We start from the raw sequence: 72,089 nt of genomic DNA on the forward strand, positions 1-72,089 counted from the left end.
TTTCATAATTGTTGGTCATCTTTCAAGACCCACAGTAAATTATCTATTAGCACCAAAGTGATTTGCAATACCTCAAAATGAAGATGTACGTCTCTGGGTTCACCAGGAAAAAAAAAGTGAGCTTTTAGCATGTTCTGTACTCTACTTATAGCCATTTATATACACCCTGTTTTCACCAAAAAGGTCTCTCTGAGAAGATAAATTGCCGAAAATGGCATTTTTGTAAATCACACCATCTCAGGCAGAACTCGCTCTCAATTCTTTTATTTTGAACTGTATTGACATCAGACATGTAAATATTATTCGTTATGACACAAATTACAAAATATATATATATATATACCGTATTTCCCCAAATAGTAGCCCGGGCGTTTAATACGCAAAATCGATTTGGACCCCAGGCGTTTAAAAGAACCAGGCGCGTATTTGCTGCAGGCGTTTATTTATTTTTGCACCGACCTGCACCAGGCCATTATTCGGTGACAGTTCCTGTCCAACATGTTTTTTAGTGCAAAGGTCCTCACTCTCATCAACTGCCACCGTCAGCCCACACACCTTGGAGGATACCAAAAATCAGCAATCAGCCGTGGCTACAGTACCTACCGTGTAGCCCACACACACACAAACACACACACACACACACACACACACACACACACACGTCGTCTTCTACTTCTCTCGCACCCGAATAGTAGATGCCATGGTTACACTAAATGGGCATTTGGCACTTCAACAATGCACTTGCGAATACTGTAAGATGACGTTGACCGATGCAATTCTATCAACACCAGCAAATAGGCTACGACCAGTCTGAACATAGCCACATCCCAAACACAACACTACAACAACTTGCAAAAACACTACACACACCACGGCGGGTGCTGATTAAACATAGTCACACACAATCATTAGGCATGTAATCGGTATAAATATAACACAATCTCAGTCTTACCATTGACGAGTCTATTTCCAATAGCGCCTATCTCTTGAACTCATCTGGGACTTCAGTTCAAGTGAAGACCGCGGTAGCCGTTGTCAACAGAACTCTTTACATAATCCAAACATCGTGGAAATGCTTCCATGCCATCGATTTCCCTGCATTGCTTTTGGTAGCGTAAGTTGAGCTCCCTCGATTTGCGTTTTCTTTTCACGTGTTTCTCCCTGCTGTTTCATGTATTGCGCGACACTGGTGTTGCCTTCAAGTGCTGTCAGCAACGTAGTAATTTTGGGGTTACCTTAAGAAAATGCAAATAATGGCCCCGGCGTTTACTCGGACCGGCGTTTAATAGGCAAAATGGGGTCAGACCCCCGGCGGCTATTAGGGGCCCGGCGCGTATTTGCTGCCGGGCTATTATTTGGGGAAATACGGTATATATATATATATACATGAAGTGCTTTTTTTTACATTCAACAATACAGTTTACTCAGTGTGAGTGAGTGTGATCATAGAATAGAATGCAGAGATCAGTGTAGTCTCTCTCTCTCACACACACACACACACACACACACACACACACACACACTCCTTACCGCGAGATCATCCGGGTCCTGTCGCATTGGAATCCAGTCTTCCTTGCCCTCGACAGGAAAGTGGCCGTGCTGCTTCGCTCTGTGTGAAAGCCATTTCTGTGGCGAGGCTGCATGTTCTCCTCCTGCTCACACAGTTGTGACTCCGTCTCGTCTCTTTCGGGCTGGGACACAGGAACGGGGTCGAGGGACCAGGATCGATCATGTTGGTCACGGGTTTGACTACCGTGAACGATCGATGTCCGCTGCCCTGCAACAAGCCGATCAGCTCGTGCAGCGCGCCGAGGGGCGTTTCAATGGCGTTTCTCCTTTGCACAAGGAAGCGCGTTTCTCTGTTTTCTGTTTTTGCTCCTGCTCATTTCAAAACAACAGCTGCGGTATGTGTTTGATATTGTGTTGTCGGCTTGACTTTGAGGCTAGGGACCTGATAACATGTCACAGGCTGGGGAAGTGTTTGAACTACGCGCTGCACTAATAAAAACAAAAACACGTCAAACACGTCATTGGCGGGGAGGGCTATTTCTGATAACACGTCAAAGACGTCTTTGGCGGTGAATGAGTTAAGAAGGGTCAAAGAAGCTTCTTAGCGCTAAGAAGCTTTTGGGAAACGCATGCCTTCGTAAAGAAGCAATTGGGAAACGTGTTTGCTTCTTAACTCATTGAGTGCCATGGACGAACATGTTCGTCATTTCAAATAGTAACGTAGAGTGCCAAGGACGGACATGTTCGTCAATTGCGTTTTTTGACGGGGGAGTGTCGATCTAAGCCTCTTACATCGCCTCTTACAATATGGTTGCTATTGAATGTGTCTAACCTATTTTACAGAACCCTTAGGTGGCGACAGTGCTCTCCACCATGGCCGTAACTAGCTATGAGCACGGGGAGGTCCGGACCTCCCCTAATATTTCAGCCTGCAAAAAAAAAACTAGTGGTTTTATTACTTTATTCAGGTTTAAAGTGGGTGCATCTCATTGTAATCATGCATGATGCCAATTGCCAAGTTCCCGAAGTCAGGTATGCAGGTGGCTATATGCATGGTTTCAGTTTCATGACCCAATAAGTAACAAAAAGAGGTGGTGTAAAGTTAAAAACAACATAATATATTTTATTTTATTTTTCAATCGTTCCTATCAGGAATAAATAAATGTCCCTCTGTATGTTTTTTTTTATTCGAATCGATGATGACTTTGTGTGTTGTGTACGGCTTGGGTTGTGTACCTGTGTTTGTAGGTGTCATTTTGATATGAATTTGGCTAAAACAGTTTGTGTTTGTTAGTTACAATTATGTTGACAGGAGAGCTGAGCAGGTGGTGACATGAAAGAGAATATACTGAATAATGACATCACAACAGTATAATCCTAATGTTGATTTAAAATGATATATTACTCTAAATATGGCTAAAAAAGGGGGGGGAAAAAACTCAATTTTTTTTTTAATCCGCCTCCCCTTGCTGGACCTCCCCTATTTCGGAACCCTGGTTACGGCCCTGCTCTCCACATAACAGAAAGGCAAGGAAAAAACAAAGAAGAAGTCGTTATGGAAACGGAAATTGCATCGCATCCGTATGCATCGATATGCAGGAAGCATAACGTTACTGCAGCTGTGCCTGCAGCAGCCAATCTGCTCCCACAATTGAGCCGCTCCGTGTCGGTTGCGACAGCACATCGGCATGATCAGCCGTGGAGTTGTTATTATTCTCAACTGGAAGCATGGTTGCCGGTGACAAACACACGCGGAACGCTGTAAAAAAGCTTGATGTCGCGCACCCTTCACTGTGCGCACAGCAAACTCAGCAGAGAGCCACCACAGACAGGAGGAGGAGTGTGCAGTTGAGGTGAGGCGGGGCGGGGGGGGGGGGGCACGCAGAGCAGCACACAACCCCAAGACAGACCCAGGCAGCAGGACAGGATTGACAAACGCAAGCCAGAATATCCGATGCCCACCAGCAGCAAATGAAGACCAGCAAGAAGCTGCAACCAGCAGCGCACGCAGGGGCCAGCGCTGCTGGTTGTAGCTAAAAAATATTATTCTGCCAAACAAAATTCCCTGGCCTTCACTCTTTTATTGAAGGAAATTATTTTTGAGGTGTGACTACATTAGAAAAGATTAGCTTCAGAGTCAGTGATGTGCTTGAAATGTTTAATTTCACAAAAGGCCCATTATCTCAGCTTCTAGAAAAAAAATTGCTGTTTTTGGATGAATCAAGCTATCTTCTCCGGCTCATAACTAAAGAACGGAAAATGGGATCAATAAACTTTTTTTTGCAGATGATAGAATAGAGTCTCATCGTTCTTTGTGCGTGTTCAGTGTTTACATACTAATATCACACAATATTCTGTGGGCCTCGAGAAATCACTGAAAACGCTCTGAAACTCTGGCACTGGGAGCGTCCATTCTCCAAAAGTGGCTGGCACTCAATGAGTTAAGGGGGCCTTAAGAAGGGTTAAATTAGCTTCTTGGCGCAAAGAAGCTTTTGGGAAACCCAGACAATGATGGGAGGCTTGCGCAGATGTATTCGCACAGATTTTCAGTCCTAAATATCAAACATGTTTGATATGAAAGCATTCATATTGACTTAAATATTTTGTTCATATAAAAACGTGTAGGCTATGTTATGAGAAAAGTATACATCGCTGCTGTAATTTTAAGGAAAATAAAAAAATATAGGCTATATATTTCCTATCTATCCCTTGCTGCCACTGGGGGGAAAAAAAAAAAAAAAAAAAAAATCCCTACCGACCATCTCCTCAACTGACAACCAACAGGAACCAAACTTTATTATTTTTTAGGCCTAATCGGCCTCGGCTGGGTCTACTGGGCGAGGGTGTATGATGTTGAGAGACCCGAAACACCTTACAACCCCAGCTAACATCACTGGCTATTACAGTACATGCACACAATATTCCGCTTTTTGCCCATATTCGGAAAATGACAATATTCTGACTAAATGAATAATCCACTAATATTTATATGCAGCTGTAGCTGTGAATGTGTAAATGTGCCAATTTGATAATATAAAAAACCTGCGTACCTGTGAGTAGCCTACTGATTCTACTCCAAAAACGCACTACATTTTCCATTTTAATGCATTTCCTTTTCATTTTAATTGTACAAACACCATGTAATATCCACCAACAAATATACTCTGAGATCATAGTAAGGCAAATCAAAAATATTTTTATTATGCCAATGCGTTATGATACATACAATAGAAAAAGGTAATAACTAAGCACATTCGGTTAGGCTACATATAAAACTAAATCCTGATCCAAAATTATTTATCCTAGGAATTCCAACAGAAACTCAAATGGAAAAAAATAAATTGTATTTAGTGAGGACCATGCTTTTGATATAAGAAAAATATTACAGAACTCATTCTATGGCCGGCCGAGTTGTAATATATTGTCATGTCATGATGTCTTTGGGTAATTTATAAACGAAATTAATTCAGCTTTTTTTTTTTTTACATCTATTTGTTTTTGTACTGCTATTTTACATTGAAGTCAGCGGAGTGGCCGGGCACACTAAATACAATGGCTATGTCGGATTAGGTGTCAAAAAATCAGCAGAAACGAATATAAAAAGATCAGAACGAAAATGTGCTCATGGCAAAAGGATTTACACTTTGAAAGGCGCATAACTGGGCCTCCCGTGCAGTGTTTCACTGAGTCTGTCTGCACCGAGGCTGCTGCGACAGTTCCCGCACGCAGCCTTAATTGATTAACTGAGAGGCAGAAGAAAAATACATCTCAACAGCGCTCACATTTTGCAATCTGTGGAAGCATTTCTATAAGAAGAAGGCTATATTGTCGTTGTGGTCTAGGCATTGGGCACAAGACTGTACAATGAAGCCAAATGTCAGTAAATAGCCTAATCCCAAACCACACACACAGGTTTCCCTGTGCTTCCAGGCAAAGTTTTGAGGGCTCATTATGCTATTGTATTGTACAATGGTAGCTAATAGTGAGAACACCTGTGAAAAGTCGCAATGAAACACTATTATGTGCAGTACTGAGTGTGCTTTCACTCTCAAACGACCGTACATCAGCACATGAATTAATCACCAAACTTGTTTTTACTGAAAGCCGTTTCAGTTCTCAGCCCTGATAGCCTACTGTGGTAACTTCTGCTTGAAAAGACCACTTAACAACTTAATGTGCTCAGTTGTACTTTATATAAGAACGGCAGAAATAATATTTATACACAGACAGTGGCACGTCTTGTATATGCAGGGAGCGGACCTGCAGATCCCAGAACAGCGGAAGTCAACCCCGTATCCCCAAAATAGGATCTGTTTACAAACAGCTACCCCTAGCGGGCGCAGGCTGTATTTACCATTAGCAATACATTAATATAATGCTCACATTATAACACCTACTCTGTGCTGCTTTTAATCTCTCTCAATCATCCTCTCAACACAACACATTTACTTGGTGAAATGACTAAAAACGAACAGTTGCAAATCAAAGTTTAGCCTACCACATGCATGGGTGAAGAAATGAGTTGAAAACACAGCTCAGTGTTCAGGGCTATACAGTCTGGAGCTGAATCAGGAAAGGTTATCATGTTAATGTAGATGCATCTATCGATTTTGTCTTCAAATAATGACATTTTATAATGCATTTATTTATAATATGTAAGCCTTTTATCAATTTCACCAAAATTGTACGTGCCTGATAGTTAATAGATAAGCTACTATAAACTGTTTTTTTGTTTTTTTTTATTGTTTCTGGCTTGTTGATGTATTCAGCCCCCATGCATGATTCATTTTTTGTTTTTATGTAGGATTGTTTTATTAGAATTAGTTTTGAGGCAGATGCAAATAATATAGGCTACTGAAAAGTAACTAGAAATTAGCATGTAAAGCAAATATCTTTAAATATTTTGTCCTGGGAGCATACATTTTTTCTTTTTCTTTAAAAAACAACAACCCTGTACCTGTTTGCTCCCCTGAACATTATTTTGGATGTGGGGTTGTATGATACTTGCATACAGTCAGTGTACTACATGCAGTAGAATGCAGTATGATGTACTTGCACATACAGTCAGTGTACTACATGCAGTAGAATGCATCGGCGCTGTCCCAGTTTAGAGTAATGGCCGCGTGATGTGAGTAAAGCTGTTTGCTGAGTGTGAAGGGGGCGATGAGGTAAAACGGAAAAAACAACTGAAAAAATACATAAAATGCTTCCATACTGCTCATCTGGAGTAATCAAAGTCTCCACAAGCCCTGAGATGCCAAGTTGACATGAAAATACATCACTTACACCCTGTTTTTAGCTGAAATCCATATGCAACTGTCACCAGACAAAATCTTCCAAACAAATCAAGGTCTGGAAAAGTTATGGAATTTTTATTTGAAAATGTGAACCCTGTTTAGTCATTTTAGTAGGGGATCTAACATTTTCAGCCTGGGACCTAAAAATAAAGCCTTACCCTCAAACCCAGCCTATTTCATAATACAGTATAATTATTTTTGATACAATGACCTGTTAGTGTACATACTGTAACCAAATAAAGCTGTGTGTATTGTCATTATATTACAAACAAAAGGTGAATGAGGTGTTCATGTAATATCCACCAACAAATATACTCTGAGATCATAGTAAGGCAAATCAAAAATATTTTTATTATGCCAATGTGTTATGCTACATACAATAGAAAAAGGTAATAACTAAGCACATTCGGTTAGGCTACAGTATAATCACATTCTTTTATAACCACATGCAGACAACCACAATAGAATCGGGTGTGAGTAAAAAAAAAATATACAGTATATATGAAAGTGGGCCCCTAGGATGGAAGTTGGCTACATAGCAGTGCCATATCCATTCTTCCGAATGACCTGCAGGGTGACAAAATACATTCAAATATAATACTGTATACACAGAACTGGTAAAAACTCGCCACACTGTAATAAAAGATACCCTACATTTACTCAATAAAATTAGGGCAACACATTACAAGCAATATTTTAATTAAATGTAACTATATTGTCAAGTAGATATCAATTAGATTAGATGCTTTAAAGTTTGCCATTCAATATGAGTAGATCCAAATAGAACATGAAGAATTAATTAAAGCCTAAACAAGATATTGAGTAGATCCAAATAGAAGAGTCCAAACCAATTAAAACCTAAACCAACTATTGAGTAGATCCAAATAGAAAACAAGGAAGAATTAATTAAAGCCTAAACAAGATATTGAGTAGATCCAAATCGAATTAAGAATCAATTAAAGCCTAAACAAAATATAGAGTAAATCCAAATATAAACCAATGAGGAATTAATTAAAACCTAAATACAAATATTGAGCATCTATGAAAAAAGAGCTGGTAAATGTGTAAATATTACTAATAATTTAATGTATTTTTATAAATGTAAGTGAACAATTGAGTAAAAAAATAATGTATTAATCATTGCATTAATTAGAATTAATTCAATTCAGTCAATGAAATCTAAATATTTATTTCACTTAAGAATAACACAAACTCAAGACTTAATTCAGAACTTTATTGACAATCTTGTCAAAATTACAAAATGCATGAATCTCCCAAAAACTGATAAAACTGGAGTTGGAGGAATGGAGGGGTTCAACCCCTACAGGATGTTCACACTGTAAAGAAGTGCACTGTTTGCAGAGTAGTTTGATTTTTTTTCTTTCTTACAAGTTTCTCAGGAGTTTCTCCTAGGCTTCCACACGCTTATCTTTGCTCTACTGTTATGACCTGTTTGACTTCAAAAATATTGTTCACTGTTCATGTTTTTAGAGCACCAGTTCTCAAACTGGAAGGCACCTTATCCATAGGACACCCTAACCCTAATCCCAATCAAATGAGTTCGGCGGTGGGGTTTTCCCAGGCCGTACTACAAACAAATGTTGACCCAGGAACGACACAAACACGGTGATATCAGGAGGTGCAGGTTGACTCTACAGTACAGTACCATAGTGGATTGTTGGCAGTAAGGATTTTGAATGTTTTGATGAATCAAAGCAACCACAAACCAGGGCAGCAACACAACACCATATGCTGTGAGCCTGTTAGAATTCAAAATCCTTACTACAAACACTCCACTACTGTACTGTTCTGTACAGTCAACATAGTGACATCATCTAGCAACAGCCTAGTTGTCACCTCTCACCTTTATAGAAAAACAGGGTTATATTCATAACCTTGAGATAACCTTGACATAACCCGTAATGAAAATCCTAGAACCTTTGGATAAAGCCTATGTGACACAGATACAGGAAGCGACTCAAGGTTGAGTTGTCTCTATATTGAAAAGTCTCTGGTCAAACCTAAGACAGGGCTTGATTACTGAACATTCATTTAAAGAAAGGCTTTGCTGATTTTCAACCTGCTTTGTATCATTAGAATCTTGGTCATATAAGCAGATGGACAGTGTTTACCTTGTGTATGTTTTCTCCAGAGAGAAATCCACATTAGTCTGGGTTAGGGTTACGCTAGTCTGCCTGCAGAAACTCCACCCCCGCCAGCTGTTACAGCTCATTAACGCTCGTTAAAGGCTCTAAAGATATTCAGCACGACTAGATGCCTGCAAAAGACTATTCTATATCTAGATGCCTGAAAAAGACTATTCTATATCTAGATGCCTGCAAAAGACTATTCTATATCTAGATGCCTGCAAAAGACTACCGGTATTCTATATCTAGAATATATCTAGCTTTGTTGATTCGAGCCTGCAGGAGCGTCGGTGCGAGGCTCCTGCTTTGTTACTTAATTGGCACATTCAGTCCTCAACTCTCCACTGGGAAGCTGATGTGTGGTGAGCGTTCTGGCGCAAACTGGCTGCCATGCATCACCCAGGTGGGTGCTACTTAATTGTTTCTGTGGATTTAGCTCTTCCTCGCAGCGAGGCTTGCAAGGATATATTGGATCAAGTTGTTACTGTGATTGAGAAAATAAAGTGGCCATGGCTGTGTAAATAAGGTTAGTCTCTGTTTGTTTTATCACGGTTTGGCACGGTGTATTTCCTGGTCTGTGTTTACAATGCGGTATGTCGGCTGTGTGTCTCGCTATGCCTCGATGCATATGCATCTAGCAACAGCCTAGTTTGCGAAAAGCTGAAACTTTCATCTTTCTATCAAATCTGGGTAAATTTCAGACTTCAAAGCAGTGCCTCTTGTCTTGTCAGAGGTGATAAGCAAATTAAATAGTCATATGAACAAATGTTTCATGTCCTCTTTCAAGTATTTAGCACGCTTACAACCACTTCACTTAAGGAAAACAATAAAATAAAAAAGGCTGGCAACCTCAAAGTGTCCATTGGTGCCACAGTCTCATTTCAAGCCAGCAACGTCTTCTTGAGAGTCAGGATTCTGGGTGATAGACTTGAAGCATCCTCGAGCTCCAAGAAAAGTTTTTGGAAAGCTTCAAAGGAGTGCTTCAGCTGGGGGGATAATCTATATTCAGTGCATAGATTAAGTCAAGGAGGAGGGCGCAAGCAGTGGCGATACCGTGGAGTCTTGAGATGACTGTCTCTCCATCAATGACAATCCCGATGTCCCTCGAAGACTCTGTTGTGGTCACACAGATCGCTGTTTTGAGCAGTCTAACCACGTCCAAATCCACAGTATCCTATAACAGGAAATTGTAATTAGTGTCAAGTTTGGGATTGGAACACCACACACACACAGTAGTGAGTAATATGCCGTTGATTTCCTGTCCTATCAGCAGGGACATGATTGTGAATCAATTCCAGCTGCCCAAGCATGAGAGAGAGGGGCATGGGGAGGAAGAGAGAGTGAGAGAGAAAGAGTGGAGAAAGATGGGGAGAGGGAGGAAGAGAGATGGAGAGGGGAGAGAGGGGGAAAGAGATGGGGAGGGTGGGAGAGAGGGGAAGGGAGAGAGTGTGGAGAGATAATGTAGATTAGAATGTAGAAATACAGACTAGGGATGTAGATTTTCGGTTACCGTAATTTTACTTTTGATTAACTGACACCCTTAATCGGTTAATTTAAAAAAAAGTGCAGGACAGCAGGTATCCCAACATGCGTCACTAGTCTGCACGGGGCGTCAGGATGCAATGCAGAATGCAATGTAGTTTTCCACTGCTGGCAAATAATGTTAACTTTATACTGTATTCAGTCCACAGTCAGCCCCACACAGCACACACTGAGTTAACAAATTTATAGAATGAGCTGATTGTTTCGCTCTGGGTGTGTTTCTAAATTAATACTGAAAGATCTGAGCTGTCGCTCATAAATTTAGAGCGGGGGGTGTTGTGGTGGCTAGTGAATGAGAGACAGCTCCAGGAAGCACTGCTCTCACATGCTTGAGCAGAGATGCAAACTCATGGAGTGAAAAAGGTGACAGATCTACCAGGGCAGACACAAAACCACTAAAAATCATTCATTTAAGTGTCCTATTTTGAGATGAATAAGGTGACTATCACCGAAAGGTGACTCGTTTGCATCCCTGCTTGAGGAAAAGGCATTTTCTAAATTAATGTTATTATTGGCAGTGGCAGGAGCTTTTGATTAATAATATAATGCTAGTTTACTCCTTGTGCCATGTTTCCTATACTTAGGTTAACATTGTTTCCCACAAAGGAGGAAAAAGATTGGTAGTTTGGCAACATGCTGTATGCAAATTAATATGCAAATTGACCATTTAACCAACATGCTTAACCGATCAAAGACGTTCTCGGCGGTTAAACGTCCACATCCCTTATACAGACATGTCCAGATCTTGGCAAATAAAACCAAAACTCTTCGGATGCATAGATAATTTAAAAAAAGCTGCATTGGTAAAGTAAGGAGGCAATCTACATTCAAATATGATTATGTTAATAAATTAGTTAATGCAAATTAAGTTCACCTACCCTGAATTCTTTGATCAGATTTTCCCCTTTTTCGGCAAGGTATTCCATCAGGCACCGAATCACCACCTCTCTTGTCCTCTCAATAGAAGAACACTCCTGGACAGAAATATAACTTAATTAACTGATTAACAATCACAAAGAAACACTTTGAAAGTACATACATATAAATATCCCCTATATGCCGATATTTACTCATTCTGCCCATCTGTCAGGCCAGGCAGGGCTTCTCTGAGTGAATAAAGCTTCTGGCATACTCTTCGCGCCCAGCCAAGCGCATAGGGCGCGCGGCGATTATGACGTCATCGCATGGGGCGTGTCGGGGGGCGAGGCGTGAGCGCAGCGCGGCGCGTCCGTGGAGATTTTTCTATCAGCGCGTCGGGTTTTGCTGCCTGTGCCTGTGAGATCTCCGTGGTAGGCTATCAGTGGATATCTGCTGTGATTGAGTCCTCACTGTCGTAAAGTCGCCTTTGAAGCATGATGTTCGATTATAACGAACTAGTTGTGTGGCTTAGCCTTCCCAAATGTTGAGGGTCGTTTTTTATAATTTAATAGATAGAATTAGGAACGTTACATTCAATTTCATTCAGACTGCCTGGCACTAACCGCCGCCATTTTCCCCTGGCGCTTCCACAGGAGGAGGGTGCTGGGAGGAGCGAGCTGCGCACTGAGTATGTTCTGTTTTGGCCCGCGCAGAGTGCGCGCGCCCTCCTCGGAGCCCCGCCTCCAGCGCGTGCGCGAAGAGTATGCCAGAAGCTTAAGCCTCCCTGTCGTTTTATTTACTGCATAAACTCAGGCTTCCACATTCCCACACAAGGATACACTTTCAAAAGAAACCCCATGACTTTTCAAGGATCCACAATAGAAGTTCCATTTAATGTGAGGTGGTGACTGATTCAATACCAGGAATTATTACTACACTGGACAAAATAGGAAACATGAACTAATTTCTTCTTCGTCTGAGATTGCACTCACTTCCCAGCATTTTTATGAGTGGGCGGGCTTCAGTCTTCCCTAACCAATCATTAGAGACCAAGGTGTCCACAGCAACCTAACCTCGCGTCACCAGGCTCTTCCCGAGGCAACCTGCTTGCACGGCAGGGCATCCGCAGCAGTCTTACTAGTCACAAGCACAAGCTAACGTAGCTAGCTAATGCTAGCCAGCTTCTCCACGTTTGGCAGGCAAAGTCGGCCGACTTTGGCTGCTTAACGTGCAGAAGCCTGCTAGCATTAGCTAGCTATATTAGCTTTGGCCACAGCTGTGTCTGTTTCTGTTGTGCATGACTGACAACAGCGTTAGCCAATCAGCGCCCGTGATTGGATTTTCAACTGCAGAAAAGGCATTTGCACATGGCAATTCCAGACCAGGAAGAGCCAAATTCACAACTTTGGAAGGTCTGGAGCCTAAGGTCTATGATTTTAGTGCTTTAGAGTCACTGCATCACATTACCTGGAAGCTATTGAAATAAAACATGAAATTTTCACATTGATATAAAATACAAGAAGCACTCAAATCCAATATAAAGTGGTGTGTCCTATTTGTAGTCTAGTAACAATTGCTGGTGTTGATTTGGTTTGATTTTCAGTGAGTCACATTACATGGAAGCTGTTGGGAGGAGGGGGGGGTGAAAAAAGAAGAAGCACTAAGAATCCAATATAAACAGGTAAATTACATGACTTTTCAATGATTTTTAAAATTCCATTATGTTTCCAGGCATGGAAAAATAGATTTTGAAATCCAGGTTTTCCATCACCATGGGACGGCCAGAACAAAAATTACAACCCGTTTCACACAAACATGACATATGACGGACGTTATGCTCTCCTAGGAGGCATTTAGAAATAGATGTTCTCCTCTCATTTGCTGACGTAGGTAAGATGTGATGCATCAGTAGTAGATTTTGACTTTCATAAGCAGTCAAAAGTTCCCTGTAGCTGCTTAATATCATAACACAATTTTTGCTCCAAATTTGCATGTGCAACACATCTGCTGCACTACAAACTTTAACATTAAGTTATGTTATGGAATTAGGTAAGTCAACCGTGTTTTAGTGCTTCAATGCATCGAATTGCACACACGCACCATGGGTCTGTACTCAATCTGTAGTTGTTGTACGATGTAGGTTCTTGTGATATTTGCCGTCATTATTCATGTTATTTGGAAATCTTACAAGGCAAGTGGTTGGGTCATTATGAGAAATACTGTACCTGCTCCATTATAGCCTTTAATCTCCCTCCCATTGCTCCACCTTTGGCATGGAATAATGTCAGCAGCCTGGGAGTATGACGGTCCAGGGAAGACATAAATTTAGCCTCGAGATTGGAGGTGGTTATACGTTGAAATTCTGCATTGATCTGAAACACAAAGGTGGCAGAAGAAGAAACAGAATTTTTAATTATAAGCGGAGTGCTGAGCGCCATGACAGCGGCACATAAAACAGTTACAAACTGAAAATAAGCACTCTCCTAACACAGCGGAAACCCAGGTACAATTCCTTGCAGCTGTACTTCCGGCTTGGTCAGATGTTCTTACAGACAATTGGCCGTGTGTGCGGGTGGGGTAAAGATGTGTTAGTCTACAATTCCCCCCCGATCGGCAGAGGGGGTGGAGCAACGACTGGGGCAGCAGGGGGACTTGGGCCAAGTCCAACTGGGATGAAAATTATACGAAAAAAGAGAATTACAGATGTAGAGGTTTGAATGACAGAGTATTGGCCAGATGCGTCTCTTGCAGCGAGAGCAAATTAACGAGTGACATGTCCAATGGGCTAATTTTATACGGCTACTATTCCTTTTCTTTTTTTATTAAGGTTTAAATTAACATTTTAATATTATTTCTATATTATATTTGTGTTATATAAATATTATATAAATATTTATTTATGCGGACAGTCACTCCTGGAATTATAGTATAGATAGATAGGAGATTATACTATAGTCATTATACTCTATACATACTTTACGTACTTTAAATACGTACTTTAAAAGGTATATTTTACAACCAAATACTACTTTCTGTCAAAGTACTCGTACTTTAGGGGAAGACTTCCTGGAGATAGCAGGCTTATTGTGTACACATTTCAAGACACTACTCCATCAATACTGTGTCTGCAATAGTGTGTCAATACCGTGTCTGCAGGTGGAAAGCCGGACTATGGGTATGAGTCCTGGCCACTGCACGTCCAGTGCCTCCTCTGGTTGAACCTGGGCCTGTTCAGGGGGGAGGGGAACTGGGAGGAATAGCGAGATCCTCCCACGTGGGACGTCCTGCCTTTAAAAACCCTCGCCGTCAGGTGAAATGAAGCGGCTGGCGACTGCACATGGATCGGGGAGGGGGTGGAGCAATGATTGGGACAGCAGGGGGAATTGGCCAAGTAGAATTGGGGAGAAATTTTAATCCAGAAGAAAAACAAACTTGATACAATACACAATACAATACAATAGACACACACACATACTGTATATAGGATAATGACAGATGACGACTGGAATTTCATTTTTGGGTGAACTTCCCCTTTAAAGGAGAATTCTGTTTTTACCACGTCAAGAGAAGGCTTTTTTGGGTGAGTCATACATTCATTCATTCACTCAGTCAGTCAGTCAGGAATGGATAACCATCAGTGATGATGCCATCAGTGATGTCATCAGTCCTGGCTGAGGCTATCTTATTGTGTACACATTTCAAGACACTACTCCATCAATACTGTGTCTGCAATAGTGTGTCAGTACCGTGTCTGCAGGTGGAAAGCCGGTCTATGGTTATGAGTCTTGGCCACTGCACGCACGTCTAGTGCCTCCTCTGGTTGAACGGGGGGGCTCCTCGCCGTCAGGTGAAATGAAGCGGCTGGCGACTGATCGGGGAGGGGGTGGAGCAATGATCGGGACAGCAGGGGGAATTGGCCAAGTAGAATTGGGGAGAAATTTTAATCCAGAAGAAAAACAAACTTGATACAATACACAATACAATACAATAGACACACACACATACTGTATAATAGGGATGCCTTTATCGATTAGTTTTCCTGTCGATTACCCTTAAATTCTGAAGACGATTAGTCGATTAGTCTATAAGCAAAAAAAAAAAAATAATAATAATAATAATAATAATCAGGACGCCATCTAAATTGACCATAATTTAATCTATGTCAAAACATTCAACATGCAATTATTACATGTATTTAGGAGCCATTTAGCCAAAAGTTGAAGACAATTCCCAAGCCATTAACTTAAATGCTGCTGTTGTAATCCAACACTTATCCTTTGATTGTGGATCCCGCATTTGCAACTGCTTTTTCTTCAGCGCCACAGTAGCCACGGTGCTATGGTGGAAATGACCGACCAATTTGCTGCACGCACCTATCAGCCGGTCCATTGCATTCGCCTTGAAACCTTCATTGATTGCTAATTGTAGCGTGTGAGCAAAACACGGTACTGATTCCCATTGCAGCAGGGTCTCGTTCGCCTTCACCATGTTCGTTGCATTATCGTGCACACAGGCAACGACTTTCTCTTCCAGTTTCCAGTCACTGACTGCTTCTCGCAGGTGTGCTGCCAGATTTTCACCGCTATGCCTGTCCTCCATGGGGCGGGTTTGTAGAACACAGCTACAGAGCTGTCCACGTTCGTTGATGAAATGACAGGTTATTGTCACGTATGCTTCTGTTGCAATGGACGTCCAGATGTCTGACGTTATTGCCACACACTGTGCCTCCTCTAACTGCTGTTTAATGTACTCAGTCATTTTGCCATGGCTCACCTCCACTCTGGATGTTATCAAGGTGCGCCCCGGCACGGTGTATGCGGGCTCAACAAAGTTCATCAACTTGCGAAAGCCTTCGCCCTCGACAAAGCACAGTGGTAGCATATCGCGGGCAGTCATCTCAGCGAGGAGTTGTGTGATCGTTTCGGACCGGCGAGGGTCACATCGTCTGCGGGGTTCTGCAGTAAAAGCTGTGATACTGGTCTGCCTGCTAGTATCCGCATCATCTCCTCCACGCAAGTTTACGTCGAGATGCTTGTTCTGAAGGTGGGTCCTCATTGCAGTGGTAGAGTGGTTATATGCAAGCTTGAGAGAACATAGCCGACACACAACCTTGTTGTCTCTTTCTTCATCAAAGTATTGCCAAACTTTGCTAGTTTTCTGTCGCGTGGCCATTGTTGCTCCTCCTTTGTGTACTTCTCAACTCCTGTCCTCCGTGTGCGGGGAGGGGGGCGGAGGGGCAGTTGCCTTCAGTGACCCTGGGAATTCTACTAGCGCATGGATGACTGACGGTGAAAGACGCAAAAAATAAAAATAAAATAGTAAAATAATTGTCGATTAGTAATTTTCACTCCGACTAGTGAGTGTGTCGACGACTAATCGATTAATCGATTATTTTGCGGCACCCCTACTGTATAATAGGATAATGACAGATGACGACTGGAATTTCATTTTTGGGTGAACTTCCCCTTTAAAGGAGAATTCTGTTTTTACCACGTGACGTGGTCAAGAGAAGGCTTTTTGGGGTGAGTCATACATTCATTCATTCAGTCAGTCAGTCAGGAATGGATAACCATCAGTGATGATGCCATCAGTGATGTCATCAGTCCTGGCTGAGGCTATCTTATTGTGTACACATTTCAAGACACTACTCCATCAATACTGTGTCTGCAATAGTGTGTCAGTACCATGTCTGCAGGTGGAAAGCCGGTCTATGGTTATGAGTCCTGGCCACTGCACGCACGTCCAGTGCCTCCTCTGGTTGAACGGGGGGGCTCCTCGCCGTCAGGTGAAATGAAGCGGCTGGCGACTGCACATGGATCGGGGAGGGGGTGGAGCAATGATCGGGACAGCAGGGGGAATTGGCCAAGTAGAATTGGGGAGAAATTTAAATCCAGAAGAAAAACAAACTTGATACAATACACAATACAATACAATAGACACACACACATACTGTATATAGGATAATGACAGATGACGACTGGAATTTCATTTTTGGGTGAACTTCCCCTTTAAAGGAGAATTCTGTTTTTACCATGTGACGTGGTCAAGAGAAGGCTTTTTGGGGTGAGTCATACATTCATTCATTCAGTCAGTCAGTCAGGAATGGATAACCATCAGTGATGATGCCATCAGTGTTGTCATCAGTCCTGGCTGAGGCTATCTTATTGTGTACACATTTCAAGACACTACTCCATCAATACTGTGTCTGCAATAGTGTGTCAATACCGTGTCTGCAGGTGGAAAGCCGGTCTATGGTTATGAGTCCTGGCCACTGCACGTCCAGTGCCTCCTCTGGTTGAACTGGGGACCTGTTCAGGGGGGAGGGGAACTGGGAGGAATAGCGAGATCCTCCCACGTGGGATGTCCTGCCTTTAAATGCCTGCAAAAAAATAAAATAAAAAACAAATTATTACCATAAACTTTCAAGGCTGAAACAAGGGCTAAAGCTGTATTCTTGGGGACACTGACGTCACAAAACTGTTACTGAGGGCAGACAGCAAGTCAAAACTATGAGAGCGGATTTCAATTGTGTGAAGAAACAAGTACTGTTTATCGATTACATAGATAATGTCTGAGCTTCGGTTGTTAATCCAAACCGTATAATAAAATCCTAACCCTATAATAAAATTGGCTAGGCAGATGGCGTGCCATGGTCAATGTTTATTATATATTTTTTGGCACATAAAATAAAGAAAAACAAAATACCGAATCAGAATCACACAGAAAGGCCGTTTTTGACAACCCCACCTGGGCCATAGGCACTGAGAACATGGGAATGGGGACACACCCTCAGCCCCCACAGCGTCCCAGGTGGGAAACAAAGCCAAGACCACTGTGTTAAGCTCAATAAACACAGATCTAATATGTGTCCAGAATTTACGGAACGGAAACGCTGTCCCCCATAACTGATTGTTTATTCCTAAAAGTAGACTGTGATGCACAGTGTCGACTAGTGGTTTTGATAGTCGACTAGCGAATGGTTGATACAGAGGGAAATTACATGTCTGAGGGGCAAAAAGCAGTGTAAGATAGTATTGGCAGCACTGACAATACTGAGAGGAAGGGCTAGTGCCTTACTATGCGTCCTGCTGTTGCCTCGCGCAGTAGTCCTCCAAAGGTGATGATGACAGGGGACATATGATAGATCGGCAATACACAATTTTGTAGGCGGCACACGGTCTCACCCCACACAGTTTAGGGGGAAACACTAGTCTCTTAAAACAGATGGTTGGCTCTCGCAATTTTCAAATGCTACCACCGAAACATCTGTAATTGGAGCCCTGAAAACGGAAAGGGAAACTCTGGGAAAATAATGAGCAATGATAGGGGGATGTCCCGCCATTTCTCCAATCACTGGCATCGGTTCAAATTTCTCTGGTCTGAAGGGCATGTGTGGGCGTGAATTACAGACTGTTTATGGTGCATTTGCAGAATGTAGAAGAGACAGTCTGGCTTGAGAGACTAGGGAAACACAAGGCACTCGTCGTTGACTTCAATGTAAAATAGCAGTACAAAAAAAAGAGAAAATAACAGAATTAATCTTGTTTATTAATGACAAAAATACACCATGACATGACGGTTTTCCATAAGCGCCAGCTTGCCAGCTAAATGGCCGGACATTGAAACATCTCCAGCCGGCTACTTTCTTACTGTCACAATAACCAGTATTTCAATATTGTGCTATAAAGAAGCCAACCACAGTGGATGGCAATGTTTGGACCTTCAGGCCGATATGCAGATGCCCCCGCCCGGATACTATTTTCACCCAGCTGGACATTGTATGCACTAGCGGAAAACAAAAAAATCATACTAACAAAGTTAGCCATTCAGGCTCATACTAAATCAACCATTGCAGTCATTTTCAGAAAATCAAGGATACTGCATACAATATACTGTAAGCGTCAACCTGTGAAGCCCAGGTCTAGATTTTAAATTAGTAATAAAAAAATAATTGCGTAATGTTAAGACATATTTTAGGACTGTTAAAGATATTTTGAACAATAGCCAAAACCAGTAAAATTCCAAGCCTTTTCCAGGCCTGGATAGCTGTTTATAAAAATTGCATAACTTTTCCTGGAATTTCATGACCTTGGAACCCTGAATATAACCAGAAGGTCCCAGGTTTGATGAAACATCATCATAAAGGAGCAGAATGGGCTAATCACTATATACCACACTTACTGTATTTGCAAACAAACAACAATGCAAGTTCAAAAACAAATGTGGATGTGCAGTGCAGAATTTTGTGGAAATCAAACCCACGTCATCACAGAAGCTTCCTAGGTGACTTAGCAGTTCATTTATCAGTTAACATCAAACACAAACTTCAGCAGTATCTCCAAATAGGTTGACAGTAAGAGTGGATGAGTGGATAAGCATCATGCCATCAGCTGAGCATGTTCTCCAGCACCTAGAAACCACATAATCCCTTATATGGCAATTATCCAGCAAACAGCACACTGCACATCCACACATCCACACAATAGCATCAATACAACACAGTTCAGAAACAAGTGCCACCCACGTAGCCCAAAGAAAACACCATACATTGTCAAATTATTTTCTTTTAAGTGAAAGGCGAACGGGCACTGCAAAACAAGTATTGACGTGCGGGCGAATGGCAGATGAGTCCACCGCATGAGTCACGCTGGCCCAAGAGGGCACTGAGCAAGCCACTAACAGCTAATGTTATCAGCCGTTACGTTATCATTTCATAACGTGGTCAATGCACGAGTCACGACATATACACATTATCGCGCTCTTATGTGTATTTTGACTGGGCAGTTAACTTACAGCAGACTAGCCACCATTTGTAGACTAAGCTGACACTAAGCTAACAGGAGGGCGCCTTAAAATTACTTTATACTACACACATTTAAGGCGAATCTCCCTAAATGTTGGCATGTCATGCCATGCCCGTCAACTTTACCATAATGTTAGACACACTTGCTATCGATCTAGCTAGCTTTAGCACCATCATGTATCCTGTGTTGGTACGGCTAGCCAATGCTAACGTTAACAGGCGATACAGGACTAGCAAGGCTCCAAATCGAGGCTGGCGCGCGAGTATAAAGTATATCAGTGGCTTGCTTAACGTTAAACGGCTGTGCCATCTTGAGCGTTATCATATTATCCAGGCAAACAAAGGCCAGCTAGCGACATGCAAAACTCGGGGAAGCTAACAGTTAGCTAATGGCAGTCGCCTTGCATGACTTAGCATAGCCTGAAAGGCAAAGCATTCAATTCCAATGTTTGTTGGTGGTCATAATTCACTGTAGCGTACATTTTCACTTAATGATCGAGTAGATTACATTACCTTAAGGTTTTGAAGCTGGAGACTGGAGTCTCAGTGGAGATATATGATGTGCTGATGTGGAGAGGAGACTGACGAGAAGAATAGCCTTGCTTGGCGCGCGGCTTTGCTGTGTGTGTGTGTGTGTGTGTGTGTGTGTGTGTGTGTGTGTGTGTGTGTGTGTGTGTGTGGGGTGGAACGCCCACTACCCCAAAACCGCCATAGGAAATCAATTGAAAACTAGTCATTTTACAGTATAAAGGAATTCAGACAACGCAGGACACATACAATCAATTGAAATCTGCCTATTTACATTCAGATGAATTCAATCAATATTCTCTTGATTTAGAGTTGCATAACTGAATGCTTGTGTTTTAGACAACAAAGTAAGTGACTGTATGTCCACACATTTTCATTTACATATTAAATACATAATTGCCACAAAATCAAGGACACATTATATTGATTAAAATCACATAATACTTTGTTTTTAATCTACATGGCCACTGAGTCATTAATTACAGTGCAGAGCTCAGAGATGTTTTGTGTGTACTCACCATTGGCATAACTTTATTCATATGGTTAATGTAGTTGTTGCGAGTCTGTTGGGTGAGTTTATCTCTCCAAAACGTCGATTAGTGCCTCCCTGTGTGGCTGGGAATGTCGCACATGCTCCTTCATGAGATGCCAGACAAGCTCGATTGGGTTGAGATCAGGTGACCTACATGTACAAATGGGAAAGTTAAATGTTTGCCTTCACACAAAACCACACGTCCAACTGTAATAAAATCTTACTGTAAGTTACTTACTCTGGTGGGGTTCGAACCCAATTAATTCCCTCCTGCTCGATACTGGCTCTGGCTCTCATTGATGTATGTTTCAGATCGTTGTCTAAAAGAAAAAGAATAGAAACACAAAGAGAAACTTTGTCAAACTTACAGCCAATGCTGTCACGCTTTGTATTTGTGTTGTAAACATGTGGTTTCTCACCTTGGAAAAATCGATGCGTTGGCAGGTGGAAATGGTCCCTCAAATATGGCCCAGCTACTTTGCAGATGATCTCTTCGGCATAAAACTGACCGTCCATAATATCTGCGGGTGAAATAACATGTTGCCAACATTACTCAAAATGTTTGAGAAGTTTTTTTATGAAGAAATAAGAAGAAAAAACATTTGCTCCACTCAACACAGTAGCCTACACACCATCAAAGATCAGAAGAGGCCCCGGTCCTCCTCGTGATATACCCCCCCACACGTGGACCTTAAGGGGGTGCTTGGGAACCTGGATCATTGGATTGAAGCCTTTTTTGCTGTAGCTGCGTTTTGCAAATGGCTCCAATGCCACTGTGGATTCATCTGTGAACAGCACGCTATCGAACTGTTCGCCAGTCTCTATCCATTCTTTTGCTTGTATCATACGCAGCTCTCGGTTTTTCTCCCGGGTCATTGGAACTGTTCTGTAATTGGAATATGAAAATCATAATGTTATGAAGGATAATAAGGATACATGTTTTCTTTAATCAGGTGGAAGCATTTCTCTATTAAATGTGAAACGAGTGTGTGTGTGTGTGTGTGTGTGTTTACTTTGTCTCGCCATATTTCCATTTCAGGCTCTGCACGATTTTGCTCACTGTGCGCAAACAGTCGGTGATGTCGTGCTTTGACTGAAGCAGCAGTTTCACCTTATGTGCTGGGAGTGCCACGTTTGATTCCAGGATCTTGTCCACTGCTTCCACCACCTGACTGAATAGAAACAGATACATTTTTACACCAAGCATTATACAGCCAGGTATAAAAACTGACTGAATTTAACGTTAGTGCGTTTACATGCAAACAATAAACGGATAACTGAGAATAATCAGTTTATGACAATAATCTGATTTCTGCGTTTACATGCACTTCAATAATCCTACAATAGGAAAAAACCAGGTTTACATGATTCTAGCTGAGTAGGCTACGTTTTCTTCATATAAATCTTTTTAATCCGTCATCTGAAAAAAATCGTCACACACAGATCACGGCTTGCACACTGTGCACACAATGCGTTTTTATGAATGCGTCGTTCTATTCGCAATTCGAGACAAATATTCGTTTGTTGAGTTTATTGAGCAGCGCAAGTCTCCAGCTGCCTGCTCTCCCGCAACGTGTACATGCGCAGATGTATAAACCCGAAAGAAAGCTGGTTAACTCATTCACCGCCAGTTTAGGACTGCCAATATTTAGCACAGGCCAAAGATTTTCATAATTGTTGGTCATCTTTCAAGACCCACAGTAAATTATCTATTAGCACCAGAGTGATTTGCAATACCTCAAAATGAAGATGTACGTCTCTGGGTTCACCAGGAAAAAAAAAGTGAGCTTTTAGCATGTTCTGTACTCTACTCATAACCATTTATATACACCCTGTTTTCCCCCAAAAGGTCTCTCTGAGAAAAGAAATTGCAGAAAATGGCATTTATGTACACAGCACACAATATCAGGCAGAACTCGCTCTCAATTCTTTTATTTTGAACTGTATTGACATCAGACATGTAAATATTATTCATTATGACACAAATGACAAAAAAATATATATATATATATATATATATATATATATATGAAGTGCTTTTTTTACATTCAACAATACAGTTTGCTCAGTGTGAGTGAGTGTAGACAGACACACAGACAGACAGACAGACACACACAGACACAGACACAGACACACACACACGCACACACACACACACACACACACACACACACACACACACAGAGAGAGAGAGTTCTCTCCACAGCTGCTGCTAGATCGCACCTCCTTCCCCCTCCTTCCCCATCAGCGTTTTGCCTCCTCTGCTGCTCGTTTCCCTCCTCTCGCTGGGACGAATGATGTGACACACAGGAACGGGTCCGCGGCTTGGCTTTGGGACCAGGCGCTGCTGGAACCGGATCGATCATGTTCGTCACGGGTTTGACTAGGCAATCCAGGTTCGCCCTGCAGCAAGGCTGGCACATAGGAACGGGGTCCAGGGACCAGGATCGATCATGTTGGTCACGGGTTTGACTACCGCGGTTTCGATGTCCGCTGCTCTGCAGCAAGTCGATCAGCTCTGCAGCGCGGCGAGGGGGCATTTCAATGGCGTTTCTCCTCTGCAACAAGGAAGCGCGTTTCTCCTCCTTTCCACCTTCTTCCTAATTTCAAACAACAGCTGCGGTATGTGTTTGATAACGTGCTGTCGGCTTGACTTTGAGGTTAGGGACCCGAAACTATGTCACAGGCTGGGTAAGTGTTTCAACTATGCGCTGCACTCATAAAAACAAAAACACGTCAAACACGTCATTGGCGGGGAGGGCTATTTCTGATAACACGTCAAAGACGTCATTGGCGGTGAATGAGTTAATGCTGTACAGTATACTGTACATGCAGAGAGAAGACCGATTATTGGCCAGAAACCTACAGTAGGTGTGTTAATCGGTTTTCTCTTAACCCGTTTATGACTATAAACGGATAAAGCTTATCGGTGTATGCTGTTTACATGACCACTTGAATAATCAGGTAACTCCAGAAATCCGCTAATAAACAGTTTATTGTGTGCATGTAAACGCACTCTAGATGCCCGCAAATATGACCGTAAACACTAACCTAGTAGCTTTATACGGCTTTCGGTTCCGCTTCACCCAAAGATCATTTCGGCTTCCATGAGTGCGGACTATCTTCATCGATACATTAACTCCAACTTTCGCCAAATTATCAACAATGTATCTCGTGGTATGGCCGGCTTTCCACATGTCTCTGATCATTTGACTGGTTTGCTGATTGATTCGCTTGCTTATCCGTGCCATCCTGTCTTCAGTCATGTGCAGCAGTAGAATGAATGATGCTGGCTACTACTGTACTGCTATACAGTAGGCCTACTTCCTTCCGCCTGCTCAGTCTGCTCACACTACTGTACTGCTATACAGTAGGCCTACTTCCTTCCGCCTGCTCAGTCTGCTCACACGTGCCACCTGGCGGCTCTTTTGCACACTGCAGCTGCTGGTGAAAAAAAATACTCCGGGAGGCCGCGGCAGGCCACAGGAGGCCGCTGCAACGCCGCAGCGTTGCGTCTGCCTGGTTCTGCAGACCTCTGTAACGCTATATCGAAATCGGGTTTTAGTGGACGGGCAGCGACCATACAAGCTGGGGCTTCAGACCTGATCTGCGGCTAGCTAGCTAGCAACGGAGCCATAGATTAAAAGTAAACTACCAGAAACAGCGTTACCTTTATGATCTTTTAATGATGTTAGTAGACACACGTAACAGTATAGATCCCCGTTATGAGGTCTGTTGATCAAAATAACACCTAACGCTATATCGAAATCGGGTTTTAGTGGACGGGCAGCGACCATACAAGCTGGGCTGATCACCTTTGGACACATTTTACGGCGAAATTATCTGATAAACTGGTCTGCAGCTCTGTGGTGATCAGCTAATGTCTTCATAGCATTGTGATTATGATTTAATGCACTATGGAAGATAAATGCTGGTTTAACATAATGAAAATAATTCCCTACCAAACATGTAAAGTGACGCTTCTGGGCAGTAGACCATTTGAGTATAACGTAATGTGACTTGTGACATGATCACCACATTTCAATAAATATAACGTTTTTGCACATTTTAATGCTGCTGGTCGTTTGTTTAATGCTGTATATATTGGACATTTAAAGCTGATACACAATTGTGTTGAGGTAATTCCACAAAGCTCAGTTAAAAATATAACGTGTAACACTTGAAACAATCAAATGTAACTTTTTCACAGCAATACATACAGTCCAGCCCACCATGGTATGGTGAGCTAATTGTTTGAATTATATCTAAATATATTTGCATGGTGTAGCATAATGCAGTCTGTATTCAGAAGTTACAATAATATGACAATATAAGCCAGTTACCCTAGCTAGAGAGAGTAATTTCAGACCACCAGATATCACCATATTTAATTTCAATAAATATAAAGCATTCATTGATTGAAGCAGACTGCTGGTCGGGTAAGTTTCTCCGTCGTCATGTCCTCTGGTCCAATCTTCGGTTCGTAGTTTGTGTTCACTCGACATCAACAATCTTATACATGATATTAGAACACGGCTCTCTTGAATACTCGATTCTGATTGGTCAATCAACAATATTCACCGGTCATTATTTCTCGACAACCGACCGCTGCTCTGCCACACCTGGATTAATCAGTTGATAAGAGCGTTTTGTCAGCAAGACACTACTAATTAGGCCAACCAGTTGCAGCTGTGGTGACTTGTGTGCCAATTACGAATGAAACCGCTTTGTCGTTGAAAACGCTATTAAAAAATCTATTTGAATAATTATTTTTGTCAGATTATTGAATGATTTAGTTGTAGGCCATGTTCTAAGCGGGATAATGTATATTGAGGCGGTGATTACTGGGAAATAATGACCTTCAGGTGAACGATTAAGCCCTCCGCTGGCGCGTCGGGCTCAATCCACCTGTCGGTCATTATTTCCCCCGTAATCACCGCCTCAATATACATTATCCCTTACATATACAACAAGGCTATCTTTGTTGACAATGTTTATTGACAAAAGCATTAAAACAAGCAAATATAACAATATTCTCCGGTCACTGGCAGATACTAGCTACAACTTGTTCAAAGCAAATCTCTCATGTCAGCATTTGGCTTGTGTGTTATTGCAATTTCCTATGTTGAAACAACTGATCAGCAGTAACATGTAGTTTAGCGTTAATCTCCGGAGAACAGAATATTATAGCTTTGATCTTCACAAATCATGATCCTCTGTTGTGTGTCCCATCACTGGTACTGGACGGCGGCTACCCCTGGAAGAAACGAATTAGACACTGTTAATCACTGTATAACGTTAACGTTTGCTTACCCAACACTACGTGCGATTGGTAAATACTGTAAATGCAGAGGTGGATAAACTATCCAGAGGAGTTTAACCCCCTTGTTGCCCCTCATTGATTGATAGTTGATCAACGTTAGCTAGATATATAACGCTATAGCTGGTAGATGAGTATGCTCTGAGTCTGCCTCATCTCAAAGAGGTAACCTAGGTAAACAGAACTGCGTTTGTTTTCTGTCTACGTCCGAATCTGTGCAGCATGCAATACTGTTTAACGTTGTATAACGTTAACTTATGCTACTCTAGTCTAACCTTAGTCCTCCTGTAATGACAAATGGACATCTAGCTAGCGTTAATGTCATGCTATGCAATTACCTGAATTTTGTGGAAGATAGGAAGATGCAAGCGGCAGGCTGGTGACGCCACGCGAGGTCTGGAGGAAATAAAACTGGTTTTTCTTCAGGCTACTGTATGAGAGCAATGGAGCAAGGCTAGCAATAGCAACTAACGTTAGCAACATTTGTTAGCCAAGCTAACAGCTAGCGGGGAAAACAACTTGAACAAGATGGATGCCGTGGCTAGGAGGAAACCGTCCCCCGAGTCTCGTCCACGCTCACGCCCCTTCCTGTTTTCCCGGCTCCAGGCTTGAACAGATTTCCCACAATGCAACAGGAAAATCCATTCATTCAATAAAACGAAATCAAACTATATCGGGAAGTGAACTTAATTTTGCCGTGTCAAAAACATATAGCTCAGGTAGTCCATTATATTTACTGTCAATGGATAAAACGGAAGTAGCAGCCATACTGGTTCAGTCATATCTCAGTGAAAAACATTTTTAGAAGCCAAAATATCGCTTATTGTCAACAAACCAGGCCAACAAATATCAAAGCTGATGGACTTTATGGAAAGAGCACAATTCGAACTGGTTAAAAGTTACTATCGCGGCATTATGAGCCTGGTGAGCACTTAGTTAGCAAACGTAGTGGCTAACAGCTAAGAGCTAGCTAACGGAAGATCATATTTACTATAAATATTGTATTTGTCTATGACATGTCACTCGTTAGACAACATAAGGTCTGACGTCATCACCCATCACCATTTTTACCAAAAAGCTTAGTTTTAGGTCTTTGAGCCCAAAATAAGGTTATTTGTCAACAAAAGCCTCAACCGCTTGGCTGCTATGTAGCCTTGCCTGCTCTATTGGCATGCGCAGCGCACAACACAATCACCTGCTCATATTGGCATGCGCAGCGCACAATTTCTCAACTTCGCATCACTGATCACAATGCCTATGACATCACTGATGATGTCACAATGCCTATGACATTTGTGCATATGACATCATCAGTGAGACAAAAATTTAAACAGACAAAGTCCACTTGCTCCCTCTTATATTGGGATATATTAATTATAATATTTATTTATTACCTTTTTTTGAACTGCAAATGGTAAATCAATCAATCAATCAATAAATAAAATGAAATAAAATACAACTTCGTCTCTTTTTATCTCTTCACTTGATCTCACTTCAATAATGTTTATTTAAAGGTCCATTCCGTCAATTGTCACTGTTACTGACGCCGGTGGCCGTTAAGAGTAACTGCAGGCAGCATGTGAATGAGCTGACGCGCGGGCACCATACTCGCACGCGCACAAGCAGCTGCCTCGCAACAGCAGAGGTGTTGGTTGCTTTGCTCATAAAAGTCACTTGAAAACGGCAACCTGGACAATTTATCGGTCAGATCAGCCTCGAGATGCCCAGGATGGATGAATTATCGGACGTTATTGTGGCATGTTTGGCCGTGTTTTGGCTTCCATTGGCTGCGGGGAAATGGATAGGATATTCACGTTACCGTGAGCCACAAACTACCCTGCTTCCCCTGTATGTACGGTACCGTGTAATGCCTGGAGTTGACCAAACTGAACAATCAAACAATGTTTCATAAGCATAACAGTAACGTTAGGCATATTTACGACTGTTACATTCATTATCCACACAAGACGGTAACATTATTAGTGGAGCTGGTGTAATTTCTATAAATATAGCTAAATCTATTAGTTAGCCCCGTATAGCATCAAGCTAACGTTATGGTTATAATAGGCAGACTCACCACCGCAGCTAACTGCAGTCAAACAATAATGTTCCATGACCATAAGCATAACGGTAGTAACGTTAGGGTTGTATATTACTTCACACAAGACGTAATGTTAGCAGAGTTTCTGACCAGGTGGTCAGATAGTTGTACTACGGAGTGACAATAAAAATCTTGAATCTTGAAAATCCATTAGCAAGCAGCTAACGTTATCTGGTCAAAACCACATTACAGTAGCTACAAGCAGCAAGTTCCCTTCATGAACCGAAAACACAGTCCTGACTCTAGTTTCCCCCCGATGTCGGTCACATTGCTGCTGTCTGGCCAGATGGGCTTCATTAGATAAATATTTATTTATTTATTTAGTGTGGACTTTTTCTGGAGTCTGTGTTGTTGTTTCATTTTGCTAGCAGCTAGCGACAAACGTAACGTTAGCCATTTCCTGTTAGCCGTCTTCTTCGTTTATGCCGGGGCCAGGACAAGAGGCGGGCTCGTGAACGCGCAGACGTCACATCCTCTAGCTCACCTGAAATGCTCACCCCTTCGAAACTGCGGTATTTCCATGTATTTTCTGAACAGCTGGTCGGAGAGGAACGCCCCTGGTCGCCATTTTTAAGTTACGTCAAGGCGCATTCACTCATTGCCAATAAAAAACACTTTGTGCACATTTATTTCTCGTCATAACCGACGGAATGGGCCTTTAATAGTCATAAAAGTCATAAATGTTGCATGCATGATGTACCTGATAATGTATATAATAAAATATTGTGATACTTGGCTGTGTGTATTGATATAAAATAGCCACACAGAATATTGCGATACTATGCTGTATCCCCCCCAGATGACATTTGATCGAATTAGCTATACCTTCTTTTACATGTTGTATTTTATACAAATGCTTCTGTTTGGCAATAATTACGTTGATGTTAATTTGTATTTGAAGAAAACTTCTTGCTGTGTTCAGTGTTGGACCACAGAGTGACAGAGGCAGAGGAGAGGGCAGCATGTCTTGGAGCCAAGCTGCAGCTGCAGAAGGAGAAGGCAGAGGATCTGGAGAGGGAGAACGCAGGTGGGACCCCCAGGGAACTGCATAGCACTGCTAGTACTTACTTACAGCTAGTACTCTGTGGAGTACCGATAGTTTATCCCAAAACGGGTACATTATTTTGTTGTGTTTTGTGTAATATTTACTAGTGCTGAAACTAGTCTGCAATTGATTGATTGATGAATTATAATGGTGAAAATCGATTAGCCGTTTTAGACATTTATCAAGTACAAATACCAAGTTCCAGCTTCACAAACAGTGTTGGGCACTCATTACTAAAAAAGTAATATATTACATATTACTCGTTACTATTTTCAAAAGTAATATTATTACTTTACTTATTACTCCATGCCAAAAGTAATTCGTTAGATACTCGTTATATTACTTTTCCGTTACATTCCACACAAATGGCAATAGGCCTTTTTCACTGCAGCGATTTTGTGTCTAAAAGGCAGGAGGTAACACAGGTGCACCAAGATGTTAATTAGGGCTTCCAACTTCCAGTCCATTTAGGTGTTCCAGTGCTGGAACCTTAATTAGTTAGTTGGTTGCACCTGTGTATAGCCTACTCTGTCTTCTAGACACAAATGGCCGTTGTGAAAAAGGCCCATGGCGTTTTTCTCATCAAAATGCAGACTTTGCGGTGCGAATGTGTGAACTAGGTCTATTATGTGCCGTTCCAATTAAACTAATCGCTTTGCCAGAGCACAGCTTCCTACAGAGATGCTTGATGAAGAGCACACCTGGCTCAAAGTGATGACTGACAAGATGCAATCTTTTGCAAACTCAATACGTATAGGCTACATCTTTGCTTAACAAGTTTGTGTCACAAATAACGTTAGCTCTGCAACATTAACATGACAATAATAACAGCAATGTTTGATGTCCACCAACTTGTGAGTTTTTACGTTATCTCTGTATTTTAACAGTTTTCCGGTTTCTGTTGTGCTGTCCTCTCGTCTCGTAACGTTAACGTTAGGAAGTTTGAGCTCGTGTTTTTCACAGTGGAAAGAGTGTTAGTAGCCTACCTGTCCTGGACACCGTTTACATTTGACTTTGATGTTCAATCGTGTCACCTTTCTTCCCGACAAAAACAAAGTCATGGGAATATATCCAGCCACGGATTTTCCTCCTCGGCTCAGTCAGCAGGGCAGAGAGGGTGCTCTGAAGTGCTCTGCGGTGACGTCACCTTGTTTTGGGAGCGTTAAAAGCCATGCTGCTTGTGATCAGTGAATGCCGACTGCGTGTCGTTTTGCAGCGCAGCGGCATCACAGAATGGACTCAACAAAAGATGTAACGACTAACGTAACAAGCTCGTTTATCTTGAAGTAACTGTAATATTATTACTTATATTCTATAGTAATTCGTTACACTACTCGTTACTTGGAAAAAGTAATATTATTACAGTAACTCGTTACTTCCCAACACTGTTCACAAATGTTAAGATTGAATACATCTCTTTCATATCATAAGAAAATATGTATTCATTTATTTATTTTGGTCTTGTCGTGGCCCAGAAAGAAACCCCAAAGAGCAGGCACGAAAACCCAGACAGAATTCAATGTTCTTTGCTGAGAGTTGGAGTATTTGCAGATGGCCCAAGGGTTGAATTATGCAGTGCAGTTTGCTAGGCTGGAGGAGGCTTGAGGCTTGCAACTTGCTTGTGTCTTGTTAACATTTATTAAGGGTTTACATGTTAATTAACTCATTGAGTGCCAGCCACTTTTGGAGAACGGACGCTCCCAGTGCCAGAGTTTCAGAGCGTTTTCAGTGATTTCTCGAGGCCCACAGAATATTGTGTGATATTACTATGTAAACACCGAACACGCACAAAGAACGATGAGACTCTCTTCTATCATCTGCAAAAAAAAGTTTATTGATCCCATTTTCCGTTCTTTAGTTATGAGCCGGAGAAGATAGGCTGTTTTGAGCAAAAAGACACTTTTCAAATTAGAAGCTGAGTTATTCCGCCTTTGGTGAAATGCAGCATTTCAAGCACATTCACTGAGTCTGAAGATAATATTTTCTGATGTAGTGACGTGGTGTAGTTGTGTGGTGCCTGCGTGCCCCACCCCCCTCTCCCCCCCTCAGCTGCAAACTCCTCCCCACACTAACACACAGCCTCACGCACCCAGTCTATTTTCGGAGCGCTCCGTTTTTTTGCACCGGCTCCCAGCGCGACAAGGAAATGCCAAACCGGACTGCAGGGAAAGGTTTGGCCCTTCGGCGTCGGGTGCTGCCTTTCTGGCGGCTAATCGTGTGAAGAAACTATGCAGACAGACAGACAGAGGCAGAGGGGCTCAGTTGTGTGTGCGGATTGACTGCTGTTCGCAGCCAACATCAGCTGCAGTCAGAGCAATCTATATGGCTCTGGCTGCAGCATGAGCGGTTTCTCTTTGATCACGGGGGTTTTTCCTGCTGTTTTCCGGACCTTTCTGTAATCTGGAGAGCACTGTCGCCACCTAATGGGTCGGTAAAATAGCTTTTACACATTCAACATGCCCCAAAATTTTACAGGAGATGGATCTGGCTTTGATCCACGTCCCACCGTCAAAAAACGCAATTGACGAACATACTCGTCCTTGGCACTCTACGTTACTAAACCAATTGACGAACATACTCGTCCTTGGCACTCAATGAGTTAAGGTACTAACAAATATTAGTAAATGGTTGATGATGTTAATTAACATGTACGCTATGAAATTGAGGTTTGCTGGTTCCTTCATGTGGCAGGATGTTTTCAGCCACACTGGAAGAAAACACACACACACACACACACACACACACACACACACACACACACACACACACACAAATGATTGTTGTGATTTGTCTCTGTGCTTCCAGCTCAAGACTCTGCAGTGTCGTCCCTCAGAGACAGAGTGAGCGACACCGAGAGGGAGGTGGAGGAGCAGAGGAAGGAGGCAGCAGCTCTCAAAGCTGAGCTGAGCATGCAGAAGAAGAAGGTGGAGGATCTGGAGAGGGAGAACACATGTGCAGGTGGGATGCCCTGAGGAACCACAGCTAGTACTGTGTGGAGTACCACTACTGAAAAACTACTGCTTGAGACACTTTATTATAATGTTTCCCCCAAAATTGGGACTTTATTTTGTTGTGTTCCGTGTCAAATTGACTAGTGCTGAAGCTATTCATTTTGGTCACGTTCATGCCATGATCAGTGTATGTGACATCCCTGATGTCACACTTGATATTGTGACATCAACGTGGCAGTGGTGGCCCAACAGTTCGAGAAGCAAGCGAGCTTGTGACTATCCCCAGACCGGCAGGATAAACCTGGGTGGGGAAAGTGAAAACACATCTAACCTTCTTCATTTATTTCACACTCTATTAAACACATCTAACCTTATTAATTTCAGACTCTATTAAACACATCTAGCCTTATGCATTTCACACTCTATTAAACAAATCTAACATTATTAATTTCAGAGTCTATTAAACCCATCTAACCTTATTAATTTCACACTATTAAATACATCTAGCCTTTTTCATTTCAAGCTCTATTAAACACATCTAACCTTATTAATTTCAAGCTCTATTAAATACATCTAACCGTATTAATTTCAAGCTCTATTAAACACATCTAACCTTATTCATTGCAAGCTCTATTAAATACATCTAACCTTATTCATTTCAAGCTCTATTAAACAAATCTAACCTTATTCATGTCAGACTCTATTAAACACATCTAGCCTTATTCATTTCAAGCTCTATTAAACACATCTAACCTTATTCATTTCAAGCTCTATTAAACACATCTAACCTTATTCATTTCAAGCTCTATTAAACACATCTAACCTTATTCATTTCAGACTCTATTAAACACATCTAACCTTATTCATTTATTTCAAGCTCTATTAAACACATCTAACCTTATTCATGTCAGGCTCTATTAAACACATCTAACCTTATTCATTTATTTCAAGCTCTATTAAACACATCTAACCTTATTCATTTCAAGCTCTATTAAACACATCTAACCTTATTCATTTCAAGCTCTATTAAACACATCTAACCTTATTCATTTCAGACTCTATTAAACACATCTAACCTTATTCATTTATTTCAAGCTCTATTAAACCTATCTAATCTAACCTTATAATAATAATAATAATAACAATTCATTTATTTTATATAGCGCTTTTCAGAACCCAAAGACGCTTAACAGTAAACAAAAGACAAGCAACAGAAACAGGCAACAGATACAGGTAACAGGTACAAATAACAGTGGCGATTCAGGGCAAGGTTGTATGGAGAAGCAGAGGAGAGGAAGAGAACAGGAGGGAGGGGCAGGGGGGGAAGGGGGAAGGAGGGGGAGGCGGAGGGTGGTGGTTAGGAGGAGGTGGTCAGGGGTAGGGGAGGTTGTAGGCTTGGGAGAACAGGTAGGTTTTAAGTTGGGTTTTGAAAGTAGGGAGTGAGGGAGAGTCTCGGATGGTCTGGGGGAGGGAGTTCCAAAGTTGGGGTGCGGCGTTGGAGAAAGCACGGTCACCAAAGGTTTTGGGTCTGGATGGGGGGATGATGAGGGTGGCAGTAGAAGAGGATCGGAGTGTACGGGAGGGGCGATGGGTTATTCATTTCAAGCTCTATTAAACACATCTAACCTTATTCATTTCAAGCTCTAAACACATCTAACCTTGTTCATTTCAAGCTCTATTAAACACATCTAACCTTATTAATTTCAAGCTCTATTAAACACATCTAACCTTATTAATTTCACACTATTAAACACATCTAACCTTATTAATTTCAAGCTCTATTAAACACATCTAACTTTATTCATTTCAAGCTCTATTAAACACATCTAACCTTATTCATTTCAAGCTCTATTCAACACATCTAACTTTATTCATTTCAAGCTCTATTAGACACATCTAACCTTATTCATTTCAGACTCTATTAAATACATCTAACCTTATTAATTTAACACTCTATTAAACACATCTAACCTTATTAATTTCACACTCTATTAAACACATCTAACCTTATTCATTTCAAGGTTTATTAAACACATCTAACCTTATTCATTTCAGACTCTATTAAACACATCTAACCTTATTAATGCCAGACTATTAAACACATCTAACCGTCTCCATTTTTTTTCAAGCTCTATTAAACACATCTAACCTTCTCCATTTATTTCAAGCTCTATTAAACACATCTAAACTTATTCCTTTCAAGCTCTAATAAACACATCTAACCTTATTAATTTAACACTCTATTAAACACATCTAACCTTATTCATTTCACACTCTATTAAACACATCTAACCTTATTCATTTCAAGGTTTATTAAACACATCTAACCTTATTCATTTCAGACTCTATTAAACACATCTAACCTTATTAATGTCAGACTATTAAACACATCTAACCGTCTCCATTTTTTTTCAAGCTCTATTAAACACATCTAACCTTCTCCATTTATTTCAAGCTCTATTAAACACATCTAACCTTATTCCTTTCAAGCTCTAATAAACACATCTAACCTTATTCATTTCAAGCTCTAATAAACACATCTAACCTTATTCATTTCAAGCTCTATTAAACACATCTAACCATATTAATTTCAAGCTCTATTAAACACATCTAACCTTATTCATTTCAGACTCTATTAAACACATCTAACCTTATTCATTTCAAGCTCTATTAAACACATCTAACCTTATTCATTTCAGACTCTATTAAACACATCTAACCTTATTCATTTCAGACTCTATTAAACACATCTAACCTTATTCATTTCAGACTATTAAACACATCTAACCTTATTTATTTCAAGCTCTATTAAACACATCTAACTAGGGATGCACGATAATTATCGGACCGATAAATTATCGGCCGATATGGCCATTTTGCGTTATTATTTATTATTCCGATAATGGCCTTTTTCCGATAAATTATCCGATAATAATCCTGTTTATTTTTTGCCTCGGAAGCGGAGCTTTTTGTTGTCGCACATTTGTGACATCACAGCTGCGACGCAAACATGGCTGCTGCCAGTGTGTTGCTGTTTTTCAGTTTCAGAATGATCAGAAAGCTACTGTAATTTGCAATCCATGTCCCACACAGGTTCAGAGAGGAGGGGAAACCTCTAAGCTGGCATTACGTTAAACCAAAGCTGGCGATGATGCAGCGGATATGTTTGTTGTTTGTGTTAGCGAGTTTTGTTAGCATTAGCTCAGTCGTAGCGGGCCTACCCTGCAGGCTCATCCGCTTAGCAAACTGTGACATTTACAGTCTGTGGCTTGTGATCAAACAGCCCCACAAAAGCACTTAATACACAGAGCTTGCGTAAACGTATAGAAACTAATGGAAACCCCTTTACCCGAAATGAAACATCCAGAGATTGTGTATTTAACTCCAAAAAACCACTCGCTAACGTTAAGCTAACCGCGCTAGTTAGCGTTAGCTACGCACATTAGGCTACATAAAAAGCATCAGTCAGTCAACATTACATAGTGCCTTTTATTTAATCTGGTGGCAGCATTTTTCAGTAAAAAGTGAAACGACACAGATGGTTTATAGTGCCTGCCCATGGACTGTATATATGCCTGCCCCATTAATTGGGCCCAGGCTACAATTCACTGAGAACTGGAACCAATGCAAAATTTGAACAGATCAGTATGACAATAAGAGTCTAAATTACTATGCCTTTTGTCATTGTGTTTTATCTGCAGACTAAGCAGCTTGGCTTTCCCTTCTATAAAAGCCTTTATTTTTGTATTGACTATAATTGAGTGATACACTTTATTAAAACAATCATATTATATCAGAAGTTTTCTTTGTTTTGCATTCACAGTGATGTTAGTTAGATTTGGTTAGGTCAGAGCTATGCTCAATACATCCATACATCTACCCTGACCCTTTTTTAACCCCAGGTGTGCATAAAATACAGGTTAAAAACAAAAAACAAAAAATTACATCTATTTTTATTATAATAATTATCGGTTATATCGTATCGGTTATCGGCCAAGAAGAATATATTTATCGTTATCGTATCGGCTCTAAAAATCCATATTGTGCATCCCTACATCTAACCTTATTCATTTCAAGCTCTATTAAACACATCTAACCTTATTCATTTCAAGTTTCTTGATGATCTACAAAGGTACAAAAAATACAATTTATGGATTACCAGGTGCCACTCTTTAACTCTGCAAGCATAACGTTAGGCTATATACTCCACGGAGCAGTTAGTAAGTGAATACAATTTCATTCAATTCTAGAAGTAAGTCACCTTAAAGCTAATATCCCATTCGTCTGTTTAAACACCATGGCGGCAGTCGAAGAATGTTGCTCCTTATTTCGCATTATTTACTTTGAACTGTGTAGCGCTATTTACTCTAGGCTGTAGGGCAGGGGTGGGCAATTATTTTTCATGGGGGGCCACATGAGAAACCCAGATTGTTGCCGGGGGCCGAACAAATATTGTCATGCCGTAACCCAGGAACTTTGATGATAGAGGGCTACAAAAAAATGTCCTCGCTACCAGAGGGCCAGATTTTGCTGAGCGTTGGGGGCCGAATGGCGCCGGCGCAAATTTTTTGGGGGCATTTGAAGTCAGGTTTAGAGGAATACCTTATTTTAAATTAACAGTTGTGATGTCATTATTCAGTCTTAAACACCAATATTTGATCCTTTTCTCACTCACTCCTATGTCATTAACTTTTTTGACCACCTGCCAATATGGCTGCTATATTTTAAAGTTACCAGCCAATTAGAATTTCCACTAGCCAAAATGTTTTTCTTAAAATAAACCAGAATATGAGTGTTAATTTAAGCATAAGTATCAGTAAGTGGCCCGGGATTCTCAAAGCCTGTGTTGAGGGTCACACGAACAAAAATGCACTCTTGAAGCTAAATAAATCCAAAACTAACAAGTTAATTATTTCCATTTTTACTTCAATGTAGAACAGTCATTTCTTACACATTAGATTACTTTTAGCCTTTTAGTCATAAAGATTACTGAAAGATATTCCATACCAGACTGAAATGTTATAACAGAAGTGGAGTATTGCCCAGAATAACATGAACATTTGGACACTTATTATTATTATTATTATTATTATTTTATTTTTTTGCAATTCCAGCGCGGGCCACACAGGGGGCGCTGCCCGCGGGCCGCCTTTTGCCCAGGTCTGCTGTAGGGTATGTTTTGTGATTGACAAAATTGGCCCTTCTGGCCAGTGGGCTGGAAAGTTAATTTTCAAAGTTTTGTGCAAATCCGTTCATACTTTTTTAGATATAAATATAAAGACACAGACAAACGGGGGTGAAAACGTAACCTGACCAACTCTGCTTGCGGAGGTAATTATACGAAACTGGGACCCTTATTTTACTTTTGTGGATCCATATTTGGGACACATTGAACATTGAACTGTAAATATGCAGTATAACACCTTTTCCTAATTATTATACCTCTAAATCCAGCCCATTTCACCTTTTCGTTCAGCGAACACTGCAAAGAATAGCACAATGACTTGGACACGCCTCTAAATGCACTAATTGGCCAGCACCACCACTGCGGCGAAATTAGCCAAATATGGGCTAACATACAGGCTTCTATATCTTTGTTGTCACTTATCTCTGTGCTTCCAGCTCAAGACGCTGCAGTGTCGTCCCTCAGAGACAGAGTGAGCGACAACGAGAGGGAGGTGGAGGAGCAGAGGAAGGAGACAGCAGCTCTCAGATCCCAGCTGAACGCCTCCAACAATGAGCTGCAGAAGAAGAAGTTGGAGGATCTGGAGAGGAAAAACGCAGGTGGGACGCGGGGATGATGTGTGATGTGTGATGTGCGGGGAACAGCGAGTACTTACTTACACCTAGTACTGTGTGCAGTACTGCTACTGAAAAACGACTGCATTAACTGGCTTGAGAAACTATTATAACATAGTTTATCTCAAAACCCATTTCTAGGGTGGAGACTGGAGAAACTACCTTTCCCCCTTAACTCACCCTTCTTCTGTCCTCTTCTCCCTACTTCTTCTTTTTCTAATGGCTTTCCGGCAAACTGGATGCCTTGCGGCACATTGCTGCCTCTCACAGATAAGATGTTCTGACTCTAGACCGGGTTCTTCTTCTTCTTTCAAGTTTCCAGTTTCTCACACCTTCTCAATCGTGGCTGTTGCACCTTGTCTCATGTTCCTCCGCTCCTCATCCCCCCTGAGCGCCTTCATCTTCATGAAGGGGTCCTCCGTATAAAGATGTCAGCCCAGGGGCGGAAGCCATCGTCTGGTTCCTAACTCTCGGTCTTCCTCGAGTACACTGTGTCTCAAATTGAAGGCTTCTTCTTCTTCTTCTTCTTGTGGCTTTCCGGCAGACTGGATGCCTTGCGGCACATTGCTGCCTCTCACAGTTAGAGAATATTCTCCCTCTTCTTACCCAGACACAATTGTCTGAGTTTGCTTAAATGCATCCCTCAGTATTTCATCTATCTTTGCTTCAGATACATCCACCTCTAGTAACCTCTTAACAGCGTCAACACCGATCCCATTCCTCTTCATCTTCCCACTCAAACCAGCAGCAGTTATTTTTACTTTACAATATTGTATTTTCAATTTTCAGAACAAAGGCAAAACAAACACGGACACAAAAAACAAAAAACACACCAACATTACAATATGGTGCTACCAGCCGCATAAGGTGCTTAAATGCTTGTAAGAAATGCTGTACATAAAATCCCGTGCAAGGAGTCCATGAGAAATCAGCTGGGCCAGTTATTCGTCAGTTCTAATCTTGTCAAAGTAGGCCAGGAACGGGTCCCAAATAGCCGAGAACTTCCTAAGTGAGTTGGTCCTCAGCAACCTGAGTCTCTCCATACGAACAACCGAAATCAACTAGGGGTCGGATTAGTGAGATTTTCGTTGTCGGGTTAACGAGCTGTCGGACTAATGAGATGTCTGTCCAATGCGTCATTTTTCGGACTCGGTGAGGTGAGGTGTGGGACTCGTGAGGTGTGGGACTCGTGAGGTGTCGGACTCGTGAGGTGTGGGACTCGTGAGGTGTCGGACTCGTGAGGTGTGGGACTCGTGAGGTGTCGGACTCGTGAGGTGTGGGACTCGTGAGGTGTCGGACTCGTGAGGTGTGGGACTCATGGGGTGTCGGACTAGTGCCGACCCTGTCTGTAGTGGTGTGTGACAGTACTGAGGCGTGATTAAGCGGGCTGCCTGTGAAGCTCACAAGCTGCAACCATTGACTGTATATGAATGGACAGGATATGAGTGACTGTAGCGGGTCCGTGTGACAACGCGTTGAGCCTGGAGAAAAGAGCTTGTTGCACCACTTTGAGGCACCAGGCTGGAAATGTTGATTGATTGATTGAATTTCTTTGACAAATTAAAAAATAAAATACACCAACAAGCATACAGTATAAAATAATTCATCAGGATATGACAATGAAGTCGTTAAACTTATTTCCATTGTGGTCTTGAGGTCTCGGCTGGAAGGCAAACAGAAAAGGGAATGACGCTATCTGTATCCCATTTTACAATAATACACATGAGAAAACATCAATATAGAACAATCAAGAATAAAACAAGGCTAGGTCGAAACCTAGCATATGGCCGGTGTGGTAAAGCATGCACATATCATGTTTCTCATAGGATGATTGCAGAATTGGATGTTATCTGGAGGGGAAAATGTAGCCTAAAAAAAGGAAGTTTAACATTAGGCTACTTGTCTTGTGTTAAATGAACCTGCCGTTCATCAATTATAAACGTCATGCAGCTCTTTATTTTCTGTGGAGCAGTGCTGTAGTGGTCACTGGTCAGAAAAATGGATAAACTAATTTCTGAGGCAGTTTTCTCACACCGTGCTGTTATCTAAAAAAAGGTGGATAAATAAACTTCAGTCGCCCATATAGGCTACGAGACTATGAGGCTAGAACAACTGAAACTGAATCATATATCCCTAATATAATTAAATTCTTATCAGCATCATCAGCATCATTGTTTATTTTGTGGTTTTCTGGCACGTTGGACTTACCCTGCTAGCCGGGCACAAGGAGCAGACAGAAAGTAAATGCTGGAAGAACGCTGGTCCGCCCGCAATATGCAATTATGCAGATTGAAAACAACGTTAGCTCAGCAGCTGGAGCTAGGGTTGCCAACTTCTTGAAATGGAAATAAGGAACGGTCCGGGGGGCAGTCAGTAGTGTGGACTTATTAACAATCACATAACTGCAATTGCTTCAACTTCAACCATTTACCCATTATTATTAAGACAAGCAAACCTGAATTTGATCCGTTTTTGCATTTTTGCATCTAGCCTATTCCTAGATTATCAGAATCAGAATCAGAATCACTTTTCAAAATTCAAGAATTTTATTTGGGCGTCACAAAACGGAAGTTTCTTATTCTTAATAGGCTAAAACAACTGTATTTAAAAAACAAACAATAAATAGTAGTGCAAACGGTATTTTGATATAGCCTACCGGGTAATGCAACTTTGCATACTCATTCAATTTTCTTTTAACAGTGCAAACAGCAACGTTACATATTCTTTTGAATAGAACAAACCTGGTATTATGAAAGATTAAATCATTAGTGCAAAAACATTTTAGATTTCAGATTAAATCTTCTGAACACAACAAAATGGCATGTTACTATGTATAGATACAATGTAGGCTATAGCTTACTCAATGTGCTGTCGTCAGTTTAGTTGAATCTAGCAACGCTGACGGTGCTTCTCATCGTGACTCACAACAATCAATGAGAAGCGCATTCTAGGGTAGTTGGACGTAACATGACACCACACAGGCTGAGGAGCAGAGCAGCTGCAGCGGCTATGGAGTTTCTCACTCAATACAAATAGCCTGTCACTCTTTGCACTGCATTGTTTCTTCAATACGGGACAAAGCGTGTCCCGTATCAGTTCAATACGGAACACGTCTTTTTGTTTACAAATACGGGACAATTCCGTATTTTAAGGGACGGTTGGCAACCCTAGCTGGAGCTAGCTTGATAGCTACCAGCTAACAAGTTAACACGCTGGTCCGCCCGCAATATGCAATGAATTAAGCAGATTGAAAACAACGTTAGCTCTGGGACGCCAGCGCTGCCTTGGCACAACTTTCTCTAACGCTCCCAACTTTCTCTATACACGCTCTGTCGTCATTGCAAACAACTGGAAAACTGAAGAAGCTGGAGCTGTGGAAAAGAAGCTCAGTGGACACACTCAGTGGGCACACTTACCGTGGCAACAACTTGAATGCGGAGTACAGCGCCGTACAGCGGTGACCAGTGGGACGACCAGACCAGGATGGGCCCCAGGTCGGTCCCCAGGTCGGGCACGCAAATTGTATGGACGAGTGGAGATGACAGGCCACCGTGGCGCATGCGCACACACCGGCCAAAAAGAGATACAAACCAAGACAAGTTCAAAAACCAGTCATAGAAAGGTTTATGTTTTATGGAGCTTTCTTCCTGAAGGGAGATTGTTGCTTTTCTCTGCTTGCTGGTTTTGTGGGACAATAACCCTGGCTTCTGGACAACTTTAGGAGTGAAGTAGCTTAATGAGGTCTATCGCATGGCGGTGAAAACACGGATTGACGTCATATGACGTTAATTCCTGGAAATGAGTTAAATGTTTGTTGTGATTTTGTCTCTGTGCTTCCAGCTCAAGACTCTGCAGTGACGTCCCTCATAGGCAGAGTGAGCGACACAGAGAGGGAGGTGAAGAAGCAGAACTATGACACAGGAGCTCTCAGAGATGATCTGAGCGCCTCCAAGGCCGACCTGCAGCTGCAGAAGAAAAAGGTGGAGGATCTGGAGAACAAAGGTGGGACACCCCGGGGAGCCGCACTTTAGGGCTGTAGTCAAAACTGCATTGGTCAAGTTCGAGTCGAGACCGAGACCACAAAACTACCAGTCCAAATCAAGACCAATACCAGAGCAATGTGTTATCCAAGGCTACCATTGTATTTGACTAAAATAGCATATTTTTGGTTTATTACCTAATATAGAAAACAAGTCTTTTTTTATGGGGCGTTACTGGGTTTTTATTCTGTGATGGACAAAGCTGGAGCAGTTTATCACCATTTGTGACTTGTGTGTCACTATCATGTAAAAAATTAATTTAAAGTTGAATCCTATAAAGCTAAATCAATCACGTTAGAAATAGACAGTATACAGGAAGCTAGGCCTTTTACATTCAAAATAAAAGCAGCAATATATAACTGGGTAAGTAAAAATAAAACAGGACTGTCGATTCACTACGGGTTAAGATTAACTTTTAGTTGTCTGCTTTCTATGTGTTCTGTGTATTTGATCACACACAAAAACAACTTTGCAACATGCATCAATAAGGCTATAAGTTTATTTAATTGCCATTATTGTGAAGACTGTAACCAGAAGTTTCAGTTTTATTCTGGCTCACTTGACGCGGCTCTGAGTTTTTTGCAGCTTCAGTCTGCACGCAAATCGTTATCACAAACGCTGTCTATAAACGCGAAATCAAAGGCAAGAATGCAATGACAGTTTCCTGTTTTATGCAGAGACCGTTGTTGTGTAAACATGGCCTACTGTAAGCTTACACGTCTCGTTCAAACAGCCAGTAAGATCATACTATGATCAAATTCTGTGTCTCTATCGTGTGGAAAATTCATTTAAAGTTTAATCCTATAAAGCTAAGTAGACAGAATACAGGAAGCTAGGCCTTTTTATCTTAAAAATAAAAGCAGCAATATATAACTGGGTAAGTAAAAGAGAAACAGGACCGTCGATTCACTACGGGTTAAGATGAACTTTTAGTTGTTTGTGTTCTGTGTATTTGGGATCACACAAAAACAACTTTGCAACATGCATCAATAAGGCTATTAGTTTATTTAATTTCCATTATTGTGAAGGCTGTAACCAGAAGTTTCAGTTTTATTCTGGCTCACTTGATTGATTGATTGAAAACCTTTATTTATCCCCGTGGGGAGATTCAGGTGTCTAAAACAGCGACAGGGACAGAGGTTAAAAGTACAGAGGTCAAGATATAAATAAAAAGCATAAAACAATAAAACCAACAAGAGCAATAAAATTCAATTGACGCAATTGATGCTGTTCTGAGTTTTTTGCAACTTCAATCTGCACGCAAATCATTATCACAAACGCGAAATCAAAGGCAAGAATGCAATGACAGTTTCCCGTTTTATGCAGAGATTGTTGTTGTGTAAACCAGGCCTAAGCTTGCACGTCTCGTTCAAACAGCCAGGAAGATCATCCAATAATCAAATTGCCTGACAGGGATTGACATCATATCACGTTAATGGCAGGAAATGAGTTAAACGTTTGTTGTGATTTGTCTCTGTGCTTCCAGCTCAAGACTCTGCAGTGACGTCCCTCATAGGCAGAGTGAACGACACAGAGAGGGAGGTGAAGAAGCAGAACGACGATCTGAGCGCCTCCAAGGCCGAGCTGCAGCTGCAGAAGAAGAAGGTGGAAGATCTGGAGACGGAGAACAAAGGTGGGACACCCCGGGGAGCCGCATATCAGGGCTGTAGTCAAAACCGCTTTGGTCAAGTTCAAGTCGAAACCGAGACCGCAAAATTACCAGTCCAAATCAAGACCAATACCAGAGCAATGTGTTATCCAAGCTACCATTGTATTTATTGACTAAAATAGCACATTCTCTGTTTATTACATTACATTACATTAGATCATTTAGCAGACACTTTTGTCCAAAGCGACTTACAATATCACATTTTTTCACAGTACAGAAAGCAAATATGCAACACAATCCATGACAGCTAAGACATTTTGATGGGTTAGAGTAGCACTTTGTAGAAAGTCGTTTTTTTTAGTTTATTACCTAATATAGAAAACAGGTATTTTTTATGGGGCTTTACTGGGTTTTTATTCTGTGATGGACAAAGCTGGAGTAGTTTATCACCATTCGTGACTTCTGTGTCACTATTGTGTGGAAAATTCATTTAAAGTTTAATCCTATAAAGCTAAATATATCCATTAGAAGTAGACAGAATACAGGAAGCTAGGCCTTTTTATCTTAAAAATAAAAGCAGCAATATAACTGGGTAAGTAAAAAAGAAACAGGACTGTTGATTCACTACGGGTTAAGATTAACTTTTAGTTGTCTGTTTTCTATGTGTTCTGTGTATTTGGGATCACACAAAAAAACAACTTTGCAACATGCATCAATAAGGCTATTAGTTTGTTTAATTGCCATTATTGTGAAGGCTGTAACCAGAAGTTTCAGTTTTATTCTGGCTCACTTGATGCTGTTCTGAGTTTTTTTAAACTTCAGTCTGCACGCAAATCATTATCACAAACGCGAAATCAAAGGCAAGAATGCAATAACAGTTTCCTGTTTTATGCAGAGATTGTTGTTGTGTAAACCAGGCCTAAGCTTGCACGTCTCGTTCAAACAGCCAGGAAGATCATCCCATAATCAAATTGCCTGACAGGGATTGACATCATATGATGTTAATGGTCAAGGCCGGATTAACCATAGGGCAACCTGGGCAGGTGCCCAGGGGCCCTCGGTGTGAAGGGGCCCTAAAAAAAAAGAAAAAGAAAAAATTGGGCTCATGTTGGGCTCCACAGAACTATGACACAAATCTAAGACCAATCAGGACAAAATAAAATTTGTTTCCAAGAAGATTAAGTCTGATGATTTAGTCTCATTGGATGCCTGTGGGCAAGTGGTGACCAGGGGCGCGGGAAGTGGGGGTGCTTGTGGTGCTGCGGCACCCTCTGCTGTTTTGTATTGGAAATGTAATGTCAATTAAAAAAATATATATATATATGATTAAAATGTGTTTTATATGATTAAAATTTGTTTTATATGTTTTATACTGCGATATTTAGGGTTTAGTTGAAGACTATGAGCAAAGCATGTTATTCTTTAGGTTTGGTTTATACTAATAAGATAATAAAATATAAGACTAAATAATTTCAGTGTTTCTGCCTCTGTTGCTGGTGTCTGTTGTAGTGTAAAACGACCTAAAGGTGGTGACATGAAAGTGAGTGCACAGAGGGAAAGAGAGATAGAGAGAGAGCGAGAGACAGAGAGGGAGAGAGAGAGATGAGACATGAGAGCGGGGGAGGGAGAGAGAGCCACGGCTGGCACCCAGCTGCTTGTTAACTTAACTTAACGACACTACTGCAGCCTGAGAGACTCGTGAGTAGGCTACTCCCAGTAAAAAAAAAAATAACAATACCAATAGCGTGCAAATATAGGCTACTTAACTCATTGAGTGCCAATGACGACAGTTGTCGTCAATTCGAATACTAACGTAGAGTGCCAAAGACGACGATTGTCGTCAATTGCCTTTTTTGACGGTGGGACGTGGATCAAAGCCTTATGTATGTCCTGTACAAATATTGTAGCTATTGAAGCTGTATAACCTATTTTACAGACTCATCAGGTGGCGACAGTGCTCTCCAGATTAGAGAAATGTCCGAAATATAGCCTGAAAAAGCCCCCTGATCAAAGAGAAAGCGCTCATGCTGCAGCCCAGAGCCATGTAGATTGCTCTGGCTGCAACTGACGGTGCCTGGCAACAGCAGTCAATCCGCGCACACAACTGAGCTCCTCTGCCTCTGTCTGTCTGTCTGCATAGTTCACACGATTAGCCGCCAGAAAGGCAGCACCCGACGCCAAAGTGCCAACCCTTTACCTGCAGTCCGGCTTGGCATTTCCTTGTCGCGCTGCCTGGGAGGCGGCGCACAAAAAGCACTCCGAAAATAGACGCTGGGTGCGTGAGGCTGTGTGTTACTAGTGTGGGGAGGAGTTTGTAGCTGAGGGGGGGAGAGGGGGGTGGGGCACCAGGGCAGCACACAACTACACCACGTCACTATACATCAGAAAATATTAGCTAGAGTCAGTGAATGTGCTTGAAATGCTGCATTTCACAAAAGGCTGAATATCTCAGCTTCTAGATAGAAATGCCTGTATTTGCTGTTTTTGACCTATCTTCTCCGGCTGATAACTAAAGAACGGAAAATGGTATCAATAAACTTTTTTTTGCTGATGATACAATAGAGTCTCCTTGTTCTTTTTGCGTGTTCGGTGTTTACATAGTGATATCACACAATATTCTGTGGGCCTCGAGAAATCACTGAAAACGCTCTGAAACTCTGGCACTGGGAGCGTCCGTTCTCCAAAAGTGGCTGGCACTCAATGAGTTAACCATAAAATAGGATACCAATATTAATGCAACAGTATCTTCTTTGTACAAAGCTTACCAATGTTGTTTTAGCACAATTGAAGACCACCTCAAATATTTCTCAACAGCATCCTGTCTTTGAGATGTCATTTTCAGATATTTCTCTACACTGCTGTTACAAAGGACATTTATAAATTCCATAAGCTGCTCTTATTCTTAATGTTTTGTTCAAATGAACCAGTAATGTAGCCTACTACAGTTACAGTATGGTTCTACTTCAGTATAAGCTATTAGTACATTGTTCTACCAGAAAAGATTGACTAACTTTAATCAGATTCAGATTCAGATATCTTTATTTGCCATTGTGCAAGACACATAGGAATTTGTTTTGACATTGACAGTGTTCGCATTCGTTACTCTTTTCACATATAACAACAAGACAACAACATAACAAAGCACAGTGCAGGAGGTATAGAAATAAAGTGCAGAGTTAAGGATCATAGTGCAAAATGTGCAGTGACACTGCCTAGGGGGCAGGGGTGGGAGGGAACCCAGAGGCATTTAGCAGCCTGGCGGCTGAGGGGAAAAAGCTTAGTCTATGGCGGACCTTTGTAGCCTTCGGCAGCCGCAACCGTCTCCCAGAGGGGAGCAGGGTGAGGAGGCAATGCTATGGTTGGAAGGCACAAACATGCCATGCATTTGATATCTGAACAGAAGCCATGAATCCCATATCAGCAACCTGTCTGTTCTGTTTTATTGTAGCCTACACACTTTAGTCACATGTGTTGCTTACTGTAGGCTATTTACATAGCCTGGGAGTTGGGACAGTAGACCCTTCTTATGGGGTATTTTTTGTCGAAAAGGCAGGGTTAACACAGGTGCAAGCAAAACACTAATGAGGGCTTCAAACTTCCATGATTGGAATTTGGAAACCCGCATTAGTGTTTTGCTTGCACCTGTGTTTATTAGACAATTATTTTTTCATCATTGTAAAGCCACAGCACAGTGAAGAGGATATTAATGTGAAGATTAGCCTCTTCATTTTGCTCTCAGAGTGCATCAGATTCATGCATTTTACTTTAAAATGTACAAAATTTCTTTGTAGAAACCCCCCAGTCAGACTAATATTTTTATCCTGCTGGTGCTACCTGTTTGCAAAGCCTAGAATCGCCTATGAGTGAGTGAGAAACTGAATCTCAGAAACTGAATAATGACATAATAACAGTATAATACTAATGTTAATTTAAAATGAGATATTCCTCTAAATATGGCTAAAAAACATACAAACATCCAAAAAAGTTAATTTTTCACAGTCCCTTCCTTGCAGCACCCCCTACTTAAAAACAGTTCCAGTGTCCCTGGTGGAGACTGGTCAGCCATTCATTTTTCCATAGACATTTTATAAAATGCTTGTAAAAAAAATTGATTTGCTTGGTCAAACAAAGCGATTCAGTTATATTTAGAATCAGCATTTTACTTGGAATTTTTTTTTTTTTTTTTTTAATCTTGTTTTCCACCTTCTTGTGTCCGAGTGTAATGTTCTGGGGGGGGGGGGGGGGGGGAGGGGGGGGACGATCGGTAGGGGGGCCCCTGGGAGCTTCAGTGCCCCGGGGCCCCTGGGGGTGTTAATCTGGCTCTGTTAATGGTAGGGAATGAGTTAAATGCTTGTGATTTTGTCTCTGCGTTTCCAGCTCAAGACTCTGCAGTGACGTCTCTCATAGGCAGAGTGAGCGACACAGAGAGGGAGGTGAAGAAGCAGAACAATGACACAGGAGCTCTCAGAGCTGATCTGAGCGCCTCCAAGGCCGACCTGCAGCTGCAGAAGAAGAAGGTGGAGGATCTGGAGAACAAAGGTGGGACACCCCGGGGAGCCGTACATCAGGGCTGTAGTCAAAACTGCATTGGTCAAGTTTAAGTCGAGACCGAGACCACAAAACTACCAGTCCAAGTCAAGACCAATACCAGAGCAATGTGTTATCCAAGGCTACCATTGTATTTGACTAAAATAGCATATTTTTGGTTTATTACCTAATATAGAAAACAAGTCTTTTTTTATGGGGCGTTACTGGGTTTTTATTCTGTGATGGACAAAGCTGAAGCAGTTTATCACCATTTGCGACTTGTGTGTCACTATCAGTGTTGGGTGTAACTCATTACAAAAGAACATATTACATGTAATATATTACTTTTAGCAGTAACTCAGTAATATAACTTATTACTTATAGGATGTCAGTAATATTATACCAGTTACTTTGTCAAGTAACTCAAGTTACAAATTGAGTTACATTTGATTAAATGAAAGCACAACTTTAAAAAAGATACAATAATTTTCTAATCAAACTGTGTGTTTTTATACAAATAACCACTATAGATGACAATAACAAAGGAAAAGAATAACATTTAGAATTTTGGATTGTTTACACTGATTTCAAGGCGGTTGAAATTATTTTTCGGGATGGTTCCGGGGCGGCAATGTCATTCTGCTGCTGCTGTTGTTTTGGTAAAAGTAATACAAAAGTAGTGTAATAAGTAACGAGTTACTCTACACAGAAAGTAATATTGTAAAGTAACGTATTACTTTCAAATGAAAGTAACTAGTAATATGTAGTATATTACATTTTGAAAGTAACTTGCCCAACACTGGTCACTATCATGTAAAAAAATAATTTAAAGTGTAATCCTATAAAGCTAAATCAATCACATTTGAAATAGACAGAATACAGGAAGCTAGGCCTTTTTACCTTCAAAATAAAAGCAGTAATATATAACTGGGTAAGTTAAAAAAAACAGGACCGTCGATTCACTACGGGTTAAGATTAACTTTTAGTTGTCTGCTTTCTATGTGTTCTGTGTATTTGATCACACACAAAAACAACTTTGCAACATGCATCAATAAGGCTATTAGTTTATTTAATTGCCATTATTGTGAAGGCTGTAACCAGAAGTTTCAGTTTTATTCTGGCTCACTTGACGCTGCTGAGTTTTTTGAAACTTCAGTCTGTATGCAAATCGTTATCACAAACGCTGTGTATAAACGTGAAATCAAAGGCCAGAATGCAATGACAGTTTCCTGTTTTATGCAGAGACCGTTGTTGTGTGAACATGGCCTACTGTAAGCTTACACGTCTCGTTCAAACAGCCAGTAAGATCATCCTATGATCAAATTGCCTGACGTCATATGACGTTAATGGCAGGAAATGAGTTAAACGTTTGTTGTGATTTTGTCTCTGTGCTTCCAGCTCAAGACTCTGCAGTGACGTCCCTCATAGGCAGAGTGAACGACACAGAGAGGGAGGTGAAGAAGCAGAACGACGATCTGAGCGCCTCCAAGGCCGAGCTGCAGCTGCAGAAGAAGAAGGTGAAAGATCTGGAGATGGAGAACAAAGGTGGGACACCCCGGGGAGCCGCATATCAGGCCTGTAGTCAAGACCGCTTTGGTCGAGGTCGAGTCGAGTCGAGACCGAGACCGCTAAACTACCAGTCCAAATCAAGACCAATACCAGAGCAATGTGTTATCCAAGGCTACCATTGTATTTATTGACTAAAATTGCATATTTTTTGTTTATTACATTACATTACATTACGTCATTTAGCAGACACTTTTGTCCAAAACGACTTACAATATCACATTTTGTCACAGAAAGCAACTATGCAACACAATCCATGACAGCTAAGCCATTTGGATGGATTAGAGTAGCACTTTGTAGAAAGTAGTTTTCTTTTTAGTTTATTAGGCTACCTAATAAAACAGGTATTTTTTTATGGCGCTTTACTGGGTTTTTATTCTGTAATGGACACATCTGGAGCAGTTTATCACCATTTGTGACTTCTGTGTCACTATCGTGTGGAAAATTAATTTAAAATTTAATCCTATAAAGCTAAATCAATCCCATTAGAAATAGACAGAATACAGGAAGCTAAGCCTTTTTACCTTCAAAATAAAAGCAGCAATATATAACTGGGTAAGTAAAAAAAAACAAGGACCGTCGATTCACTACGGGTTAAGATTAACTTATAATTTTCAGTGTTCTGCGTATTTGGAAACACACAAAAACAACTTTGCAACCTGCATCAATAAGGCTATTCGCTTATTTAATTGCCATTATTGTGAAGGCTGTAACCAGAAGTTTCAGTTTTATTCTGGCTCACTTGACGCGGCTCTGAGTTTTTGGCAGCTTCAGTCTGCACGCAAATCGTTATCACAAACGCTGTCTATAAACGCGAAATCAAAGGCAAGAATGCAATGACAGTTTCCTGTTTTATGCAGAGACCGTTGTTGTGTAAACATGGCCTACTGTAAGCTTACACGTCTCGTTCAAACAGCCAGTAAGATCATACTATGATCAAATTGCCTGACATCATATGACGTTAATGGCGGGGAATGAGTTAAACGTTTGTTGTGATTTGTCTCTGTGCTTCCAGCTCAAGACTCTGCAGTGACGTCCCTCATAGGCAGAGTGAACGACACAGAGAGGGAGGTGAAGAAGCAGAACGATGATCTGAGCGCCTCCAAGGCCGAGCTGCAGCTGCAGAAGAAGAAGGTGGAAGATCTGGAGACGAAGAACAAAGGTGGGACACCCCGGGGAGCCGCACATCAGGGCTGTAGTCAAAATGCCTTGGTGAAGTTCGAGTTGAGACCGAGACCACAAAACTACCAGTCCAAATCTACTTTTAATCTACTTTTAATATAGTTTCTGCTACAATTTCACGTCTGTTCGGGAGCTACTGCAATAAAAAAGGAGAGGGCTTGGAGAAAACAACATTTCCATTGCAGAAGAAGCTGTTAGGATGGTCCACAATTGTGGAACTTCCAAACATTGAGACCTAGAAAATATGCAATTCTTATTCCAGACATCATTTGCAGACCTGTGTAGGGGGCGGCAACAACCAAACAAATCTGGGACCCCGTCTTTGAGAAAGGTAGCGTGTTTTGCTCTGAAGTCACGTTTAATCACGCGAGTTTCTGCGAGATCCCAAGTCCTCCGAGGTGACAATCTTCAGCGTAATCGTCAAGTGTGTGGGGTTACGTCTGAACGGTAGCGATTGTGTGTGCGTTCCAAGATTGAAATGTTAAAAAATATGTGATCTCTGTCGTGAGGTGTGTGGACTCTCAAGATTTTTATAATCTTCAAGATTTTGAAAATCTTTAGGTGTGGGGGAGGCATTATCGACACTTGAATGTAGGTCGTTTTCACCGAAAACGTCTGTCTGTCCCTAGAGAGCTGAAAAACATGCCTTCTTGTGCAGCAGATTGAGTGAAAGATTCACCTGGAGGTCTGGGGGCATGTCTGATGGCAGAAATGTACATGATGTGAGGGTTCACAAAACGGATTACTAATCTAGCTGACAGGAGAAGTGATTTGTGTGTGTTTACCAGCGTCTGGTGAAAAAAAACCTTCAGCTTTGAGTGACTGTCACAAGTCCTTGTGACAGCGCACGTTGAACCCGGGGGAAATAGCTCGTTGCACCACTTTGAGGCACCAGGCTGGAAATGTTGATTGATTGATTGAATTTCTTTGTCAAATTAAAAAATAAAATACACCAACAAGCATACAGTATAAAATAATTCATCAGGATATGACAATAAAGTCGTTAAACTTATTTCCATTGTGGTTGTGAGGTCTCGGCTGGAAGGCAAACAGAAAAGGGAATGACGCTATCGGTATCCCATTTTACAATAATACACATGAGAAAACATCAATATACAACAATCAAGAATAAAAAAGAGATACAAACCAAGACAAGTTCAAAAAGCAGTCAAAGAAATGTTTATGTTTTATGGAGCTTTTTTCCTGAAGAGAGATTGTTGCTTTTCTCTGCTTGCTGGTTTTGTGGGACAATAACCCTGGCTTCTGGGCAACTTTAGGAGTGAAGTAGCACTTAATGGGCCAAGAGCGCCATCTATCGCATGGCGGTGAAAACACATATTGACATCATATGACATTAATGGCGGGAAATTAGTTAAACGTTTGTTGTGATTTGTCTCTGTGCTTCCAGCTCAAGACTCTGCAGTGACGTCCCTCATAGGCAGAGTGAACGACACAGAGAGGGAGGTGAAGAAGCAGAACGACGATCTGAGCGCCTCCAAGGCCGAGCTGCAGCTGCAGAAGAAGAACGTGGAAGATCTGGAGACGGAGAACAAAGGTGGGAAAACAACTGACTGACTGACTGACTGGCTGACTGACTGACTGACTGACTGACTGGCTGGCTGACTGACTGGCTGGCTGACTGGCTGGCTGACCGGCTGGCTGGCTGACTGACTGACTGGCTGGCTGGCTGGCTGACTGACTGGCTGACTGACTGGCTGACTGACTGACTGGCTGACTGACTGACTGACTGACTGGCTGACTGACTGGCTGACTGACTGACTGGCTGACTGACTGGCTGACTGACTGGCTGACGCAGTCAGTCAGTCATGTCATCATGGTGAAGCAATAATGTAAAGGAGAACATCTATCCAATCTTTAACGTTAGAAAAAGAACCCATCCCCAGGCCAGCCCAGCCCCTGCTTCCAGCCATGGCGAGGTTGGCAGTGCAAGAGCTACAGTAGGTTATGGCTGAGGTTAGATTCATGATAGGCATGGATAGGCTATTTTTTCATGGAAACCAATATTTTAATTGTATAATGATCATCAGTATAAAAGGTATTCTCTGTGAAGTGATTTTTTGAAATAAATGGGCCTTGATGCTGGGAACAACTAAATAACTAAGATCAGAGGCGTCATGTCCATTGAATCTGAGTATTGTATTTTATTTCATTTTCATAACATGCAGTTATGATCATTTTATAACATTTTATAAGAAGTAAAACATATATGTCTAAATATGTCATAGATCATATTTAACACACACACACACACACACACACACAAAAGCAAGGAGAGAGACAGATAACCATGATTATATTTCTATAATATTCGTATAATATTTCTATAGTGTGTAGTAGGCTACTCGATATGTCAACTCAATACAATGATTTGTCTCTGTCTTCCAGCTCAAGACTCTGCAGTGTCGTCCCTCAGAGGTGGAGTGAACGACACCCAGAGGCAGGTGGAGGAACTGCAGACAGGTAGAGCTGGTCACACTGTTTCACAGCATTTTGCTGTTGGAGGTGTGAGATTATCTTCTGGAAGGATGTAGCTTAAGAGCCGTGTTGGACTCTTGTGTTATACGACATCTTATTTCGTGTTGTTTTGTATTATGTATTACTATTGTTTTAATTCAGAATATTTTCTGTGAAGCACACTGAGCTTTAAATGTGAAATCAAAGGCAAGAATGCAACGACAGTTTCCTGTTTTATGCAGAGACCGTTGTTGTGTAAACATGGCCTACTGTAAGCGTACACGTCTCGTTCAAACAGCCAGTAAGATCATCCTATGATCAAATTGCCTGACATCATATGACGTTAATGGCGGGGAATGAGTTGGTGCCCAAATTATTTCCCATGAAGGGCCAAAACTCAATCTGGGTGGAGGGCCGAGGGCCAAAAATAAACGTTGTGGAATTACATTAAAATGTATTGTGTTTTATAGAAAATTAACATTCTAAATCTAAAATAACATTTCAATATAATAATTTACTTTTTATCTGTTTGGTAATTGTAATAATTTGCAATTGGTTATATATATTTAAAAAAACATCTGCATTTGTGGGGAGCTCAAACATTTAATCAGTAAACACCCAGTTAAAAACAGTTGTATTTTCCACCTTTGTAATCAAGAGAGAAATTTGACTTACCGGTAATTCACAACTTGAAAAATCCTCAAGGTACTTTGAAAATCAGTTTCGTAGTGGCGACGTATATTGTACTCTTTCAAAACAGCCACTCTCTGTCTGCAAATGAGACAAACCGCTGTTGAATTTACTTAGGTAAAAAAATACTCGTCTTGCCACTCCGTCCTAAACTTTCTTTTGTCAGTGTGCCACTGCCGTGATGATGATCTGTCCATCTTGCTGAGCTGGTGTAAAGCCAGTGACTGGGGAGGGATCAAATATCAGAGCTCACCCCCCAACCAGGTGATTCAGCCAACCAATCAGGAGCAATCAATCCTCAGATAGCAATGCCTCACACCCGTGTGATAGAGTCGGGGAGAGAGAATACCAGCTGCACAAAATTAACGTTAATCATAGATAGAAGAGTCCCGACATCTCCATTCAGGCGCAGACTGCATAATCAGGCACGTCGGGCAACTGCCCGGTGGCCTGGCCTGCAAAAAAAAAAAAAAAAAAAAAAATTACCCCCAAATCCGTGGCGGGCCAAAAGAAAAAGAGCCCGCGGGCCCCAAATTGGTCACCACTGAGTTAAACGTTTGTTGTGATTTGTCTCTGTGCTTCCAGCTCAAGACTCTGCAGTGACGTCCCTCATAGGCAGAGTGAACGACACAGAGAGGGAGGTGAAGAAGCAGAACGATGATCTGAGCGCCTCCAAGGCCGAGCTGCAGCTGCAGAAGAAGAAGGTGGAAGATCTGGAGACGGAGAACAAAGGTGGGACACCCTGGGGAGCCGCACATCAGGGCTGTAGTCAAAATGCCTTGGTGAAGTTCGAGTCGAGACCGAGACCACAAAACTACCAGTCCAAATCTACTTTTAATCTACTTTTAATATAGTTTCTGCTACAATTTTACGTCTGTTCAGGAGCTACTGCAATAAAAAAGAAGAGGGCTTGGAGAAAACAACATTTCCATTGCAGAAGAAGCTGTTAGGATGGTTCACAATTGTGGAACTTCCAAACATTGAGACCTAGAAAATATGCAATTCTTATTCCAGACATCATTTGCAGACCTGTGTAGGAGGCGGCAACAACCAAACAAATCTGGGACCCCGTCTTTGAGAAAGGTAGCGTGTTTTGCTCTGAAGTCACGTTTAATCACGCGAGTTTCTGCGAGATCCCAAGTCCTCCGAGGTGACAATCTTCAGCGTAATCGTCAAGTGTGTGGGGTTACGTCTGAACGGTAGCGATTGTGTGTGCGTTCCAAGATTGAAATGTTAAAAAATCTGTGATCTCTGTCGTGAGGTGTGTGGACTCTCAAGATTTTTATAATCTTCAAGATTTTGAAAATCTTTAGGTGTGGGGGAGGCATTATCGACACATGAATGTAGGTCGTTTTCACCGAAAACGTCCGTTTGTCCCTAGAGAGCTGAGAAAAATGCCTTCTTGTGCAGCAGATTGAGTGAAAGATTCACCTGGAGGTCTGGGGGCATGTCTGACGGCAGAAATGTACATGATGTGAGGGTTCACAAAACGGATTACTAATCTATCTGACAGGAGAAGTGTTTGTGTGTGTTTACCAGCGTCTAGTGAAAAAAAACCTTCAGCTTTGAGTGACTGTCACAAGTCCTTGTGACAGCGCGTTGAACCCGGGGGAAATAGCTCGTTGCACCACTTTGATAACCTGACGCTGCCAGATGGATGTAAGTTCATTCACATTTGTTTCACAACCAACATCCATCTGGATTCGGCCAAGCTAAATTGCTGAAGAGGGCGGTCACTTTTTTCAAGCTACTAGGCAGGTGATTGGATGGACCGTCTGTCTGTCACCGTCTGGGCTTGCCAACGCCAACCAATCAGATCGACTTCCCTTCATGACGTAGCAGCCTTACAGCTAGCTGATGGCTGCTATGTTCTCCCAGCCTAGCAACGGTCTGAAGGCTATCTCCCCAAATTCTACAACAATGTCTTGTTTACTAACGTTCATAGTTGATAACGTTACAGCAATACAGTTACGGTTTCGTACTCACTGTAAGATCAAGTGTTTAACGTTTATGTTAGCTTATTGTTTTGAATAGAATGTTTGACTAGCTCACTGGAGCTAGCCTCGGTAGCCGCCGCCATGTTGAATAGTGAAAGAACTACAAACGCAGAGGCGCCTCTCGGTGGCGTCACACCCGGTCTCGCCTAAAGCCCGCCCGTAGCTCACGCTGATTGGTGCGCCTGGGTGGCGGCCGGTTTGAACGCCTATCTGAGGCCAGGTCAAGACTGAGGTGGATTGTGAATTTGTGGAACAATGCCGCCCCCGTCTGGTGGAGTCAGGCTACCACTTTGAGGCACCAGGCTGGAAATGTTGATTGATTGATTGAATTTCTTCGTCAAATTAAAAAATGAAATACACCAACAAGCATACAGTATAAAATAATTCATCAGGATATGACAATAAAGTCGTTAAACTTATTTCCATTGTGGTCGTGAGTAGGGATGGGAATCGAGAACCGGTTCTTGTTGAGAACCGGGTCCCAGTGGATCGATTCCTTGGAATCGTTAGCCAACGTCCTGAACGATTCCACTATCGATTCCATGCGCGATGACGTCACACGCTGCGACACGCACGCAACGCAGCCTTGTTTTGTTTCCAGCCACCATGGCGTCTAGGCAGAAGCAAAACGATGACCACAGTGCCACTTGCAATGCTTGCAAAACCTCTATTTCGTCAAAGGGGGAAATACTAGCAATATGCAGAAACATTTGTCCACACATCATGCAATAATTTTGGAGGAATGTCACGTTTTCGATGTGCTACGGAGTGACGATAACGTGGCTAACAGCAGCGCGGCTAATGTTAGCGCGTCATCTGTTAATATGGAGAGTAAACTCCTCCAGACCCTGTCTATTGTGTAAACCAGATTTCACCAATACTCCATTTCCATCCATTTAATTTAGAGGATGATGACGTTCAGAGTCAGACTGGTTCAGAGGCTGGTAGTCGCTCTAGGTCAGAGGCTGCAGCGAGTACTTCTTGTGCAGCTCTAGCCCCTCCATTCACCCAGGCAGGGAAGAGTAAAATGACTGAGGCGAGGGTAAACGAATGTCACCGAGCAGTGACTAGTTTGTCTGACATGCCAGCTAAAGTAAAATGTCCAAAGTTGCATGTTGTCATTCTAACCACTAGTTCTGTTTCATTCATTCCCACTATATATTTTCTATAGGGAGATGACAAAGATGCTCAACCCAAAATACAAACCCCCAAACGGAGCCAGTTTAACAGACACACTGATCCCTGCTTGGTATGGGATTGAAAAGAGCAATCTGATCTCAGAGCTGAATAATAATACATAATTATAATAATAATAATCTAAAAGAAAATTAATGTTAATAAACCCGTTTGTACTCTTTTTTTTCCCCTTGCCCAATGAGAATCGATAAGGAATCGGATCGATAAGCAGAATCGAAAATGGAATCGGAATCGCTAAAATCTTATCAATTCCCATCCCTAGTCGTGAGGTCTCGGCTGGAAGGCAAACAGAAAAGGGAATGACGCTATCGGTTTCCCATTTTACAATAATACACATGAGAAAACATGAATATACAACAATCAAGAATAAAAAAGAGATACAAACCAAGACAAGTTCAAAAACCAGTCAAAGAAATGTTTATGTTTTATGGAGCTTTTTTCCTGAAGAGAGATTGTTGCTTTTCTCTGCTTGCTGGTTTTGTGGGACAATAACCCTGGCTTCTGGGCAACTTTAGGAGTGAAGTAGCACTTAATGAGGTGGCCAAGAGTGCCATCTATCGCATGGCGGTGAAAACACATATTGACATCATATGACGTTAATGGCAGGGAAGTGAGTTAAACGTTTGTTGTGGTTTTGTCTCTGTGCTTCCAGCTCAAGACTCTGCAGTGACGTCCCTCATAGGCAGAGTGAACGACACAGAGAGGGAGGTGAAGAAGCAGAACGATGATCTGAGCGCCTCCAAGGCCGACCTGCAGCTGCAGAAGAAGAAGGTGGAGGACCTGGAGACGGAGAACAAAGGTGGGACACCCCGGGGAGCCAGACATCAAGGGCTCTATTCCCTCCCTGGCCTTAGCCGCTAAACTGGCGTTAAACGCAAAAAAACACACTTTGCGCCTGCCTACCCCTGACTCTAGAAGATAGCATCATGTTTTTACGCCTCGAAATGCGCTTGACGCGCGTGTGGCGCAGTGCCAGAATAGGCCAGAATGGGCGTTTCGGCCTTAAATACCAGCCTAAAGCGATCTTCCCAACTGCCGTTAGTGCTTCTCAAAACCAGGCCTTATTCACTGCGCCGGCTCCCCTACCCAATGCCACACAAGACACACATGCTTCTCTCCCAGCATGCATTGAGGCTAATACATTTTGACAAGAGAAAGCAACCAAATCAGCCTAAGTAGGCTAAGTGGTAGATAGAAATAATATTTATGTTAACACAACATGCAATTCTAGAACATTTCAATATTGGACAAAATAAAACATAAAAATCAAAACACAACCCTATGTGAAACATACATGTAATCCAGGGTCGTGTATATATATCCGTCGCAAATACAACGTGGTATAGCCGAGTTACACATGTTGTAACATTAATGTTACAACATGGCGCTACCAGCCGCATCAAGTGCCTATGTGCTTGTAAGAAATGTGCGTGGAATCCCGTGCAAGGGGTCCATGAGAAGTCAGCTGAGCAAGTTACTTTTCGCTCTTAACCTCATCTACTGTAAGTAGGCTAGAAATGGATCCCAGATAATTGTAAATTTCCTAAATGAATTGGTCCTCAGGAACCGGAGTCTCTCCATATGTATAACCAAGACCATGGGCCCTATTCTCCCACAGGCCTTCGGCGCTAAAACGGGCCTTACACTTCGTTCACACAGACAACCTACGCCTTGCCTTGCCTCAACCCACGCCTACGCCGAGCTGGGCGTGAACCTGTTACACGCTTTTGCGATCACACCGCACGCCTTTTTCACGCCGAACCTGGAGCCGAGTCACAAGCACCTCTCCTCTCTCCCGACTGTATTTTTTCAAGTGTTGTCCAGAATTGTCATGGGTAGCCTCTAGGTAAAATAAATCAGATATATTTAATGTTCTATTGATGCTGGATATGTATAACCAGGTCTGACTATAGTCGGACATTTTAGAGAGGTGATCTTGCAAGAATATGTGCTGGCACAACAACATTGTCCATCTTGCTTCTTCGGTCGCTATTCTCTCTCATGAAGATTTGTTTGCCGACGGGGAGAAAGCCCCATGTGATAGCCACCCGTCAATCTCTCTGTCTCTCTGCTCAACATGTTGTAGTAACTCAATTTTATTTTGAAATTCAGTTGATTTTGCCATTTCCGACGGATATTGTGCGTTTTTCTTTCATGGCTTGACAGAAGAAGTCTGCCTGCACGCGCCTTGTCGGCTTCAAAATAGAACTCACGCCTATTCGATAAAATCGGCAAGGCACAGGCAAGGCGTGGGTACACGCAGGGTTCACGCTCAGGCGGCCGGTGTACACAGCTTCGTTGACTAAAACGGACGCCTATTAAAAAGCGTGGGTAAAGGCAAGGCATAGGCAAGGCTTGGGTCGTCGGTGTGAACCCAGCCTTAAACGCAAAAAAACGTGCCTTGCGCCTGCCTCGGGAAGATATCAATATGGCTTTACGCTGCCAAATGCGCTTTAGGCCGAATGGGCGTGGCGCAGTCCCAGAATGGGTGAGAATGGGCGTGTCGGCCTTAAATATCGGCCTAATGATATCTTCCCACCTCGCGTAAATTTAGCGCTTTGCGCTTTTGAAAACCAGGCCTATTCAGTGCGCCAGTGCACCCTGTCACCCTTCTCTGTCTCTCTCTGACTCCCTCGCTTAGACAGACACAACACACTTCCCATAGGAAAAAGAAGTTGCAAGTTCACTGCCTGGCATGTCCCAGCATGCATTGTGCTGCTCCATTTCGCTACTAAATAGCAACCAAATGACCCGAAATAGATATAAAAGGTAGATCTAAAATAATGTGTAATGGTAACACAACCTGCAATTGTAGAACATTTTAACACATTCACTGCCAGCCGTTTTTTTTTTACTGTAGGTAGGTTCTGCCCAGTAGCGGAGCGTACGCCGGGGCAGAGGGTGCGGCCGCCACGGGCCCACTCGTCAGGGGGGCCCATCAAAAAAAAAAAAAAAAAAAAAAAAAAAAAAAAAAAAAAAATTTTGCAGGCCAGGCCACCTGGCTGGCAACCTGTGTTTTTATTTTTCTTCTTCAGAACAAGCTTGTCTGTAAAGTGGCTTCACTGTAGTCTTTCTTGGACATAATATTACTTGGCTCAATGAGTGACAAATTGTGTTTTCGGATATAGGGGCTATCAGCTATTTTACAGTTGTGACTTAAAATGACTTTATTTAATAAAGTCAGTGGTGTGAGTGTGAGAGGAATTCAATCAATAGACAATAACATTGGTGTGTTTAAAATGAGATATTCCACTAAATATGGCTAAAACCGATTCAAACATGCAAAAAAGGCACATTTTTCTTCGCGGCCTGGCAGGCCCGGTTCTACGGGGGTGCAAAAGCATGCATTGCACCCTTATTTGTCTGCATGCTCAGTTGAAAAGTAAAAAAAAAAAAAAAAAATTTTTTTTTTATAAATGCTACAGCTGCACACTTACTGTTTAAACTTGAATTATAGTTGTTGTTTTTCTTTGTTCTTTGATGTGATTTTATGGCTTTTTGGCACCTATATGTAACCTTTTAAGGTTGAGATAATTGTATTATCATTATATGGTCCAAATATTTCAGTAAAGCACTTGAAACACTTGAAATATTCTTGCTTGGGTGGTATCATTCTACTTGAAATGATGGTCAAATGCATTATTTTTAGTAAAATAACATGTCAAATTTTTCGGCCGGGCATCTGCACCCCTTCCTATCTAGGATGCACCCCTAGTCATCTTGTTCTGGAACCGGCCCTGCGGCCTGGCCTGGCCTTCAAAAAAAAAAAAAAAAAAAAAAAAAAAAAAAATTTGATGGGGCCCCCCTAAGAGCTTCGCCCCCTCTGGGCTGATAGGGTCGCTCCGCCCCTGGTTCTGCCAGAGGGTTTTTTTGAGGATTCTGGCTCATCTTTCAAGACCCGAGGATTCTTTTCTGCTAAGATTTTGTGAACACACAATATCTCAAAAGAACTAATAGAATGTGTGCTTTCTCTGTCTAAAAGAGTTAGTTTGTAGAGTTAGTAGTTATGTAAGCATTAGCAGTTGAATACAGCATGGTTTCAGCGTCAGAAAAAATATTCTGAGAAACGGCTTTTTGTGAAATTCGATAGAACAGTCACTTTAACCATTCATTTTTGGCATCAGTAAGACGTCAGACATCTAAACAATAGTTTTTAACAGTCATGTCCTCCATAACAGCAGGAAACCCCCCTCTGCTTCCAACTCCTCCCTCCGTGTGTGTCTTCTTGGCTGCAGCGGCCGTGTCACAAGCTCGTTGCTGCTGCTGTAACCTCGCGTCACCAGTCTCATTGCTTTGCTGCTGCTGTGCCTGTCTGCGCGGCCGCTCTTTGAGGAAGTCTGGATGGACTCGCTCGCTTCTTGGAGTTTTGGTTGAGAGCTCTGATGAAGCTTTTGCGATTCTGGTCATATTTATGCTGCGTGTTTCAAAGTGTGTTCCACCCGTAATCTATTATGCAAATTTGCAATCCCGCACCGCCAGCAATCAGCGCGAAAACGAAAGCGTTTTCGCCAATCCATTTTCATGAGAATGGCTTCAGTCACACTGCTTTTTGCTTGCCTTCCTCTAGTCAGGAAAGCACTGTCGCCACTTAGTGGGTCGGTGGAATGGGTTGTACACGTTGTACACGTCCAATACTTATATAAGAGATGTAAAAGGGTAAGATGCACATCCCACCGTCAAAAAAACAAAATCGACGTATTTTGACGTATTAATACGTCATTGGCAGTGAACGGTTGGATTTTTTTTGACGGATTAATACGTCATTGGCAGTGAACGTGTTAATATTGGACCAAACAAAACATTGAAATGAAAACACCACCCTATGTGAAACATATATGTCCTCCTGGGCCTATATATATCCCTTGTCGAGTTAACGTGATTTAGATAAGTGACAGCGGAACGCGCATCTACTGTCATGTGCTATAGCCTACTGTGATATTCGCTCCAATAACTTGGCCCTACTTCACATTTAGTTTTACAATAAAAACACATTTATGCAATGACTTTACATAATGTAGGGTATATTTATGTGCATCATTCTACCTGCAGCAGGGGAGAGAAAACGATATCTTTCTGGACAAACTTTCACCAATCTAATTCATCTCATCATAGGGATAGGCTATATTTTTCTAGCTGATGCATTTAGAACATTCTTTTCACTTTGATCTTGCTATAGTGTAGTGTATTTACATGCTTGCAGTATTTAAACTGCAGTTAGATTGGTTTGAGAATAATATGGAATAATAGCCAGACAGACAGAGGGGATAAAAGGGGGGGGGGGGGGGGGGATCAGAGCCCTCGGCTTTGAAGCCGGACTGGATCGCTCCGTGGAATTGGAGCTGAAAAGTGAAGCATGTGATTCGTTTATTGCACTTATCCAATGAGCATGATGGTGCATAATGTTACGCTTAAAAGGAATATAAATATAAATATATATATATTAAAAGATATCAAGTGCGCTGGTCCACGCCCACTGCGCCAGGCGCTCGGCCTATTTTCTACGCCGATGCAAAGATAGGGGCCCATGTCCGTCAGCCACAGCTGAAAAGAAGGTGGAGAGGGGGACTTCCACTCCTTCAGAATGAGTTTCTTGGGGGGTACGGTGGTGCAGTGGTAAGCGCTGTCGCCTCACAGCTCGAAGGTCCTGGGTTCGATTCTCATCTGGGAAGCTGTGAACGCTGAAGGAATGCGTGCCCGTCCGCATGTCCTCGAGGGCCCACCGCCCGGGTGGGGTCATCAAAAGGGCCTTTCTGTGTGGAGTTTGCATGTTCTCCCCGTGCCTCCCGGGGGTTTTCCTTCATATAGGAACTCCCTTCACCAAAACATGCAATATCCTGGTTGCTAATGTGGTTCCAGCTCCTCTGCTCGTTAAGGGCGCCTGTTCGGAGGGAGGGGAACCGGTTGGAATAGCGTGAACCTCCCACGTGCTATGTCCTACCAGTGAAGCTTCCCCTGTCAGGTGAAAAGAAGCGGCTGGCTAACTGCCCATGTCTCGGAGGAAGCATGGAGCCAGTTTCGGCTCTCTCCAGATCGGCAGAGGGTGGAGTAGCAACCAGAATAAATAAAAGTAAATTAGCACTAAGGGGATAAAAATGGGATAAAAAATCAGGGGGGGGGGGGAATATAATAACAGAATGAGTCTCTTGGAGATAGTCGTCCCCTGCGTCAGAGACTGTTGTACAACCGTAGGGAGGAGTAGAGAGGATTCTGAGCAGCCGAAGATGGCGAGTTCCACCTCCGGTTGAAGGGTTATTTTATAGGCTTTAGAGCAGTGGTTCTCAAATGGGGGTCCGCGGACCCCCAGGGGGGGTCCGCAAAAAGTTTTCAGGTAAAAAAAAAAAAAATGCTACATGTTATTCATTCCTTCTCAAACTACTTCCTACATGGTGCTAGTCTATCAAAATATCTTGGCTGTCATTGATTGTGTTGCATAGTGGTTTTCTGTACTGTTGACAAATTGTGATATTGTAAGTCGCTTTGGACAAAACAAAAGCGTCTGCTAAATGACGTAATGTAAATGTAATAAAAAAAAAAAAGTCAAGCACGTTACCGTGGAAATAATTACGCTTAGCCCAAAATCACAAATCAGAATGAGGGGGTCCCCGGTATATTTTTATGCCTCCGCCGGGCGAAGCCAGGCCGAAGGCATTATGGATCCGGGTTGTCCGTCCGTACGGCCGTCCGTACGGATGTCCGTCCGTACGTCCGTCCGTACGGATGTTTGTTAACGCCATATCTGAGGAACGCCTTGACGGAATTTCATCAGATTCGCCTTAAACATTCACTTAGGCTCAAGGATGATCTGATTAGATTTTGGTGGTCAAAGGTCAAAGGTCAAGGTCACTATGACCTCTCGAACGCCATTTTCAAGCTTGTTAACGCGATATCTGAGGAACGCCTGGACGGAATTTCATCAGATTCGCCTTAAACATTCACTTAGGCTCAAGGATGATCTGATTAGATTTTGGTGGTCAAAGGTCAAAGGTCAAGGTCACTGTGACCTCTCGAACGCCATTTTCAAGCTTGTTAACGCGATATCTGAGGAACGCCTGGACGGAATTTCATCAGATTCGCCTTAAACATTCACTTAGGCTCAAGGATGATCTGATTAGATTTTGGTGGTCAAAGGTCAAAGGTCAAGGTCACTGTGACCTCTCGAACGCCATTTTCAAGCTTGTTAACGCGATATCTGAGGAACGCCTGGACGGAATTTCATCAGATTCGCCTTAAACATTCACTTAGGCTCAAGGATGATCTGATTAGATTTTGGTGGTCAAAGGTCAAAGGTCAAGGTCACTGTGACCTCTCAAACGCCATTTTCAAGCTTGTTAACGCGATATCTGAGGAACGCATGGACGGAATTTCATCAGATTCGCCTTAAACATTCACTTAGGCTCAAGGATGATCTGATTAGATTTTGGTGGTCAAAGGTCAAAGGTCAAGGTCACTGTGACCTCTCGAACGCCATTTTCAAGCTTGTTAACGCGATATCTGAGGAACGCCTGGACGGAATTTCATCAGATTCGCCTTAAACATTCACTTAGGCTCAAGGATGAACTGATTAGATTTTGGTGGCCAAAGGTCAAGGTCACTGTGACCTCTCGAACGCCATTTTCAAGCTTGTTAACGCGATATCTGAGGAACGCCTGGACGGAATTTCATCAGATTCGCCTTAAACATTCACTTAGGCTCAAGGATGATCTGATTAGATTTTGGTGGTCAAAGGTCAAAGGTCAAGGTCACTGTGACCTCTCCAACGCCATTTTCAAGCTTGTTAACGCGATATCTGAGGAACGCCTGGACGGAATTTCATCAGATTCGCCTTAAACATTCACTTAGGCTCAAGGATGATCTGATTAGATTTTGGTGGTCAAAGGTCAAAGGTCAAGGTCACTGTGACCTCTCGAACGCCATTTTCAAGCTTGTTAACGCGATATCTGAGGAACGCCTGGAGGGAATTTCATCAGATTCGCCTTAAGCATTCACTTAGGCTCAAGGATGATCTGATTTGATTTTGGTGGTCAAAGGTCAAAGGTCAAGGTCACTGTGACCTCTCGAACGCCATTTTCAAGCTTGTTAACGCGATATCTGAGGAACGCCTGGACGGAATTTCATCAGATTCGCCTTAAACATTCACTTAGGCTCAAGGATGATCTGATTAGATTTTGGTGGTCAAAGGTCAAAGGTCAAGGTCACTGTGACCTCTCCAACGCCATTTTCAAGCTTGTTAACGCGATATCTGAGGAACGCCTGGACGGAATTTCATCAGATTCGCCTTAAACATTCACTTAGGCTCAAGGATGATCTGATTAGATTTTGGTGGTCAAAGGTCAAAGGTCAAGGTCACTGTGACCTCTCGAACGCCATTTTCAAGCTTGTTAACGCGATATCTGAGGAACGCCTGGAGGGAATTTCATCAGATTCGCCTTAAGCATTCACTTAGGCTCAAGGATGATCTGATTTGATTTTGGTGGTCAAAGGTCAAAGGTCAAGGTCACTGTGACCTCTCGAACGCCATTTTCAAGCTTGTTAACGCGATATATGAGGAACGCCTGGATGGAATTTCATCAGATTCGCCTTAAACATTCACTTAGGCTCAAGGATGATCTGATTTGATTTTGGTGGTCAAAGGTCAAAGGTCAAGGTCACTGTGACCTCTCGAACGCCATTTTCAAGCTTGTTAACGCGATATATGAGGAACGCCTGGATGGAATTTCATCAGATTCGCCTTAAACATTCACTTAGGCTCAAGGATGATCTGATTTGATTTTGGTGGTCAAAGGTCAAAGGTCAAGGTCACTGTGACCTCTCGAACGCCATTTTCAAGCTTGTTAACGCGATATCTGAGGAATGCCTGGACGGAATTTCATCAGATTCACCTTAAACATTCACTTAGGCTCAAGGATGAACTGATTCCATTTTGGTTATCAAAGGTCAAAGGTCAAGGTCACAGTGACCTAACAAATGCCATTTTCAAGCTCGGTAACGCCATATCTCAGTAACACATTGACTAAATTTCTTCACATTTGGCTCAAATATCCAATTCTGCACAGAAACGCCTTGATGCAATTTCTTCCTATTTGGCTCCAACATCCACTTGGACTCAAGAATGAACTAATGGCGGAGGCATAAGTCCGCGTTGCGGTCGTTCTAGTCTATCTTGTAAGGGGTCCTTGGCTGAAAAACATTTGAGAACCTCTGCTTTAGAGTACCAATCAAATATTTTGGCCCAGAATCCAGATAGTGAAGCCCAAAACCAAAAAGCATGGGATAGTGTACCCTCTGACACCTGACACCTATCACATAGTGGTGAGACAGAAGGGTAGATATTGTGCAACCTGGACTTGGAATAATGAAGACGATGAGTGACCTTAAATTGGATGAGTTGAGGCCCTATCTTCGCAAAAGCGGTAATTTAGCATTTGCGCTCGTTTAACGCCATGCGCAATGCAAATTGGGGGCGGGTACAAGCGCATGCCTGTTATAATTGTACTGGGCATAGGTGTGCCACATGCCAAAGCAGGCGTTTCAGCGCTAAAATGTGGGGATAGATGGCATTATCCTATCGTCAGCAGTGCGCAATTACTTTGCACTAAGAGCTTTGAAAAGGACCTCTTAGGCTAAATACCTTGCTGTGCTGTAGTGCACCATAATCTCTGTGCTGTGCAGAGCAGTGCAAAGTAATTAATTCCTTTTGGATGTCATTACGCACAGCCTTGCCACGCCAGCACATCAAATTCTGCTGCTAAAATTGGGTATTAGCAGATAATTCAGTGAGGCAATCAACTATAACTCCCTGAGAAACTTTTATCACATCGTAAATAGGGAAATTAATTGAGAAAACCAGTTGGACAAAGGACATAGGCTATTCAACTTCACCTATCCCATAACCCGGAGGGTCGTGTTGGCACCACAGATGATCTGTCAATAAGCTCTCTCCAGCTCTCTTTGTCCTCGGCAGGAGTGAGTCCACTCTGGTTACACCCTGCCTTTTCGAAACCCCCCCATTCCGAAGATCGACCTCCATTCTTCGTAATGGAGGGGGTTCCCATTTTTTTTTAAGGCACCGCTATTCCGAATGGGGACATCCCCTCCATTTCGAAACCCCCCCACTCCGAAATTGATTTTCAAGTCCATATTTCTCCGAGTTTCCTGCATCAAACACTGCAGCCAGCTCTCCAGCCGCAATCGATTCGGAAATAAGCTGCAGCCAATTACAAAAGCTTGAAATGAACGTTCAACTCATTGTTTTTTATTGAAAATATGCATATGCATGTTAGACCATCGGGAATGGGGAAGCTAAATTTCCTCAGATTTTCATAAAACAAAATCAATTCAACCCGACTGCCATTCACAAATAAGAACGTCCTCATCTTGCTAATATATGACTCAATGAACCTTATTCAACTGTGAGCATTTGACTCAAAGTTACAATTATTTTTTTTCAAACACCTTTCACGGTATGAATGTGGGCGTGTGTAACAGCTCACCTTTAGATGTGTAGAAAACATAATTTATGATTAGATCCTGTTGGCGTGTCAGGAGATATAAATAATCAGTGTAATAGGCTGCTGTGGAACAGATCCTTGCGCTCTCGGATTACGCATTTGACAAACTTAACAAACTGTATGGCAATACAACATAAATGAACAATGTTTAGTGATTGTATCTCTGTGCACCGTGACCTGCAGAAAACTGCGAGCCAGGAATGCGCAAGACCACACCTGGTATTTAGACCAGCAGAGTGGAAAGTCTTCACTGGGTCGTTTTCCAGAAAACAGGCATGTTAATTGAAGTGTTCTATCTATAATCCTTCCCTTTGTCCACACAGCTCCCCTGAAAACAGCTAGGCTAAATAACATAAGGCATATGTTTAAGCTATTTATTTTTATTTTTATTGAAAAGTACTATAGCCTACATTATATTAACTCTATAATAAATTAGACTCACGTGCATGGGGGCAACACCTATAAACACAATGAATTTCTTACAGTTTTAGGCCTATACATATTATCAGATGAAATTAATTAGAATAAACACTCTGAAAAAAAATAAAAAAATAATCATATTGCGACTGCATGGTGCATATAGATTGGCAGCCAACATCCGCATGTTTCCAATTCCTCTCTTCAATTATTGATGGATTTAATTTGTTTAAATTGCCATAATCTCGAGGCTAACTAACGCAATACGCTATTTCTTACCTTTTTCTTCCATAAAAGCAAATGTTATTCCCATGTTGTTGTGAGGTGACGAGAGGCGCACTGTGCATCTGCACTTCCTAATTGCAAATTCATTCATTCATCACGTAGCCTATAGGCTAGCCTACACATCACAAAATAATATTCGCTTATTTAATAGATGGAGATGTGTGAACATTTAATTCTAGCCTATTTCAATAGGCCTATATCAAAATTGTGCTGGTGATGGGCAGACGCAGGCTTTCATCTCGCTGTGCACCGTGTGTTGGACAAGGAGTTATAGTTTATATAGGCTAACACTTAATGCCAACACTCCTTTCATCAATTGATATGCGGGCCTATAGAGTGGCATAATCAAGGCCCAAAATCGAATTAAAACTAATTTAAAATGAACAATGCTTGCTGACTCACGTGGAGCTACCAGCCGACTCAAATCCAAGTGTCTGTCCAACTTGCAATGCGCGAAAAAGCAGTGAAAACCCATGCGTATATGAACATAACAAAGTGCCGACCCATCAAATAGGTAAGCTAATGTAGACATGGCTGTCTGACCTGTGCCCCCTGAAACGATGGAGGATTCAACCTTTCAAATATGAATTTTAAATAGGCTATAGGCCTACTGATAATCATATAGCCTACTGTAAATATGGTTGGCAGCTATAAATAAAAAAGGTAGGTTAGTTTTTGTGTGTGCCTTATTTAGCCTATTTTATGTTTAAGATAAATATAGCCATTGTTAACGAGATGTCCATTATTTCAAAATGCCTGATGTCTGCATCAAATAGCCTGACATTGCAGAAACAACACACAACTTGATTTAAAAATGAAAATTAGTTTCTTCTGATTTTATTACAAATATTCCAACACTTTATTTTAACTTCTGTGTTGACATATTAACAGTAGGCTATATTCATCTGAGAAAGGTTTGTCGGCAGTGGTCATACTCATCTCAACAAGCCATGCGCTTGGCCTGCAGTGAGCATTGTCGCGTTTTGATCTGCTGAAGCGTGGTTGACACAGGCGAATTTAATGCGGCGGCAATCCGGAAATTAGGCTATAGACAACAAAATAAATTGATTAAGAATTGAGGAGCAGAGGCCTATTCATATTTCACAGGATAGGATTGTGCATTGCAAGTTGGAGAGACACTTGGAGTCGGCAGGCAGCTCCACACAGGTGCGCAGCAAGATGAAAGCCTGTATCTGCCCGTCAGCACAATTTTGATATAGGCCTCTATTGAATGGCTAGAATTCGTCATATACATCGTCTACCTGTGAATAATTCTGGTAGTTAAGACCGCCCAAATCCCGTTTGCGCAGGCATTTTGGGCGCAGATGATTTTGGCACGGCTCTAATTTGCGCCTGCGACACGTGCCGTGAACATTTCCGCATCCCCGCCGAGAATTGCATCCCCAACATATTTCGGGGCTGTTTTAACTTAGAAATCAGGGATGTCATGTCTACCAAGACAATTACCGGTATATCACTTTTAAACAGTTACATTTCTGTATAAATCATTACAATATGCTCCCGTGAGGTGGGGATGTTGCCGGGCGGGGGTGCAAAACTCGGCATAACACCTGGACAAATGCGCAAGGCAGACGGGTATCTTCCCTGCCTTAAGGCACGCGCAAACAGGTGCGCAAGCGTAAATAGGGGATATCGCCAGTTTTAGGCACGATTCTTCAAGTAAAAATACCAAAGATTTCCTGGTTCCAGCCTCACAAATGTTAAGATGTTCTGCTTTTCTCTGTTTCTTATAATTACAAAACAAATACTTTTTTTCTTCTTCTTGTCTGTTGGTCCCTGATTGATTTGGAGAGTTTGGTTTTCAATACAGTTGACAGCATTTGTCCTCTTGTCTCTACTATCTAACTGCCACATCATGGATGATGACGCTTATTCTTCATTGAAAAAAGAGAGAGACAGAGATGACAAACGTTTAAAGAAAAGAAAATGTGCAGCTGCATGTACATCAGAAGATTAGAACAATATTTTCCCATAATTGTGGAACTTCCAAACGTTGAGACCTGGAAAATATGCAATTCTTATTCCAGACATCTCCAGACATTTGCAGACTTGTGTAGGAGATGGCAACAGCAAAACAAATCCATTAACTCATTCCCTGCCAGGGTTTCTGACCATTTTCACTGATCTTCCGGGACCCTGCACATATGTTCTTCTATGACTATGTAAACACTGAATATCTCAAAAGAAAGAAGAGAGCCTCTACTTTCATAGAAACAAATAGTTTGTTTCTGCCTTTCTTTAGTTATCGACGCTTGAATGTAGGTCGTTTTCACCGAAAACCCCCGTCTGTCCCTAGAAAGCAGAGAAAAAAGCCTTCTTGTGCAGCAGAGTGAGTGAAAGATTCACCCTGCACTCAGAGAGTGGACTTGCCGGGTCCCAGGGGGTGGAGGCTTCTGGACCTCGATGTCTGGAGGTCTGGGGGCATGTCTGACGGCAGAAATGTACATGATGTGAGGGTTAAAGCAGATTACTAATCTGTAAGTATCTGTAAGTAGCACTTAATGAGGTGGCCAAGAGCGCATGGCGGTGAAAACACAGATTGACGTCATATGACGTTAATTGCGGGAAATAAGTTAAACGTTTGTTGTGGTTTTGTCTCTGTGGTTCCAGCTCAAGACTCTGCAGTGACGTCCCTCATAGGCAGAGTGAACGACACAGAGAGGGAGGTGAAGAAGCAGAACGATGATCTGAGCGCCTCCAAGGCCGAGCTGCAGCTGCAGAAGAAGAAGGTGGAGGACCTGGAGACGGAGAACAAAGGTACCTGGGGAGCCGCACATCAGGCCTGTAGTCAAGACCGCTTTGGTCGAGGTCGAGTCGAGACCGCAAAACTACCAGTCCAAATCAAGACCAATACCAGAGCAATGTGTTATCCAAGGCTACCATTGTATTTCTTGACTAAAATTGCATATTTTTTGTTTATTACATTAGTAGTAGGTAGTAGTACTTTATTGGCATATAGCAGTCCGTAGGCTGAATTAATTACCAATTTACAGGTTAAAAAGCAGACATGGACACAAGTTAAAAATTCAAAACAGCACATAACTAAAATGGGACTTCAGGCATAGACAAGAGCAAACTAAATCAACAGGACATGTTATGGGATAATATGTTGGTTCAGGAGTCTAGTCAGATATGGTATGGGA

The 72,089-nt window shown here is 42.0% G+C and overlaps 1 protein-coding gene across 1 annotated transcript; it reads left to right on the forward strand.

The window, feature by feature from the left end:
* Window positions 1–27,064: 27,064 nt before the first annotated feature.
* On the forward strand, window positions 27,065–48,476 carry LOC310770667 (uncharacterized protein; the record flags this gene model as incomplete). Its single annotated transcript, XM_083663408.1, has 5 exons — window positions 27,065–27,104; window positions 32,494–32,640; window positions 38,256–38,417; window positions 43,959–44,077; window positions 48,459–48,476. 5 exons carry the CDS (start codon window positions 27,065–27,067, stop codon window positions 48,474–48,476), a joined length of 486 nt encoding a protein of 161 aa, XP_083519534.1.
* Window positions 48,477–72,089: the final 23,613 nt, after the last annotated feature.

Source organism: Poromitra crassiceps (genome assembly GCF_964638095.1).
Source record: "Poromitra crassiceps genome assembly, contig: HAP1_SCAFFOLD_153, whole genome shotgun sequence".
Taxonomy (NCBI): domain Eukaryota; kingdom Metazoa; phylum Chordata; class Actinopteri; order Beryciformes; family Melamphaidae; genus Poromitra; species Poromitra crassiceps.